The 70812-nt window shown below is 38.5% G+C and overlaps 6 protein-coding genes across 6 annotated transcripts in view; all 6 read right to left on the bottom strand.

The window, feature by feature from the left end:
- LOC112542646 (vomeronasal type-2 receptor 26-like) overlaps window positions 1–991 on the bottom strand; it is a 7007-nt gene extending 6016 nt beyond the window's left edge. The window contains exon 1 of the mRNA XM_088143663.1: window positions 795–991. Within this exon, the coding sequence (XP_087999789.1) occupies window positions 795–991 (197 nt within the window). The remainder of the gene's footprint in view (window positions 1–794) is intronic.
- Window positions 992–9041: 8050 nt separating this feature from the next.
- On the bottom strand, window positions 9042–15433 carry LOC148215394 (vomeronasal type-2 receptor 26-like). Its single transcript, XM_088143662.1, has 4 exons — window positions 15272–15433; window positions 13380–14231; window positions 11896–12022; window positions 9042–9940 (listed from the first exon to the last, which is right to left on the bottom strand). Exons 1-4 carry the CDS (start codon window positions 15431–15433, stop codon window positions 9042–9044), a joined length of 2040 nt encoding a protein of 679 aa, XP_087999788.1.
- Window positions 15434–22929: 7496 nt separating this feature from the next.
- Window positions 22930–29537, bottom strand: LOC148215393 (vomeronasal type-2 receptor 26-like). Its single transcript, XM_088143661.1, has 5 exons — window positions 29341–29537; window positions 28220–28511; window positions 26986–27811; window positions 25427–25615; window positions 22930–23828 (listed from the first exon to the last, which is right to left on the bottom strand). The coding sequence occupies exons 1-5, from the start codon at window positions 29535–29537 to the stop codon at window positions 22930–22932; spliced, it is 2403 nt and encodes an 800-aa protein (XP_087999787.1).
- A 4948-nt stretch (window positions 29538–34485) lies between these two features.
- On the bottom strand, window positions 34486–41080 carry LOC148215392 (vomeronasal type-2 receptor 26-like). Its single transcript, XM_088143660.1, has 5 exons — window positions 40884–41080; window positions 39766–40057; window positions 38531–39356; window positions 36970–37158; window positions 34486–35384 (listed from the first exon to the last, which is right to left on the bottom strand). The coding sequence occupies exons 1-5, from the start codon at window positions 41078–41080 to the stop codon at window positions 34486–34488; spliced, it is 2403 nt and encodes an 800-aa protein (XP_087999786.1).
- A 4837-nt stretch (window positions 41081–45917) lies between these two features.
- LOC148215391 (vomeronasal type-2 receptor 26-like) lies at window positions 45918–53672 on the bottom strand. The gene is made up of 5 exons (XM_088143659.1): window positions 53476–53672; window positions 52655–52946; window positions 50953–51804; window positions 48995–49121; window positions 45918–46816 (listed from the first exon to the last, which is right to left on the bottom strand). The coding sequence occupies exons 1-5, from the start codon at window positions 53670–53672 to the stop codon at window positions 45918–45920; spliced, it is 2367 nt and encodes a 788-aa protein (XP_087999785.1).
- A 4711-nt stretch (window positions 53673–58383) lies between these two features.
- Window positions 58384–64188, bottom strand: LOC148215390 (vomeronasal type-2 receptor 26-like). Its single transcript, XM_088143658.1, has 6 exons — window positions 63992–64188; window positions 63103–63394; window positions 61534–62385; window positions 60748–60975; window positions 60158–60284; window positions 58384–59282 (listed from the first exon to the last, which is right to left on the bottom strand). Exons 1-6 carry the CDS (start codon window positions 64186–64188, stop codon window positions 58384–58386), a joined length of 2595 nt encoding a protein of 864 aa, XP_087999784.1.
- Window positions 64189–70812: the final 6624 nt, after the last annotated feature.

Raw genomic sequence — 70812 nt, 5'->3', positions numbered from 1 at the left:
GCACGCTCTTTACAAAAATAATGTTCCAATTGTGTGGTCATTCTTTGTAACTGACTAACAGAAATTGTTATCTCTGATTGAAGTATAATTTTGTAAACAGACCATATATATTTTGCAAATACTATTTTCTTTCACATTTTTCACACCACAGGGCATATTATGCTAATTTCTAAAGTTTTAATAGCAGTGTTCATTTTAATGTAGACTGGGATGGCAGCAAGTAATCTGTTTTCTCTTTTCTCCTTTCATTTAGATTTCTAGCGACTTCACTGAATTCAAAAGAATTTCAGATTTAGGGTGAGATTCTCCCTAGCCTCATACATTTTGCTCCTCTCCATCTTTTCAGTTCTGAAGGAAATCCCATGAGAATTCCTTATTCTAAACTCCTCAGAGTCAACCTCTGTGATTTGTGGCCTTTATAAGCTGCAACAGACAGAAATGATAAAATATATTTACTCTATCACCAACTTTCCCTATCTGTTTTGTAAAAATAGAATGCCAATAGATTTAGCTAAACTCTCATATTTATTTATGTTTTATGAAGAAGAGTAGTGTAGAATTAGCATTCTTCTTTTAATAATCATATTTTCCCAAAATGTACTTTCTTACAAGAAATCCAATAATGAAATATAAAGAAAATTCCCTCTTCTCTCACCTGTAAAAATCTTTCAAAATGCAAAGAACTGTTACCGTTTCATACACAACTCTACATTTTCTATGTAAACAGCTATTAATCATATAAGCAATTCTTTGGGATGTTTGTAAGGTCAGGTAATTCAAAGAAAGTTCCTTACATTGGTGAATCATAAAGATTTAGGAAAGGATGCTGTTTGAATGGAAGTTCATAAAAATGGTAAACCAGGTGAGACACTATCCCACCAATGACAAGGTCACCAGGCTGGTACCACTCATGAGGTACAGGGAAAGCATCACTTGCAGGACAGCTCAGAGTAGCTCTTTTGTTCACAAGGAACACCAGGAGCAGCAACATTATGGCTCTCTGATTTTGGAGAAAAGATCTGGGTCTATCATTCAAAGAGAAGTTCCAGCATATGACACAGGAGGGAGAGAACTTGTGGAAATGAACCTCAGAGAGTCAGCATTCCCCCTTCCTGCCTCTCTGTGGCTCTAGAAATGTTTATATAGATTGTTTTTGACTTACTAGTCCCTTCTGCACAGACCTTTTGCTGTTTTGGCCTACTAGAATAATACAGTGATTTCAGTAATTCATCAGGGACATAATTATGATTGAACCATTGGCAACTTGGCAATTTTTCTTCATATAAGTGATCAACATCTTTCTCTATGGTGGGTGACATAATAAGTGACTGAGGTTTAATTTGTTTTGAAAATACCTTGAAAAATAGAACTGAGAACATAGAGAATGCAAAATTGCCCTAATTTGAGAAATCACAACCAATGTTTAATTCCCTCCTAGAAAAAATCTTCCCTTCTGGGCATGGAACAGAGTGATAGCAGCAGAAAGGTCTTCCTTCAGCCCTTCTTTTCCATCGTCGAATCCTTCCTGCATGGTTTTTGCATCTCTCAGAATTCCTCTGTTGCTATGCCTTTAATTGATCCTGAACATTTGAAAATGGCTCATTGGCTCCCAGCAGTCCTTGCTCTGACCCCCCCCCCCACATCTTCTGGAATAGCAGAACTGCAGCAAATGAAGCAGTTGTGCGAAGGAGTGATCACGAGTATTCTAATGATCAGGATTAGACAATGGAAATTGTCTAATCTGGATTAGATGAATGACCAGCAACAATACGTAGTACTTTACTGATTAACCATGAAGCCATATCGGAATACAAAATATAAAACACAGAAGAGTAATAAGACCACATGTTAAAGAATAGAATAAAAGAAATAAACAAATAAAAGAAAATGAAAATCTAATTTCCGTCTCACCCTACAATTGAACCCAATCAGAGCCACATATGCAGTTTTCAAGTGTACTGTCTAGTTCAAATAAAGGGCCCTGTTATATGTAAGTTTTGGATTCTGACCGCACATGGAATTTCTTGTTTTAATATATGGATCCCAATAGCTCATTCATCTAATGTGTGGCCAAGATTCCAATCTGTTTCCTTTTTATACAATTAACATCAAATAATGTATGTGTTACTCTACAACGCATGACTCATTTATATGGTGTAAGCAGATAAAGGAACTCAACTCAGCTGGACTGTTTCACTCTTGTTCTTGGGCTGGACCTGCCATCAATCTTGCCAGACTCAATCTGTACTACTGCAGCTGGCTGATATACCCTGGAGGTTCTAGGGAGTGGCTATCCTAAACCTGTTATGCTTCCCACACTCCCCCTTGCAGATTGGTCTCCTTTCCATTCCTGGAATGCACCCTCTACTTCCGGTTAGCCTTACTTTCTGTTGCTATCTACATCACCCTCCTCTTCCTAGATACATTCCATCACAAGATCCCAGGAGAAACATCAGAGCTCTCCTTCCAGAGGAGTACAATTCTACCAACAGCTGAGATACTTTGCAGAACCCTCAAATTCCAAGGCCTCTAGTAGAGGACATGAGATTGAAGGCATGTACCACCCATAGAGGTTAGAGGTGATGTATATATAGAGAGAGAGTAGCTGGATAACATATTTGTTAAAGCACCACCTTTGACATAGGAGACCAGGGTTCAACTCCCAGCTGGTACCTCCCTTACCAGTAGGGGTTCTTGGGCAAAGACCCCCTAATGCTTCTCCTGCCTACAACAAAGATGACAGTGACATGAACTAAGAGAGTCATCCCAGTTCAGATGTTGTCCAGATTAACAAGGTCTGTGTCAGATGTTGGGGAACCAGGACAATCTGATGATAAGTGGGCTTCTGGAAGAAACCATAGATGGATGAAACAAGAAAACGTGGAATTGATGGAATGCTACTACAACAGTAGACCTAATGAGAGGGGATATATGGAACATATGAGTGAATTATGGATGGACAGAAGACCTACATCCACACTAATTGAGAAACAACCTGTTACCCAGTGCTTCAACATAGTGAAGAGGAAGCTGCTCTCACAACTTGAGATAGATCAACTACACATTACATCCTGGACTCAAGAAGACCCAGAAGAATCATGGGATATGCAGCCAACCCTTGAAAGTGGAACATCACTGCCACCCCCTGCATTACAGAGCACAACAGTGGATATGAGGCATAAGGTTATGGATAAACTAGGTACAGTCAACTCTCAAGACCGATTACGAAGGCTCAGTGGAGGAGTACCATCAGATAGTATTTTTATTATGTATCATATTTATATATGATAAATGCTGGAAGATGCCAATAGAGCCCCCATGACAATCCCTAGCACCTCAATAACTCAATGAACTGGTATCTGCTACAGCTGCTGTAATCCTCAAAATGCTTGGTTTACATGATCAAGAAGAACAGCAGTAACCCACCCCCCCCTCCGTAAAATGAATTTAGAGGCTAGATCAAGGCAACTCGGAGAGAAGTTAGTCAGCTGGTGCAACTACAGAAGGGTATGGAGATTAAGGATAAGACTCAGTTAATGAAAAAATACAAGGACCTTACTCCATCTCAAGCCCTAGAGACTGCTAAACAAAGGCTCCTAGCACTGGCTGCCCAGCTAAGGAGATACACCAGAGAAGCAGAGGCCAAGAAGATAAATGTCGTCCTCTCCAACAATCTTCCAAAATGTACTCCCAACTGTGGTGCAACCACACAGTAACAGCAGAGCCACCAGCAGCAGGAACTGAACAGTACTGGAAGAACATATGGGAGAAAGAGAAGGCACATAACAACACTGCAAAGTGGCTGCAGGACCTGAAAGCAGACCACAGCAATCTCCCAGAACAGAAACCAGTTACCATCACAGTAACAGACATCCAACAGACAGCCAAGAACATGAAAAGTTGGACAGCACCTGGCCCGGACATGATCCACACCTACTGGCTAAAGAAACTAACAGCAGTGCATGAACGTCTAGCAGCACAGATGAACCAACTGCTAGCAGCAGGCTCCCACCCAGACTGGCTAACACAAGGAAGGACAGTGCTAATCATGAAAGACCCTCACAAGGGAACAGCACCATCCAACTATCAGCCAATAACCTGCCTCCCCACAACATGGAAAGTTCTATCAGGCATCCTAGTCACCAAGCTACAAGGCCATATGGGCCAGTTCATGAGCACAACTCAGAAGGGCACTGGGAACAACGCCAGAGGCTCAAAACACCAGTTGCCCATAGATAGAGCAGTCACTGGAGACTCAAGGTCTAGGCAGATTAATCTGAACACAGACTGTATTGACTACAGGAAGCCTTATGACTCAATGCCACACACATGGATCTGTGAATGCCTGGTGCTATTCAAAGTCAACACAACACTAAGAACCTTCCTCAAGAACTTAATGGGACTGTGGAAGGCAACACCAAGACAGCTCGCACAACTGGCCATCAAATGCAGCATATACCAAGATGATGCACTGTCCCTGCTACTGTTCTGCATAGGCTTAAACTCCCTCAGCCAGATAATCACATGGACTGGATATGGGCACAAGTTCAAGCATGGAATCACCATAAGCCTTCTTATGTAGATGTCTTCTACATGGATGACATCAAGCTGTATGCTTAGAGTGGATGAGACATTGAATGACTGTTCCACCTGACACAGATCTACAGTGAGGACTTTGGGATGTCATTCGGACTGGAGAAGTGTGGCAAGATGATACTAAACAGAGGGAAGGTAGTTAAGACTGATGGGGTGGAACTACCAGTGGGCCAGAAAGCAGACATAGAGACCAGCTATAAGTACCTTGGTATCCCACAGTCACATAGGAACCATGATGAAGAGGCAAGGAAGACAGTAACATCCAAGTACCACCAAAGGATAAGACAGGTCCTGAAGAGTCAGCTCAATGGGAAGAGCAAGATCCATGCCATCAACATGTACGCCCTGGCAGTCATCAGATACCCTGCCGGTATAGTGAGCTGGCCAAAGGAGGACATGGAAGCTGCTGATGTGAAGACCCAGAAGCTCCTCACAATGCACAGAGGTTTCCACCCAGGTCTAATGCCCAGAGATTGTACACCAGTTTAAAGAGGGTGGGCAGGGCCTGATGAGTGTCAAAGCCACTTTTCTCGATGAAACCTGGAGCATCCAGGAGTACATCACTAAGATGGCATCCAAAGATGAGCTGCTGAGACAATACCTGAGGCAGTAGCAGACATGGGAGGAAGTTCAAGCAGAGAAAAACTGACCAACAGGTTTCTACAAAACAAGCAATGCCATTCTCTGAATTTTAGTTACAAATCTGTCAGAAAAGTTCAAATGCATGCAATATGAATTCCATTTAGAATAGAAAACAAACTGAGGTATTTTTTTTAAATAATTGATTACAAATTGAAATATAGTGAACTCTACTTTGGATGCAATATTAAGCACAGTTACCTAGGTGTAAGCTGAGTTGAATATAATTGGATTGACATTCAAATAAACATATGGAATGTCACTGTACATTTCCCCCCCGTTTCAGTATAGTTCTCTATGTATGTAATGATTCCTTTTTGTGATCTATAGATATCACTGTTCCTGTCTCCTACCTCTGACTTCTGCTGTGGTGACTCATTTGTGATCATAATGTTGTTCCAATAAGACAGTTATGCAAGTTTGAGATTAACAGCAGATATCAGTTTGGTGAAGAAGATATTTTGTTTGTTAGATGCACACACCCACTAGATGCTTCAGTTTGAGGAATGATTCAGTCTGGAAAGTATCAGAATTTCTCCTTGGATTTAGGGTTCCTTCAGAAGTAAAATGTATGCCTTCCATTACTTAGAATGGGAAAACCAAAAATGACTGCATTTGCTTTTTTAAAAGAATAAGATGAAATTTGCAGGAACATAGAAGAATACAGGATAATAAAGAGAACTGGGAAAGAGGACTTAAGAGGAAGAATCCATATGATGATGACGTTTTGGCCTAGAATACTACATTTCAGACACATAGTTTTGGAATCTTTGTGCAAAGGGAGCCTGGAAGAACCATAATAAAGATTTATTAGTCCTGCTATTAGCCCACAACATTGATGAGAACTGCAAATCTTTGCCAAGAAATGTACCCAGTTTCAGAGAAATAGGCTGCACAGGATTTGAAATTAGGCTCTCGTAAAATTCTGATTTTTTTTTTTTTTAATTGTTCCCTTTGAGAAAAGTGCCTGCAAACATTGGGTAGACAGCACCAACATTTTTATCAGGCTGTCCACTGTCACCTCAAGGTGAAGTTTGGAGATAATATCATTTATCATCCAATGTTCACTACATTTAATCACATTGTATACCATTTTCCCCAGAAAGGTATCTGAGGATGGGTAAAAGGAACTTTCCAAAAAGACACAGACATAAAGACACAGTTTTCCTCTAAATTACAATGAAGTTTGTTGCTAGAGTGCTTTCCAAGTAAATAATTTGCCCTTATTTCTAATATACACCATGACTTTACCCTATCAAGCTAACTAGCTTACAGTTTCTTTATCAACTTCTTTATCAAAATAAAGATCACATTAAGTTCCAGTCCTTGGTGAGAGAAGTCAATGTAAAAGAGAAGTTGGATATTTTTTTGATGAGATCAAGAATTTTATATTTTTGATTTTTGAGAACTTTGAGGAAGATGTAGCCTGGATCCATGGATATGGACCAATTTCAGGTTGTCAGCTTAATGTCTAATTTCATCTCTCTTGAAAACTATTGATCAATGTTTACTGTAAAATGTTTATTTCTAGTGCCTGCTCTGATCCTCATCTTGGTACCCACTTCCATACCTCATTAAATCCTCTGTGCCACATAATCAGGTTTTCATTCATCAGGAGCTCTTTTCCCTCTGAAGCATCTGGGTCCAGCTTTCCCACTTTCACTCTCTGGAAAGATGTGTTTGGGAATATGACCATGTTAAGGATGTCAAATCCACTCTCTATTTCCTATTTATTATTGAAAGATGCACTTTCTCCAGCTGAGTTGTTAAATGAAATACCTTGAGGAATCGGATGGAACTAGACAAGAAGGAAACAGTGAAAACTGAAGGAGAGTACTGAAAGTACTTTATGTGTGCTTAAAATAACATATTAGAACATTTGTATGACTCTTTCAATACTTGATTTTCATATGTAATTTCTAGCAATGTGTCATATGTATGTTTCCATTTTTCCTCTAGATCATGTTGGGCCGACCATGTCATGATTAACTGGAATTAGTGTTCTGAACTAAGAAAGCCTATTGTGGGGTCAGATCATGTCCAGATCACCCTCTAGTTTGGAGGATCCACCTTCAAAAACCCATCATCCATGAAATAATGGATATGGTTTTGTCCAGAAGAGAAAAGCAGTGTTCTAGAATTGTTCCAGGACATTATTTTGTTATATGACTCCTTAAGAGGCCTCACTTAGCTCAAGAAACATAAGGATTTACATAAAAATAAATCCACTTTGCCCTGTCACAATGATAACAGAGAGAGGTGAGGTTGAAGGAAGACAAACTCAGCTTTAAAAAAGTAAAAGAAAAAAAGAAAGATTTACCCAGTGCAGTATCTACTTTTTTGTTCAGGTCATTCTGATTCTTGAAGCATAAAACAACAAATGATTCCAGGCATGGAGCTGGCCTTGCATTGGTGTGACATAACAGTCTCTTTAACAGCAGCATCCACAAGAAGAGTCCGCATTTTCCTCTCTTCAAGGAAGTAAATATTGCATCTGTGTGAGTTTCTCCTTTCGCCTCATCTTGTATCTCTGGGGGCACATGTTCACTGGCTGGCATAGGGATGGCAGCTGATATTCCAACTCAATCTTTCATCACTTCCCCATCACAGCAACCTTGAGCTCCTTCCGTTCTTTTGAGCTTTCAGGGTTCTTCTTCTGAAGAGCAACAGACAGGATCCTATACCTGCTTAGATCATGTTTTTCCATTATTCCATGGAAAAAATCTGTGCCCGCTCCCATCAAGAGAATCCTAAACGTCTGGGTTTATGTGTGTATGTGTGTGTGTGTGTGTGTGTGTGTGTGTGTGTGTATATATATATATACACACACACACACACACACACACACCCCCAGTGGAATACTTACAACTTTTTCCCCAGGTATTTTCATCTTGGAGATCCTTCCCTGTATAAGAGGTGTGTGTGTGTGTGTGTGTGTGTGTATTTATGTATGTATATGTATATGTATATGTATATGTATATGTATATGTATATGTATATGTATATGTATATGTATATGTATATGTGTGTGTATGTATGTATGTATGTATGTATGGATGGATGGATGGATGGATGGATTTGGTCCAAATTTCACCTTTGCTTTTTATGTCAAATGCCACCATTCTAGTCTCAAGCCAAACCAAATCAATCTTTTTTATCGTCATTGGCCAGCATACACTTCTAATAAAGGATGAGGCAGGAAGAAGTATCCATTTCATTTCATTTCACTAAACTTTCAGTATTATTAAAAACTGATAATAGGTTACAGTGGAAATAGAGTAATGGATAGAGAGTGAGTGGTTAAGACCCAACATGAAATCTTCTTGTAAATACAGTTGTAAGTAAAAATTTCAGAAACTATACATTTTCCATTTCAAAGAAATTTAACCAATCCAAAATTGATACACTATGATACTGGGTTGAATATATATTCACAAAATGTTAATTAGCTTTTTACTATATTTACACAGTGGTTTATGAATTGAAAGTATAAAAGCAGCTGCAACTACTGGAAATCCTTTGAGTCAATATATCAAATCCCGTAACAGTAACCAAGAAAGCTAGAATCTCCAAGTCTTGTTAACTTGTGTGTTGAAATGGAGAAAGGCTTAGGTCAAAGATCCTCGGAAAATGGATGAAAATGCAGCAGCAGCAGCACTTTCTTTGCAATGGGTGACTGTAATAAATCTTAATAATAACAATAATTCTCCATAACTCCTCCTTTGACAGAAATAACAGCTTCTATATGTTTCCTATAAACAGAAAATAGTCAGCAATTCTCACAGCATGAAAGACCACAGGATGTATTAATTTCTCTTGGTTAGTTGCTCCCTGTGGTTTAGTTCAGGCCTGAAAACAATGATGTAGCATTTTGGCAAAAAGATGCATCCCACTAATGCAGCACTGGAGGACACGATGGAGAAGACCTCCACGGCTACCATGGCCTTTCCTTTCGTGCTCAGATAGGCTGGAAAAAAGGAGACCCACACACTGCAGAAGGCCAACATGCTGAAGGTGATGAACTTGGCTTCATTAAAGCTATCAGGCAATTTACGGGCAAGAAAGGCCACAATAAAGCTGGCAAGGGCCAAGATCCCCATGTAGCCCAGGACGCAGTAGAAGAAGGAGGCTGAACCCTCATTGCATTGCAAAATCATTTCTTTGGCTTCTGAGTGCATGTCTAACTCAGGGAATGGGGGAGATGTTGACAACCAAAGAGTACAAATACATACTTGGACAAGAGAGCAGGAAAGGACAGTAGATAAGGCCAATCTTTTCCCCACCCATTTCCTGATCAGAGATCCTGGTTTCGTGGCCATGAAAGCCACCACCACAGTGATGGTTTTGGCCAGGACACTAGAAACGGCCACTGAGAACGTGATGCCAAAAATGGATTGTTGGAGAAAGCAGGTCACTTTGCCAGGTTGGCTGAGGAAGAACAATGAGGAGAGGAAGCAGAGCAGAAGAGAGACAAGGAGGGTGTAGGTGAGGGCCCGGTTGTTGGCTTTAACAATGGGAGTATCCCTGTGCTTAATAAATATTCCAAGTACCCAAGATGTCAAGAAGAAGAAACAAAGATCAGTGGAAGCTAAACCAATTCCTAATGTTTCATGCAGGTTTAGAAAGACCACTGGTTTCAAGATACATCCTTTTTTTTCTTTGTTTGGATAAAGATCCTCAGAACATTCAAAACAGTCATCCATATCTGGAAGAAAAGTCAAGGAATTTGTCATCTATGCATTCCACATTTTGGAAAATTACTTTCTAAATAGGTATTTATCTTCTATTCATTTTGTGTTTTTCCAGTGATTACCACTTTGAGAAAGTTTATATGAAAATGCAGTTTTTCCTCAATTATACCAATTAGAATTGGCATAAAAGGAAGTACAATGGGAAGGGCAATTATTCTTTGAAATGCAAATCTGTGCATTTCAGAATTATTTCAATATACTCGATGTGGATTTTTCCCATTTTTCCAAAACATGGAGAAGAAAACTGTGATGATCAAAATATGACTTTAGTAACAGAAGCGGAAGTACTGACTCTAAGGTGCAAACCAAGATAATCCATTCAAACTGTTTTATGTTTCCTCTTTTCTAAACACTGAGTAAACTAAGGAAAGGTCAGTCTTTTTATTTGGAAAAAAGAGGTGGGGTCCAACAAGCAATAATAAGGATGTAATTTTACTGTCAAGATAAGAAAGGTATATCAGTTTGAAATCTTTATTTTATCCTGACCTTTATGATGCTTCTGTGTTCTATGTGGAGAACATTAGTCGGTTCTACAAACACCAACCCTATGTCCCTTTGATGTTGGAAAATCTGATACATTCATAAATCTTCCTTTGTCTCCTGAGCCTTGTTTGCTTTCATTTACTTTCAGGTTTTCATGGTAGATAAGCTCAGATAATGGCAGATCAAGTAAAAAAAAGAATGTCTGCATTCATTCACAGCTAAACTCACCTGACTCAATCAAAAATTTATTTGCAGAGCATTATACTATTATTTGTAAAAACTGTGGTTTCTTCTTTAAACTTTAACTAGAATCTCTATACCTTTTTAAAAAGAGGAGATTAATGGTCCTCAAAGCATAATTTAATCTGGGCTAAAAAGAAAAACAAAAAAGAAAAAGAAGTTTTTGAGTTAAATCAATGGACATAGACTCGGATGTGAAAATTGTGATGATGTCATAACAGAAGCACAAGTACTGACTCTGAGGTATTCTTTTTTTTTGGTTAGAAGAAAGTACTTTGCACGTATCTTTTTCCAGCACATATTTCCCCTAATTCCCAATCTCCTCCACAAGTTATAATTGGCTGGTAATCTCCCATTCAATCTTTTTTAGGTCAGATATTAAAGATGACATTAAAAATATATCCTGAGTTTACAAAAATTTGTATATTGTTTACTGAGTGAACAAACTTAGCAAAAAGAATCCCAAATGCAAATTAGGTTGAACTTGTGACAAACTGATAAACAGATATAATTATGTGATCAGATAGGATGTATGGGTCAATGCTTATATATTTTCTGCCTGTATTGGAAACACTACCTGCAGGAATCTTATGGGCAAACTTTGACTCCTGAACAAAAGATTGTGATCCATGGGTATAGAAGTGAATATTCTCCCTGAAGAACTAGTAAAATTTACTGTTTAAGTCTATAGAATGAAAAATTGGTGGAATGTCTAAACTAGAACTCATAAAACAACTAATTACAAATAGTTGTCTACTTAAGACCATTCATTTTGCGACTGTTCAAAGTTACCACAGTACTGAAAAATGTCATGACCAGTCCTCACACTTATGACTGTTGCAGTGTCATGTAATCAAAATTTGGACACTTGGCAACCGTCATATATTTATGATGGCTGCAGATTTCTGGGGCCACATGATCACCGTTTGAGACATTCCCAGCCATCTTCCAGCAAGCAAAGTCAATGGGGAACTATGTGATTTACTTAATGATCACTGCAAAAAATGTCGTAAAATTGGCTGCAGTCAAATGTTCACTCCCTTAAGGATCATTACCACTTAACAATGAATTTTCCAGTGCCTATTTTGGTTGTAAGTCGAAGACTACCTGTATATGCATCCTTAAATAGCGTATTACAGTTTGGTTACGTCTATAGAATGAACATTTGGTGAAATATCTAACCTACCATTTTGATTTGAAATCTTCCCTTCTGGGCAGGGAACACAGTCATAGCAACAGAATTGTTTTCCTTCAACACTTCTCTTCCAGGATCCAGGGGAACAGTAGTCATTACACAGAGAAAGTGGAAGGACCTGGTCATAAACAGAAAAGGTTTTGCAAAGGGAGATTTTGAATATGGTTTCTAATTCTTCTCCTTTCTTGGGGTAAAGAATTCTTGTCTTCCCAAAGAGCTAATGAATTTTATCTAGTTGGATTTATGCTATACTTTAAAAAGAAGTTGAAATTACAAGGATGTGCAAAAAGGAGTGCTTGAAGAAGGGCAGGGTGAGTAAATCAATGTGCATTATGACAATGTTATGGAAATGATGGAACTCCTCTGATTTCACATAGAATTGCAATGCAAATATGGAAACCTGACCTTTACATTGTAATGTCATTTTGTCAATTTGGTATTTGCCTGCTCATGGACAACATTGTACAGAACATGCCATTTTTTTCTTTCAAAAACAGAAATTATATTTCAAAGAGACTATGTTCAATCTGGTTTAACAGACAAAGACATCTTCAAGGGATCCTGATGGATCAAGAGATAATCTATTCAATGAGTCCATACCTGGTTAAAACCAGGGTGCCAAAGGATTGTGTTCTCCTCAAAGATGAGTTCTTTTCCTTTTGGAGCATTGGGGTCTAACTTTCCAACTTTAACTCTCTGAAAGGATCTGTTTGGAAAAGTGATCATGTTGAGGATGTCAAAGCCACCTGGACCTTCTCTTTTGTCTTTAAAGAAGACTCTTTCTCCAGCTGAGTTGTTAAAAGAAATCCCTTGAAGAAACTTGTGGAGCTACTTGGAGGAGGATAAGATACAGGGAGTCAAAAAGAAAACAATGCATCAGGGCTCAAAGTATGAATGTTTCTCCAACTTTTACTCCTACTTTGCGAGAGACCAAAGAACATTTCCTGGCTTGAAAAAAGGAAGAAGAAAATGTCAACCCAGGAAGAACTATAAAGAATTGAGTTCTAGAACACACTCTCATTTTACTAATTAATTACTACAAGTACTTTAAAGCACCAAGCTCAGCAATTCTGCTGGAAGTTTACCGTAAGTATAAAAATGCTCACATTTCATAAAGGTGTCTTGGGCACAAAGCAAAAAAAGACTGCCTTCAGAAACATCTCCACTGAATTCTTCTGGGAACCAGGCTGGATTAATTTACAAGATAGAGCAATTCTAGATGGAGATGAAATGGTTATTTATGGAACCAAGGGGGATACAAAACTCTCATTGACTGGATTGAAATCTGCAAAAGCAAATTCATTTTCATCGTCTTTTATTCTGTAACTTCTTAAGTCTTCTTACACTAATAACTTTGTTGCCTCAGTATCTATACTGATAAGTGGCTGTAGGCCAGGGCAAACAAACCCTAATAAGATGTGGATGAGTATGACTATTCACTAAAACAAAAGATAGGTACAGCATGGAGAGATTACCTGCCAAGGCTGCAGATCTGGAAATTCAAACCCTGGAATTTCTCTCTGTTTGGATCTGGATCTCACTATCTCCTGCAAAGAATGTGCTACTGCATAAACAGCATTGTAAATATTGTAGCTTTGGCCACTCATCTGAAACTCAAAGAGAGGCCCAGGCAGATTCTCCAAATTCTCTTCTCCACTACAAGTTTCACTGACCATTGAGGCTGATTCTGCATTCAGAAATGAACACTCAAACAATTGTTCCCAAACATCTTGAAAAAATCCATCTTTGTGGGTCGAAGGTTTGATGACTTGAAGAAATTCTCTGAACCCTTGAACTTCTCTTGAATGAACTGTAAAGGAAAGAGCCCCACTGAACATCTGGAGGTCCCAATTCCTTTGAATTCCTGTCAGTATAAAATCAATTGGGTTCATCAGAATCCAAACCTTTGTAAATGATGCACTCTCTTTATTTTCAGGATCACACAGAAACACGACACTTCTGAGCCACACAATGGCAAATGATTCTCCATAGACAAGAAAAGCATTTGCTCTCTCATCTATCAATTTATAAGAAATAATTGAGATCAAATCCAGCAATTCTGAAAAGTCTTCCAAGTCGGGACGTTGTGGAATTTTTTGCATGAAAGCTAAACAGATGCCATTCTGGGAAAGCAATGGTGCCAGTTTCTGAAAAAAATATTCTCCCTTATTATTATCAAAAGCAAAGACTCCAATCCACGTCCATCCAAAATGGAGAAGAAGTCGTATAACTGCGGGGTACTGATGGTCCTCATTTGGGACCATGCAGTAAAGTGAAGATAGCTTAGTAGTCTTAAACTCTTCTTGGGGAAAAGAGCCATAGGTCAACTAAACAGAAGAAGAAGAAGAAGAAGAAGAAGAAGAAGAAGAAGAAGAAGAAGAAGAAGAAGAAGAAGAAGAGGAAGAGGAAGAGGAAGAGGAAGAGGAAGAGGAAGAGGAAGAGGAAGAAGAAGAAGAAGAAGAAGAAGAAGAAGAAGAAGAAGAAGAAGAAGAAGGAGAAGGAGAAGAAGAAGAAGAAGAAGAAGAAGAAGAAGAAGAAGAATCATCCTGAGAATCAAGGGGAAAATATGTAAAAATGATTGCTGGATGGAAACTGATTGAAGGTCTCTCTACACTGAACATTTCTCCAGTTCTAGTACACTATGGCTGTTCTGATGAACAGTACAAGCAAGTAAAACCTTAAGGTAAAATATTTTCTCACCTGTGGAATAAAACTTGATTAAAAACCAAGATTAGCTCACTAATATAGAGTTCCAGAACGCTCATCACCATGAACACCTTAGAATCTGCTAACTATCTCAGCATCTTAACTCTTCCCAGCCTAAGAAAATAATTCTTCAGAGCTAGACATTTTGGATTACCTTCTGTCCTTCTCTATGGTAGATATAATAAAATACCTACCCATAAAAGACTATCTCCAAGAGATTCTGGAGAAATAGAGACAGTCAAGAACATCTTCCTTTACTTCAAGTATTATAGAAATCTCCAATAGGACCATACAGCACCAATCCTCCAACAATTCCCAAGCAAAACACTTCAGTAATACTAAATTATTATCAAACACCAACCAAGACCTAGCAAGGAGACTTGCCACCTATCATCAGGTGGGAATCAAAATTAAGTTTATTGTTCTGTAATTTGTTTTAAATTAATTTTCAGATCTATGGTTGTAATAAAGGACTTTTTATTGTTTATTTTTTAATTGGATTACCTTAAGCCAATTTACTGAGTTGTGGGAAAAATTTGCAGAAGGGAAAGCAAAGAGGATAAAATTGAAGTCCTGCAGAAAGGCATGGCAAAAAAGGAATCTCTAATATTAATTACAAAAGAAGTCAATATTTCTCTCACCCCCCCCCCGCCCAAATTACCTGTGGAATCTTGTAGACATTTATGCTTTCTGCCATATAGGATGAGGTATCAGAGACAAGTGCTCCAATGATGGCCATGAGATTTTTCTGGCTGTCACATTTGTAGTTGGGGACAAATTCCTTGGATTTGAAAACCAGGTCCAGAGTGGTGCGGTAGGTCATCCTTGGACTGTAGTAACTGTCATAGATGTGGAACCCGAGAGTGATGTTAGGTAAGATCTGGGAGTCCTCATTGATCTCCTTCGCAGCAAAGGCCAAGGCAAGGACATGCTGATAGAATTTGGTTATTACACTGCCAATAGGTAAAATACATCCATTGAAAAATTAATTTATCAATTGTTGGAAGGTGGCATCATTTCTATATGAATAACAAACATTTCTGTCTCTTATCAATGTAGGAAGATGATAGCTTTTCTAAAATACTAAGTAATTTGTACAGAGTTCAAATATACCTTATATTAAATATTCCCATGATTTCCAAAAAAAGAAAAAAATACTACAAGAAATAGAAGTAATTTTTTTTTTAGGCTACCACATTTATTTTCTATCAAATTAGCACAAAATAGAATGATTCAGCAAGTATTACTCATTTTCTGTGTGTGTTTGTTTTGTGAGGAGTGATAATGCAGAACTTTTTTAAAAATTAGCTTAAGTTCACTAAATATTCTTCAAAAGACTTTTTGCACCAAAATTTCATATATTTCATTTGAAAGACTTTAACATAATGTAAAGAGAATTAGTCTGTATGTAATATAAAGGTTTTGTTTGTATACAAAAACCTGCATTTATGCTCATAAAAGCATTTAGTCATATAAGCAGTTATGGGGGATGTGGCTAAGATCAGAAAATGCATGGGAAGGAAATAAAATCCTTACTGTGGTAACTGATAAGGTTTTTGAGAAGGAAAGTCATTAAATGGAATTTCATAAAAGTAGTAAAAAATGCGAGACATCATCCCTCCAATAACAAGGTCACCCGGATGGTACCACTGATGAGGGATAGGGAAGGCATTACTTGCAGGACAGCTCAGAGTAACTCTTTTGTTTATCAGGAACACCAGGAGGAGCCACAGCATGACTCTCTGCCTATGCGGAAAAGCTCTGGGTCTATCATTCAAAGAGAATTTCTGGCAGACTAGACAGGAGGGAGAGAACTTGTGGAGATCAACCTCACAGTCAGCATTCCCCCTTCCTGTGTCTCTGTGGCTCTAGAAATATTTATATAGATTATTTTTGACCTCCTAGTCCCTTCTGCACAGACCTTTTGCTGTTTTGGCCTACTAGAATAATAGAGTGATTTCAGTCATTCATCAGGGACATAATTATGATTGAACCATTGGCAACATGGCAATTTTTCTTGATATATCTGATCAACATCTTTCTCTATCTTGGATGACCTAATAAGTGACAATGAATTGGTTTTGAAAATAACTGGAAAAATAGAACTGGGAAGGTAGAGCTGACAAAATTGCCCTGATTCTAGAAATCAGGACCAATGTTTAATTTGATCAATGAACCAGGGAACTCTATTTCTCTGTGAAATGTCTAGGGAAATGGTGAAAGTTCCACTGTTTGGTATAGATTAGCAGGTCTTGGTTTGAGAATCCTTTAGAAACTAGCTAAAAGGGAAAGTTGAAAGAGAAAATCACTGATCCTTAAAGAGAAAAAGAAGAAACACTTGTTAAGAACATTAGAGGAGACTTATAAACTTCTTTAAAAAAATAAATCTATCTATCTATCTATCTATCTATCTATCTATCTATCTATCTATCTATCTATCTATCTACCTATCTATCATCTATCCATCTAATCTATCTTTAAGCTTAGGGTTCCATGGGCATCATTTAAGGAAGTTCCACTGGATATCCTCCAGTGATAGGCAAAACAAGCAGATTTTAAATTTAAATTAAAGAATAAAGGGGGAGCCTCTGGGAGCTTAAACATTCTTATTAAGGATGGATTGCAAGGGCAGGCTGAAAAATTATATCATGGGGATAAGCTCCCTCATATACTAGCTGTGAAATTCAGATATAAAGATTCTGAGCTCATACTGGTAAACATTTATATTCCCCCAAACACATCTTCTTCTTGTAACTCTGATTACTGGATATGTTTAGAAGTAGTATTGGAAGAAATAATTACTTTGCATATTCAAGCCATAATCATATTATTTGGTGATTTTCATTCCGAACTAGGCCAATCCCTTCATGATTTTGCTTGATAACAGTGGACTTCCAAATGAATTTTTTTATAATCACGCCCAGTGGTTTTCAAGAGATAACAAAAGTAACACTGCTGGTTTGTACTTGATATTATTGATCTTTAAATGTAATCTTCAATTTTTGGGAGGTAAGGATAATAATTATGTATATCCACGCACCTTTCATTCAGCCCATCGATCATATACCATGGCTGATAAGTGGGTTACTGTTAACTCAGAGGTGAGTCAAAATAAAAGGTTAATATGGTCCAAGACACCGTATTAGATACCAGGACAATATTGAATAGCCTCAAATCAGAGAATGCTGTCAGTTGGGCCTTAATAATGCAGTCACCCATGACTGACTAGCAGTCAGTCTCCAATGCATTTACCAATTTGATGCCATATGTTGAAGAAGCACCTAATAACTAAGTCCTCATCCAAAACTTTCCCCATATGTAGATCTCCTTGGTTTGACTTTCAGATTTACAAGACTGATGTCAGCCCTCCCAGGAAACCAGACAGGAAACACGACTAGATGAGCTAATTCTACTTTATTGTAAAGCTACATTAACAGGACCTTGCAAGTCTGAAAGTACAAATTTCCCGCCCTTCCTATTTACTGCCTGAGTAGTTAGGGTGTGTCCTTCCTAAATTTCTTTCCCTGGCCATTACTCTGTTGTGTACTCCCTTCTCTTTTCTCTGAAAGTTCCCTAGGTGGCACCTCTTCCCCCTTGTCTTCCCAGGTCACACTCACTGCCCACCACAATTCCATTGATGATACCCCAGAAGGTACTGAGGGTGGAGGGGGCTCTAGGGAGGGGAATAGTGTCATGGCTCAGGACTCAGACTCTGAAATTGAACCTGAATAAGCAGCCCCAGCTGAACCTGTGGAATATCAGCCTCAGGAAACACCAAACCAAGGACCACAGGAGGTTGTACAGGCTGTCCAGCCCCTGCACCCAGTGAATAAAGAGGAGAGCAAACCAGAGGCCTTCTATAAGGCTTCTTGCCAAGCATGGGAGTAAATCTCTTGATCATTGACAGCTGCCTGCAGATTGATGTAAAGGGCTGCTCTGACCCATCTTCCTTCACTGGAAACAACCAACTGATTCCTGCCTCTTGCATGATGCTTGTGTGTGGATTCTGCCCATGAAATTTTGACCTCTGAACTGGCTGGCAACCCTGACCCATCTCTTGGAACCTTGGCCTGAATCTGGACTATTCTTCTGCACACTCCCGTTAAAAGGAAATCTTTCAGGCAAGCTACTGTCAGAGAGTTGACAGGAGCCACTTATACTGATTTGGGTAATTGCTGAGGGAGATCATTACTTCTGAGTTTCAATTACACTGAACTACTTTTGGTTAAAAAAAAAATTGCTGTTTTCTTTGCTTCTGACTACATTTGAAACTACCAGCTATGTTTAGAAAATCATAGTCTCATGATTCCCGGGGAAAAAAATAGCAAAACTGGAACCTCATGTGAAGCCTTCATTTTGACTGGGGTCAAAAAGGTCATACAAATTTCTGAAAGCAAAACGAAGGTCTCCCTGAATTTGGAAGAGGTACTTCTCCTTACACATACAAACTTGCACATACATACATACAGTATACACACAGAATCATAAAAAAAAGACATCTTTTTTGGTCTAATTTTCAATGCCTGCCCAACAATTGTTCTTTTGAAGAAATGAAATGTAAGATATCACTCTCTCTCTCTCTCTCCCTTAGTCCAGTCTATCTAACTTAGTTGCTATAGAAGATAAAACTTAAGAAACAAGTTTAGACATGTTTCCTTGAGATCTAAGAGAACAGATCAGATATAAAGCCGACAGAGATCAAATGTCCCTCTGCCTACAACTCCAAGAATTTCTTCTCCAAACTCATCAGTCCAGCAAAGCCATCAGAACATCTGAAAGGCCACCTCCCTTCTTTCTTTTAATCCACTGTGGGCTCCTATTTAGCAAGTTACATTTTCAGCACTGAATCTTCAGGTAAATTCCAAAGACACTAATAAGATCTTGAGGGGAAGTCCACTGTGGAAAAGAAGACTTCTCCATGAGGGCCTACACATCTTATGCCCTAAGATTATGAACAGTAATTCATCTTTTCTATGCTGCTTTGCAACGGGCAAATTAAAAACAGTGATTACAGAAAGATTTGAGCGGCTCTTGTTACAGACGCTGCTCCCAGGTTCGGCTTATGGTCACTCACTCACACACTCACAGCCTGTTGAGGCATGCGGATCTTGTCAGCCCCCCTTGCTTTCTACTTGGGTTTCCAGATAGGTGCAGCTGGAGCAGACAGACACACAGCCCTGGTCAACAGCAGGGAAATAATTGGGGATACACACAAATCACTTCCAACCGAACACTGAGGCACAAGAGGTTCTTTGTAATAAATGGAGACCCAGTGAATTTAAAGCAACAGCAAAACTTTACTGGTTGCAAGGTACATTTGCTCTTCCTCATACACATGCACACACTTACCCACGTCCTTCCCAACTAGGCTGCCAGGCACTAGCTAGAGGGACGGAAGCTGCCAAGTCTGGATGACTCAGATGACCAAGAAGACTCAGATGACTCAGACGACTCCGAGTGGGTGGGCTTTGGGACCCCTTTTATCCCCAAAAGTACAAGTTGATGGGATTGAGGCGAGGGCCTCCATGTGCTCAGGCCCAACCTCCTCTTTCTGGTTCAGGTCCTTTGTTTTTTCCTTAATTTTCCTTTCCAAACAACTTGCTTCCTTCTTATCTACCTCCCTGAAGGGATCTCATAGATAAGTTTCCTGGCTTTTGTCCTCTCTGCTTACATGCCTGCTTCATCTTTAGGTTATGGCAGCTTCAGCCTAGTCTCACACTCTGATTTCTTGTAAAGATCCAACCTCCCTTTTGAATCCTGCTTCTAAGAGCTTCTTTATAGACCAACTGATCAGGCTTATGCAAATTTCCCCATGATAGGTCCCCCTTTAAAAGGAAGCCTGTCATGGTTTGATCCACTCCTTTTCCCCAATTCCTGTGCCCCAGACTGGTGGAAATCAACAAGGGCACTATGAATTTCTTGCTTTTTTTCCTTTTCTTTGATAGCCATGCCAAGATGTGAGTATACAGTTTTAAAGAATGTGTCCATTTCTCTCTTTATGCAGTATCTATCAATCTAAATTTCCCCCCTGTTTTTTTAGGGTCCTTCTTTGTGATGGGAGTAAATGGTATTCACCTTCTCTTCAAAGCACCACCACCATTCCTTTGGTGGAAGGAATTGATGTGTAAATTAGCATGCTTCGCCCAGCTTGGGCAAATTCTAATATTGGGAGTTAAATGGAGCACGAGTTCCTTCTGTTGATGACAGTTTATTGATTTAATGGGTTATTGTTGGATCAACCAGAGTTCTAATCTTTGTCGGTATTGTCATTTGATTCCATTTCAATAACTTCTCTGAAACTTTCATTGCTTCCCTACCAAATGATTGTCTGCAGCATATTTCTTCAGTGCTGCTTCCTGTGTTGTTGATAGTCAATCCTAAAACGCAAAATCTATCCACCCCTTCAATATCTTGTCCATTAATTTTAAGGCTGGTTGCTGCATGTGTCGTGATTAATTTGGTCTTCTTTACTATATTTAATCATAACCCCATTTCTAAGGGAAACTGCCATGTTTCTATCTCAAGCGCTTGCAGATGATCAAACATCAAACATATATAACAATCCTGCCTTCATTTTCTTCCCACAGAAAATACTCTTTGAAATAGCTTAAATTATGAGCTAGTGGCCTTCCCAAAGTTATGCAAAGAGCTCCCACAATTGACCATGAATTTAAATCTGGGTCTTTCTGATCCAACTTTAATTGGCTAAACCAAATACATACATACATACCTACATACATACATAACTGAGCCTTACCTGAAGATTTTCCCACATAGCTTGAGCATGATAGATAAAACTGTTTTAAACATTATACTTTCTAATGACAAGAAAAAGATGAATAGGTGCAATAAATAACTTTTTTTCCTCCTCTGGTGGTTGTATTGTGCTTAGAATATTTTAATCCCAGTTGTAAGATATCACAGCCTGAATGCAATGATTTGGATTGTAATCAGATTCTATTCAGGTTTTATCTACTTTTTTTTTTAGGTCATTCTGATTCTTGAAGCCTAAAACAAGAAATGATTCCAGGCACGGAGCTGGCCTTGCATTGGTGTGACGTAAACATACACACACACACACACACATATCTCAATCAAAACAACTGTTCTGGATGAAACCCAGAGCATCCAGGAGTACATCAGTGTGATGACACCCAAAGATGAGCAACTGAGAGAATGCCTGAGGCAGCAGCAGACATACGAGGAAGTTCAAGCAGAGGAAGTGCCATAGGATGTACCTTCAAAAGATAGGTGAGGTGGTTGGACTAATTCAACCAGTGGCTGGAAAGGGCCGGACTAAAAGACAGCACTGAGGCACTGATCATAGCAGCACAAGAAAAGCCACTAAGCACCAGATCCATATAAGAAAAGTTCTACCACACTGGAAAGGACCCAATGTGCAGACTGTGCTGAGAGCGGTCAGAGACCATCCAACACAGAGTGGCAAGGTGTAAGATGCAGGTAGGAACAGCATATACTGAACAGCACAACCAAGTAGCTGGCATTGTGTACAGGAACACCTGCACAGTGTATGGGCTAACCCTCCCAAGTCCAGAGGGGAGATTCCACAGAAGGTCATGGAGAATAACAAGGCTAAGATCCTGTGGGACTTCCAGATCCAGACAAAGAGGCAGATACTGGCCCATCAATCAGATATTGTGGTAGTAAACTGGGACAAGTACAGAGCAGTGGTGATAGATGTAGTGGTGCCAAGTGACACCAACATCAGGAAGAAGAACCCTAACCAATCCAAAACTGATCCCCTAGGATACTGTGCTAAATATATGTCCATAAAAAGTTGAGTTAATTTATTAATATAGTGATTATTAACTGAAAGTATAAAAGCATGACAGTGGCAGCTGCAAACTTTGGACATCCTTTGAGTGAATATATCAAATCTCCTAACAGTAACCAAGAAAGCTAGATTCTCAAAATCCTACCAGCTTGGTGTGTTGAAAGGCAGAAAAGGTTACATGAAAGAATCTTGGAGAATGGTTGAACATGCAGCAGTATGAGCACATTTTGGGAATGGGCATTCTTAATGAACCTTAAAAATAATCATTCTAATCCCCCATAAATAATCCTTGACAGAAATAGCAACTTCTATATGTTTGCTGTAGGCAGCAGTCTTTTCCTTTTCCTTTTCCTTTTCCTTTTCCTTTTCCTTTTCCTTTTCCTTTTCCTTTTCCTTTTCTTTTTCCTTTTCCTTTTCCCTTTCCTTTTCCATTTCCTTTTTTTTTTCTTTTTCTTTTCCTTTTCTTTTTTTTTCTTTTTCTTTTTCTTTCTTTTTTGTGAGAACGAGAAAGATCACGTGATATTCTAATTTCTCTTTATTAGTTGCTCCCTGTGGTTGAGCTCAGGCCTGAAAACAATGATGTAGCATTTTGGCAAAAATATGCATCCCACTAATGCAGCGCTGGAGGACAGGATGGAGAAGACCTCCACGGCTACCATGGCCTTTCCTTTCGTGCTCAGATAGGCTGGAAAAAAGGAGACCCACACACTGCAGAAGGCCAACATGCTGAAGGTGATGAACTTGGCTTCATTAAAGATGTCAGGCAATTTACGGGCAAGAAAGGCCACAATAAAGCTGGCGAGGGCCAAGATCCCCATGTAGCCCAAGACGCAGTAGAAGAAGGAGGATGACCCCTCATTGCATTGCAAAATCATTTCTTTGGCTTCTGAGTGCATGTCTAACTCAGGGAATGGGGGAGCTGTTGACAACCAAAGAGCACAAATACATACTTGGATGAGAGAGCAGGAAAGGACAGTAGAAAAGGCCAATCTTTTCCCCACCCATTTCCTCATCGGAGATCCTGGTTTTGTGGCCATGAAAGCCACTACCACAGTGATGGTTTTGGCCAGGACACTAGAAATGGCCACTGAGAAGGTGATGCCAAAAGTGGATTGTCGAAGAAGGCAGGTCACTATGCCAGGTTGGCTGAGGAAGAAGAACGAAGAGAGGAAACAGAGCAGAAGAGAGACAAGGAGCGTGTAGGTGAGGGCCCGGTTGTTGGCTTTAACAATGGGAGTATCCCTGACCTTAATAAAAGTTCCAAGTACCCAAGAGGTCAGGAAGGTGAAACAAAGATCAGTGGAGGCCAAACCAATTCCTAAAATTTCTTTAAAAGTTAGAAAGACCACTGGTTTCAGGACACATTGTTTCTTTTCTTTGTTTGGATAATGATCTTCTGGACATTCAAAGCAGTCATCCATATCTGAAAGAAAAGTCAAGGAATTTGTCATCTATGCATTCCACATTTTGGAAAATCACTTTTTGAGTGAGTGCCAGCTGTTATTGTTCCTGAGATTTTTGCTTTTTGAAAGTTTGAGCATTTTTAGGTGAAAATACACTTTTTCCTCAATTGTATCATTTACGATTGGCATAAAACAAAGTACAGTGGAATGGGAAATTATTCTATGAAATGCAATCCTTTCTAAAAATTTCCACTTAGTTACATTAAAGATAGTTTGGACTTTTCCCATTTTTCCAAAAGATGGAGAAGAAAACTGTGATGTTGGATACAAGACTTTAGGACTGAATCTGAGGTGGAAACCAAGCTAATTCATTCAAACTCTTGAAGGTTTCCTCCTTCCTAAATAGGGAGTAAACTAAGGAAAGAGCAGTATTTTTATTTTGAAAAGGGGGGGGTCAAAAGAGCAAAATTTTTACTTAAAATTTTTCTACAAAGATAAGAGAAATATATTAGTCTGTTCCCTATACTTTATCCTGAATTTTGTTATGTTTCTGTGTTCTGTGTGTAGAACATTACTTGATTTACATCTTAATTAGAAATTCAACTTGATTCTTCATAGTTCTATACAATCTTTAAAATAGGAGAGTTGAGGTTGTTGAAATATACTTTCATTTGGGCAGAAAAGAAAGATAAAAAAAGTTTTGGAATTATGCCAATGCCAATAAATATTAATGATTTCTTCTTCTTCTTCCTCTTCTTCCTCTTCTTCCTCTTCTTCCTCTTCTTCCTCTTCTTCTTCCTCCTCCTCCTCCTCCTCCTCCTCCTCCTCCTCCTCCTCCTCTTCTTCTTCTTCTTCTTCTTCTTCTTCTTCTTCTTCTTCTTCTTCTTCTTCTTCTTCTTCTTCTTCTTCTCCTTCTCCTTCTCCTTCTCCTTCTCCTTCTCCTCCTCCTTCTCCTTCTCCTTCTCCTTCTCCTTCTCCAAGATACTACCTTGCCCTTGTCTTTTTCCAGCACACTTTTTCTTTAATTCCCATCTTACTCTACAAATATTAACAAGTTGGTTATCTCCCATTCAAATATTTATTAGGTCATTCTTTATCTGGACTTATGATTAGTATGTTGTCATCAAAAGTTATGAGGATAAGATCATAAGGGAGGAGGCAAATATATACTTTTTTTTTTTAACTGCTTAGTATATCCTGAGTTTGCAAAAATTCACGATATTTTGTTCAGTGAGTGAACCATCTTAGGGAAAGAACACCAAATGCACCCGAGGTTGAAAAGGTGGAAAATAAATAATTAGATATGGATCATGTAATTTATTTATTTATTTTATTTATTTATATTTCTAATTTAGATAACGTCCATCTCACAAAAAGTGATCATATAAGATCTATGGTTCAATGCTTATATATATTTTGTGCCTGTAAAGGAAACACTACCTGCAGGAATCGTATCGGTGAACTGTGACTCCTGAACAACAGGTTGTGATCCACAGGTATAGAATTGAATATTCACCCTGAAGTATAAGTACAATTACTAATTACATGCATCCTAAAATAGCGTATTACAGTTTGCTTAAGTCTGTAGAATGAAAAATTGGTGGAATGTCTCACCTACCATTTTGATCTGAGATCTTCCCTTCTGGGCAGGGAAGACAGTCATAGCAACAGAATTCTTTTCCTTCAGCCCCTTTCTTCCAGGATCCAGGGGGACAATGGTCATTACACAGAGAAACTGGAAGAACCTGGTCATACACATGAAAGATTTTGCAAAGGGAGATGTTTAAAACAGTTTCTAATTCTTCTCCTTTATGGGGGCAAAGAAGCCTTCACTTCCCAAAGAGACAATGAATTTTATCTAGTTGGATTAATACTATGCCTTAAAAAGATATTGAAGGTACAAGGAGGTGCAAAAAGGCCTGCATGAAGAAAGGCAGTGCGAGTAATAAATGTGCGTTATGAGAATGCTATGTAAACAATTGATATTCTGTGATTTCATTTGGAATTGCAAGCCAAATATGAAAGCCCGGCTTTTTGATTATAATGTAATTTTGTCAATTTGGTAAACACTTGATCTTAGATAACCTTTGTACGGAAAATGCCATTTTTTTCTTTGAAAAAGAGAAAATAGATTCTGCAAAGACTGTGTTCAATACGATATAATAGACAAAGTCATCTTCATGGCATCATAATGGACAAGATATAGTCCCGTCAGTGAGCCCATACCTGGTTAAAAGCTGGGTGCCATACAATTAAATCTTCATCAATGAATAATTCTTTCCCTTTTGGAGCACTGGGATCTAACTTTCCAACTCTAACTCTCTGAAGGGATCTGTTTGGAAAAGTGATCAAGTTGACAAGATCGAATCCCCCTGTTGCTTCACGTTTCTCATTCAGGAACACTCTCTCTCCAGCTGAATTGTTAAAAGAAATGCCTTGGAGAAATGGATGGAGCTACTTGAAACAGAATGAAAGAAAGAGGGAATTGAAGGGACCAGAATAGTTATGTTTCATTCAGTCATTTTTCCCATTAATGTATCAAATACCAAACAATGTCCCTTAAAAAAAATGATTAATATATATATATATATATCTATAGAAGTATACAGGTCTGTTCTAGTATTAATTTGATATGATTTCCAGGAAAGATATCAAACAATGTCAATAAACAAAAGGAAAATGATCTGAAATGATTTATTTTCCTTCATAGACAGGGAGGGAGGAAGGGAGGGAGATGATAGATATTCTTTCAAAAATAGGGTGGCTCCAAATGTTGAGGCCACAGCTGAAAGGAACACCTGTCAGTCTATTCCTCTTGAATCCTGATACAGACACAATGCTCAGCCTGAAACATTCACCAGCCAAGCAGAGGTCTCTTGGACAATTGCTGATTAATGGACAGGACAGTGGAAAGTAAGGTGCTAGTTATGTAAAGTGATACTTCATTTTAACCATCTCTTACTATGCAACCTATGATGTTTTCCTACATAAATCATACTGACATCTAAACCATGATTTATATAGTAGCGTCTCAATGTTCATACATAAGTTTATTCCACTGGCAGAAAATATTGGTGCACGGGATAGTTCTACAAGCTAACTGCTCATTGAAATGAAAGCAGTGTCCAATGCAGAGAATACCTGCCAAGCCTGCAGATCTGAAAAGTCAGTTTTTACTGATCATCCTTTCTTTCTTATTGAACCCCAACAACAGTAGAGCATGCAAAGCATGAGCCACAGCATAAACACTGTTGTAGACACTGTAGCTTTGGCTAGTCATTTCCATTTCAAACACGGGCCCAGGAAGATCCTCCAGCTTCCACTCCCCAGTGCACTGCCCACTGGGCATTTGTTCCAACTCTGGTTTTGGAAATGAACAATCAAAGGATTGTTCCCAAACATCCTGCAGAAACCCATCTCTGGAGGTTGAATAAGGTTTTATGGTCTGAAGAAATTCCTTGAACCCTACAACAGCACTTGAATGAACTGTAAAGGAAATAGCCCCATGGAACATCTGGAGGTCCCACGTGATTTGAAAGCTTGATAGTGTGAAATCATTCTGTGTTGTTAGGATCCACACCTTTCCAAATAATTCAGTTTGCTTGTTTTCAGGGTCTGCTACAAATGTGACACCTCTGAGCGACATGATTGTCCCCGATTCTCCATAGACAAGAAGTGTATTTGCCTTGCTATTCATCAAATTAATAGAAATTCTTGAGACTGTGTTATAAAGTTCTGTGTAGTCTTCCAGGTGGACTAGTTTTGAAATTCTTTGTATGAACGATGAGCAGATTCCATTCCATGAAAGTAAGGGCTGCATTTTCTGTAAGAAATGTTCTCCACTGTTGTTATCGACAAAAAAAATCCCAATCCATGTCCACCCGAAATGAAGAAGCAGTTGGATAATCCCAATGTACTGATGGTCCTCATTTGGGACCATGAAATAAAGTGAAGATAGCTTATTCTTCTGAAATTCCTCTTGGTCTAATGAGCCATATGTCAGCTAAAAGAAAGTGGAGTATTATTCTCTTGCATTGTTACATCAAAGCTGACATTTTCTGATCTAGTCTTCATGTAAAATATATATAAGGAAGTTGTTGTTGTTTTTTTGGTGGAATTTTTTCAAAATGTTAATATAGAATGGAATTTCTTGGAATTATTTCAAACACAAATTATAGTTAAATTGTTTTAATAGGAGCAGGGAATACTGCTTTCAAATCTTCCATCAGGTCCAATACTCTGGGACATTCACTTCTATGATTGTCATTGTAGTTTCAAAAAGAGTGTTAAGTACTCTACCTTAAACTTGCAGAAAGTCTTAACAGAAATCTAAGCCTAATATCCAATACTCATTAACTATGCCATAACAACAAGGTACAACATTTTTTCTCCTGCACCCCTGCATACTTACTTGTGGAACCTTGTAGAAACCTACAGTTTCAGCTATATGAGATGATGTATCTGAACCTAATCCTCCAATGATGGCCATGAGATTTTTCTGAATGTCACATTTGTAGTTGGGGACAAATGTCTTGGATTTGAAGAGCAGATCCAGAGTGCTGCGGTAGGTCATCCTTGGGTTGTAGTAGCTGTCATAGATGTGGAACCCAAGAGTGATGTTAGGTAAGATCTTGGGGTTCATGTTGATCTCCTGCACAGCAAATACCAAGGCAAGGACGTGCTGGTAAAATTTTGGGATCACTCTGTAAATACATTAAGCACTCACTTTACAAAAATAATTTTGCTAATGCATCCAGTGTAGTCATTCTTTGTTACAGACCAACAGAAATCTTTATCTCTGGTTCAAATATAATTGTGCAAACAGACCATATATATTTTGCACATACTATTTTCTTTCACATTTTTCTAGAAAGTTACTCACCACAGGGCATATTATGCTAATTTCTAAAGTTTTATTAGCAGTGTTCATTTTAATGTAGACTGGGATGGCAGCAAGTAATCTGTTTTCTCTTTTCTCCTTTCATTTAGATTTCTAGCCACTTCACTGAATTCAAAAGAATTTCAGAATTAGGGTGAGATTCTCTCTAGCCCCATACATTTTACTCCTCTCCATCTTTTCAGTTCTGAAGGAACATCCCACCAGTATTCCTCATTCTAAGCTCCTCAGAGTCAACCTCTGTGATTTGTGTCCAGTATAAGCTGCAACAGATATAAATGATAAAGTACCTTTACTCTATCACCAACTTTCCCTATCTGTTTTGTAAAAATAGTATGCCAATAGATTTAGCTAAACTCTCATCTTTATTTATGTTTTATAAAGAAGAGTAGTGTAGACTTAGCACTCTTCTTCTGATAATCATATTTTCCCAAATGTACTTTCTTACAAGAAATCCAGTAATGAAACATAAAGAAAATTCCGTCTTCTCTCACCATTAGAAAACTTTCAAAATGCAAAGAACTCTTACCGTTTCATACACAACTCTACATTTTCTATGCAAAGAGCTATTAATTATATAAGCAATTCTTTGGGGGGGGGGGGTAAGGTCAGATGATTCAAAGAAAGTTCCTTACATTGGTGAATCATAAAAGTTTAGGAAAGGATGCTGTTTGAATGGAATTTCATAAAAATGGTAAACCAGCTGAGACACCATCCCACCAATGACAAGGTCAGCTGGCTGGTACCACTCATGAGGGACAGGGAAGGCATCACTTGCAGGACAGCTCAGAGTAGCTCTTTTGTTCACCAGGAACACCAGGAGCAGCCACATCATGGCTCTCTGCTTATGGAGACAAGATCTGGGTCTATCATTCAAAGGCAGGATCTGGCAGATGAGACAGGAGGGAGAGAATTTGTGAAAATGAACCTCACAGGGTCAAAATTCCCCTTCCCGCCTCTCTGTGGCTCTAGAAATGTTTATATAGATTGTTTTTGACTTCCTATTCCCTTCTGAACAGACCTTTTGCTGTTTTGGCCTACTAGAATAATAGAGTGATTTCATTCATTCATCAGGGACATAATTATGATTGAACCATTGGCCACCTGGCAATTTTTCTTCATATAAGTGATCAACATCTCTCTCTATTTTGGGAGGCATAATAAGTGACTGATGTTTAATTTGTTTTGGAAATACCTGGAAACATAGAATTAGGAACATGGAGACTACAAAATGGCCGTAATTTGAGAAATCATGACCAAAGTTTAATTTTATCAAAGGATCAGGGAACAGTATCTCCCTGTAAAATGTTTGGGGATGTGGTGAAACATCCACAGGTTGGTACAGATTGGCTGGTCTTGGTTTGTGAATCCTTTAGAAACTAGCTAAAAGAGAAAGTTGAAATAGAAAATTATTGATTCCCAGAAGGAAAAATAAGAAATATATATATATATATGCTTCTCCAACATCTGTAAATTGATAAAAAATAAATAAATCTCTTTCTATATACAGTCTGTCTGTATATCTTTAAGTTTAGGGTTCCATCAGCATGATTAAGAGTCAGTTTGTGCGAGATTGGCAACTAAATACATACATGCATACATACATACATACATAAATGGGAGTTTGAGAGATCCTACAGTGACAAGGAAAACACCCAGGTTTCCTTGACTGGTTCATTGAAATGAATTTAATGGATAGCTTCTGGCTTTTAGTTTCAACCTTCAATGTTAAAGGAAAAAGCAGTTAAGAAAGATGCTGTAGACTAGCGCTTGATAGAGCAGCCATGAAGTCCTTGGAAAAGATATTCAAATGCTGTAATATGTCTATAAGTACAAAGATGAGAATCAGGCAAGCCATGGTATTCCCTATGACACTCTATGGAAGTGATAGTTGGACTTTAAAGAAGCAGGAGAGGAAGAGTATTGAGTCCTTTGAACTTGGGTGTTGGGGAAGATTCCTGAGAATACTGTGGACAGCCAAGAAAAGAAACCAATGAATCATCAAATAAAGCAACTCAGAGTTATTACTCGAAGCACAAACGACCAGGCTCAAATTGTCCTAATTTGGACACCTTATGTGAAAACTCATCTCTCTGGAAAAGGCTCTAATTCTGGGAAATGGGGGAGAAAAGAGAAAAAGAGGAGGAGCAGCAGCAAGGTGGATGGACTGTTACAGTGGCAATGAATGCACCATTGAGAGACCTGAAGGAAGAGGTTAGGGATACATCATCATGGAGAAAATATATCTATGTGGTGGCTGATTTGAAAATGGCTTGATGGCAAATCACCAGTTGATCAATCCATCAATCAATCAATCAATCAATCAATCAATCAATCAATCAATCAAATCATATACATGTTAAGAATTGACCAGAAAAGAAATTTCTGGTGACAGGCCTAACTTATTTGCCTTCTCTTGAGGATACCTTAGAAAGATTTGTTTCAAGCAACTCTGGGAGGGTAAAAAAATTTAAATAACCAAGAACCCCAAAACTGCTCATTGCACTTAGGGTGCCTCAACACATGCAGCCACAGCATTAAGATTGGCATGCCCAAAAGTCCAATGCCCATAAGAAGTATCAAGACTTGGGCTCCCTGTACAGTGCTTTTGGGGGTACAGCTGTACTTAGCCTCAGATGATATTCTACTAAATTAAGATGTTGCATGAGAAAAAAGAAATTTGACTTCATTACATTAATATTTACATTGGACTAAATTCTGATCAACGCTGCACAAGAATGGGATACAGAGCCACTGGTTATGCCCAGCATTCAAACTTTTATTAGGGATGTTTGTATGTAGAACAAGTCACACTCTAGGAAAAGGGAATCACATCAGATGAAAGATACCATCCTTAACTCCATCTCAAGTAGAGGTTGTCACTTTCTTTTGACTGGAAGATGCATCCAGGTAAGACAACACTGGAGCACAGGATGCAGACTATTCCCATGGCAACCATGATTTTTCCTCTTGAACTGAGACAGGTTGGCACAAAGGATACCCATACACTGAAAAGAGGCCAACATGCTGAAGATAATGAACTTGGCTTCATGAAAGCTGTCAGGTAATTTACCAGCAAGGAAAACCAGAACAAACCTGTTGATGCCCAAGAGGCCCATTTAATCCATGTTGCAGAAGAAGACGGAGGCTAACCAAACTTTGCACTGTAAAATAATTTCTTCATTTACTGCGTGCATGTCTACTTCAGGTAATGGGGGATAAGTTGACAAGCACACTGTACAAATGCTTGTTTCAAGGAGAGAGGAGGAAAGGACAATGGAAAGGGCCAGTGTTTTTCCCAACCATGTCCTCATTCTAGAACCAGGTTTCTTCGCCATGAAAACAAGAACCACAGCAATGCTTTTGGCTAACACACAACAAACAGACCACTGAGAAGGAGATGCCAAAAGTTGGTTGTTGTAGAAGGCAGGTCATTTCCCCAGGTGGGCCTCGAAATAAGGAGGAAGAAAGAAAACAGAGCAGAAGAGAGACAAGGAGAGTGTAGGGGTGGACACACCCCATTGTTGGCTGTGTCAACAGGAGTATTCCTGTGCTTCATAGAAGTTCCAAGTATCCAGGTTGTGATGAAGAAGAGGGAAATAGCAATTGTGGATACACCAGTCAGCATCAGACATATATAACAATCTTGCCTTCATTTTCTTCCCACAGAAAATACTCTTTGACTTAGCTTAAATTTATGAGCTAGTGGCCTTCCCAAAATTGTGCAAAGAGCTCCCACAACTGAACATGAATTTAAATCTCGGTCTTTCTGATCCACCTTTTATTGGCTAAACCAAATACATACATACATACATACATACATACATACATACATACATACATACATACATAAATACATAACTGAGCCTACCTGAAGATTTTCCCACATAGCTTGAGCATGATAGATAAAACTATTTTAAACATTATACTTTCTAATGACAAGAAAAAGATGAATAGGTGCAATAAATAACTTTTTTTCCTCCTCTGGTGGTCGTATTGTGCTTAGAATATTTTAATCCCAGTTGTAAGATATCACAGCCTGAATGCAATGATTTGGATTGTAATCAGATTCTATTCAGGTTTTATCTACTTTTTTTTTAGGTCATTCTGATTCTTGAAGCCTAAAACAAGAAATGATTCCAGGCACGGAGCTGGCCTTGCATTGGTGTGACGTAAACATTTCTTTACCAGCAGTGTCCACAAGAAGGGCCTGTATTTTCCTGTCTTCATGGAAGTAAAATTTTGCATCTGGGTGAGTTTCTCCTTTCCCTTCATCTTGAATCTCTGGGGGCACATGCACACTGGCTGGCATAGGGATAGCAGCCCATTTTCCAACTCAATCTTTCATCACTTGCCCATCACAGCAACATTGAGCTCCTTCTGTTCTTTTGACTTTCAGGGTTGTTCTTCTGAACAGCAACAGACAAAACCCTATACCTGTTTAGATCGTCTTTTCCACTATTCCATGGAAAAATTCTGTGCTACCTCCCATCTAGAGAAACCTATATCTGGAGGTGTATGTATGTGTTTGTGTGTGTGGGGGGGGGGTTTCTGTGCGTGTGTGTGTGTGTATACACACACACACACACACACATATCTCAATCAAAACAACTGTTCTGGATGAAACCCAGAGCATCCAGGAGTACATCAGTGTGATGACACCCAAAGATGAGCAACTGAGAGAATGCCTGAGGCAGCAGCAGACATATGAGGAAGTTCAAGCAGAGGAAGTGCCATAGGATGTACCTTCAAAAGATAGGTGAGGTGGTTGGACTAATTCAACCAGTGGCTGGAAAGGGCCGGACTAAAAGACAGCACTGAGGCACTGATCATAGCAGCACAAGAAAAGCCACTAAGCACCAGATCCATATAAGAAAAGTTCTACCACACTGGAAAGGACCCAATGTGCAGACTGTGCTGAGAGGGGTCAGAGACCGTCCAACACAGAGTGGCAAGGTGTAAGATGCAGGTAGGAACAGCATATACTGAACAGCACAACCAAGTAGCTGGCATTGTGTACAGGAACACCTGCACAGTGTATGGGCTAACCCTCCCAAGTCCAGAGGGGAGATTCCACAGAAGGTCATGGAGAATAACAAGGCTAAGATCCTGTGGGACTTCCAGATCCAGACAAAGAGGCAGATACTGGCCCATCAATCAGATATTGTGGTAGTAAACTGGGACAAGTACAGAGCAGTGGTGATAGATGTAGTGGTGCCAAGTGACACCAACATCAGGAAGAAGAACCCTAACCAATCCAAAACTGATCCCCTAGGATACTGTGCTAAATATATGTCCATAAAAAGTTGAGTTAATTTATTAATATAGTGATTATTAACTGAAAGTATAAAAGCATGACAGTGGCAGCTGCAAACTTTGGACATCCTTTGAGTGAATATATCAAATCTCCTAACAGTAACCAAGAAAGCTAGATTCTCAAAATCCTACCAGCTTGGTGTGTTGAAAGGCAGAAAAGGTTACATGAAAGAATCTCGGAGAATGGTTGAACATGCAGCAGTATGAGCACATTTTGGGAATGGGCATTCTTAATGAACCTTAAAAATAATCATTCTAATCCCCCATAAATAATCCTTGACAGAAATAGCAACTTCTATATGTTTGCTGTAGGCAGCAGTCTTTTCCTTTTCCTTTTCCTTTTCCTTTTCCTTTTCCTTTTCCTTTTCCTTTTCCTTTTCCTTTTCCTTTTCCTTTTCCTTTTCTTTTTTTTTCTTTTTCTTTTTCTTTCTTTTTTGTGAGAACGAGAAAGATCACGTGATATTCTAATTTCTCTTTATTAGTTGCTCCCTGTGGTTGAGCTCAGGCCTGAAAACAATGATGTAGCATTTTGGCAAAAATATGCATCCCACTAATGCAGCGCTGGAGGACAGGATGGAGAAGACCTCCACGGCTTCCATGGCCTTTCCTTTCGTGCTCAGATAGGCTGGAAAAAAGGAGACCCACACACTGCAGAAGGCCAACATGCTGAAGGTGATGAACTTGGCTTCATTAAAGCTGTCAGGCAATTTACGGGCAAGAAAGGCCACAATAAAGCTGGCGAGGGCCAAGATCCCCATGTAGCCCAAGACGCAGTAGAAGAAGGAGGATGACCCCTCATTGCATTGCAAAATCATTTCTTTGGCTTCTGAGTGCATGTCTAACTCAGGGAATGGGGGAGCTGTTGACAACCAAAGAGCACAAATACATACTTGGATGAGAGAGCAGGAAAGGACAGTAGAAAAGGCCAATCTTTTCCCCACCCATTTCCTCATCGGAGATCCTGGTTTTGTGGCCATGAAAGCCACTACCACAGTGATGGTTTTGGCCAGGACACTAGAAATGGCCACTGAGAAGGTGATGCCAAAAGTGGATTGTCGCAGAAGGCAGGTCACTTTGCCAGGTTGGCTGAGGAAGAAGAAAGAGGAGAGGAAACAGAGCAGAAGAGAGACAAGGAGGGTGTAGGTGAGGGCCCGGTTGTTGGCTTTAACAATGGGAGTATCCCTGTGCTTAATAAAAGTTCCAAGTACCCAAGAGGTCAAGAAGATGAAACAAAGATCAGTGGAGGCCAAACCAATTCCTAAAATTTCTTTAAAAGTTAGAAAGACCACTGGTTTCAGGACACATTGTTTCTTTTCTTTATTTGGATAATGATCTTCTGGACATTCAAAGCAGTCATCCATATCTGAAAGAAAAGTCAAGGAATTTGTCATCTATGCATTCCACATTTTGGAAAATCACTTTTTGAGTGAGTGCCAGCTGTTATTGTTCCTGAGATTTTTGCTTTTTGAAAGTTTGAGCATTTTTAGGTGAAAATACACTTTTTCCTCAATTGTATCATTTACGATTGGCATAAAACAAAGTACAGTGGAATGGGAAATTATTCTATGAAATGCAATCCTTTCTAAAAATTTTCACTTAGTTGCAATAAAGATAGTTGGGACTTTTCCCATTTTTCCAAAAGATGGAGAAGAAAACTGTGATGTTGGATACTAGACTTTAGGACTGAATCTGAGGTGGAAACCAAGCTAATTCATTCAAACTCTTGAAGGTTTCCTCCTTCCTAAATAGGGAGTAAGCTAAGGAAAGAGCAGTATTTTTATTTGGAAAACGGGGGGGGGGGGCAAAAGAGCAAAATTTTTACTTAAAATTATTCTACAAAGATAAGAGAAATATATTAGTCTGTTCCCTATACTTTATCCTGAATGTTGTTATGTTTCTGTGTTCTGTGTGTAGAACATTACTTGATTTACATCTTAATTAGAAATTCAACTTGATTCTCCTTAGTTCTATACAATCTTTAAAATAGGAGAGTTGAGGTTGTTGAAATATACTTTCATTTGGGCAGAAAAGAAAGATAAAAAAAGTTTTGGAATTATGCCAATGCCAATAAATATTAATGATTTCTTCTTCTTCTTCCTCTTCTTCCTCTTCTTCCTCTTCTTCCTCTTCTTCCTCTTCTTCTTCCTCCTCCTCCTCCTCCTCCTCCTCCTCCTCCTCCTCCTCCTCCTCTTCTTCTTCTTCTTCTTCTTCTTCTTCTTCTTCTTCTTCTTCTTCTTCTTCTTCTTCTTCTTCTTCTTCTTCTCCTTCTCCTTCTCCTTCTCCTCCTCCTTCTCCTTCTCCTTCTCCAAGATACTACCTTGCCCTTGTCTTTTTCCAGCACACTTTTTCTTTAATTCCCATCTTACTCTACAAATATTAACAAGTTGGTTATCTCCCATTCAAATATTTATTAGGTCATTCTTTATCTGGACTTATGATTAGTATGTTGTCATCAAAAGTTATGAGGATAAGATCATAAGGGAGGGGGTAGCAATATACTTTTTTTAAAAAAAATGCTTAGTATATCTTGAGTTTGCAAAAATTCATGATATTTTGTTCAGTGAGTGAACCATCTTAGCAAAAGAACACCAAATGCACCCGAGGTTGAAAAGGTGGAAAATAAATAATTAGATATGGATCATGTAATTTATTTATTTATTTTATTTATTTATATTTCTAATTTAGATAACGTCCATCTCACAAAAAGTGATCATATAAGATCTATGGTTAAATGCTTATATATATTTTGTGCCTGTAAAGGAAACACTACCTGCAGGAATCGTATGGGTGAACTGTGACTCCTGAACAACAGGTTGTGATCCACAGGTATAGAATTGAATATTCACCCTGAAGTATAAGTACAATTACTAATTACATGCATTCTAAAATAGCATATTACAGTTTGCTTAAGTCTGTAGAATGAAAAATTGGTGGAATGTCTCACCTACCATTTTGATCTGAGATCTTCCCTTCTGGGCAGGGAAGACAGTCATAGCAACAGAATTCTTTTCCTTCAGCCCCTTTCTTCCAGGATCCAGGGGGACAATGGTCATTACACAGAGAAACTGGAAGAACCTGATCATACACATGAAAGATTTTGCAAAGGGAGATGTTTAAAACAGTTTCTAATTCTTCTCCTTTATGGGGGCAAAGAAGCCTTCACTTCCCAAAGAGACAATGAATTTTATCTAGTTGGATTAATACTATGCCTTAAAAAGATATTGAAGTTACAAGGAGGTACAAAAGGGCCTGCATGAAGAAAGGCAGTGCGAGTAATAAATGTGCGTTATGAGAATGCTATGTAAACAATTGATATCCTGTGATTTCATTTGGAATTGCAAGCCAAATATGAAAGCCCGGCTTTTTGATTATAATGTAATTTTGTCAATTTGGTAAACACTTGATCTTAGACAACCTTTGTACGGAAAATGCCATTTTTTTCTTTGAAAAAGAGAAATTAGATTCTGCAAAGACTGTGTTCAATATGATATAATAGACAAAGTCATCTTCATGGCATCATAATGGACAAGATATAGTCCCTTCAGTGAGCCCATACCTGGTTAAAAGCTGGGTGCCATACAATTAAATCTTCATCAATGAATAATTCTTTCCCTTTTGGAGCACTGGGATCTAACTTTCCAACTCTAACTCTCTGAAGGGATCTGTTTGGAAAAGTGATCAAGTTGACAAGATCGAATCCCCCTGTTGCTTCACGTTTCTCATTCAGGAACACTCTCTCTCCAGCTGAATTGTTAAAAGAAATGCCTTGGAGAAATGGATGGAGCTACTTGAAACAGAATGAAAGAAAGAGGGAATTGAAGGGACCAGAATAGTTATGTTTCATTCAGTCATTTTTCCCATTAATGTATCAAATACCAAACAATGTCCCTTAAAAAAAATGATTAATATATATATATATATATCTATAGAAGTATACAGGTCTGTTCTAGTATTAATTTGATATGATTTCCAGGAAAGATATCAAACAATGTCAATAAACAAAAGGAAAATGATCTGAAATGATTTATTTTCCTTCATAGACAGGGAGGGAGGAAGGGAGGGAGATGATAGATATTCTTTCAAAAATAGGGTGGCTCCAAATGTTGAGGCCACAGCTGAAAGGAACACCTGTCAGTCTATTCCTCTTGAATCCTGATACAGACACAATGCTCAGCCTGAAACATTCACCAGCCAAGCAGAGGTCTCTTGGACAATTGCTGATTAATGGACAGGACAGTGGAAAGTAAGGTGCTAGTTATGTAAAGTGATACTTCATTTTAACCATCTCTTACTATGCAACCTATGATGTTTTCCTACATAAATCATACTGACATCTAAACCATGATTTATATAGTAGCGTCTCAATGTTCATACATAAGTTTATTCCACTGGCAGAAAATATTGGTGCACGGGATAGTTCTACAAGCTAACTGCTCATTGAAATGAAAGCAGTGTCCAATGCAGAGAATACCTGCCAAGCCTGCAGATCTGAAAAGTCAGTTTTTTTACTGATCATCCTTTCTTTCTTATTGAACCCCAACAACAGTAGAGCATGCAAAGCATGAGCCACAGCATAAACACTGTTGTAGACACTGTAGCTTTGGCTAGTCATTTCCATTTCAAACACGGGCCCAGGAAGATCCTCCAGCTTCCACTCCCCAGTGCACTGCCCACTGGGCATTTGTTCCAACTCTGGTTTTGGAAATGAACAATCAAAGGATTGTTCCCAAACATCCTGCAGAAACCCATCTCTGGAGGTTGAATAAGGTTTTATGGTCTGAAGAAATTCCTTGAACCCTACAACAGCACTTGAATGAACTGTAAAGGAAATAGCCCCATGGAACATCTGGAGGTCCCACGTGATTTGAAAGCTTGATAGTGTGAAATCATTCTGTGTTGTTAGGATCCACACCTTTCCAAATAATTCAGTTTGCTTGTTTTCAGGGTCTGCTACAAATGTGACACCTCTGAGCGACATGATTGTCCCCGATTCTCCATAGACAAGAAGTGTATTTGCCTTGCTATTCATCAAATTAATAGAAATTCTTGAGACTGTGTTATAAAGTTCTGTGTAGTCTTCCAGGTGGACTAGTTTTGAAATTCTTTGTATGAACGATGAGCAGATTCCATTCCATGAAAGTAAGGGCTGCATTTTCTGTAAGAAATGTTCTCCACTGTTGTTATCGACAAAAAAAATCCCAATCCATGTCCACCCGAAATGAAGAAGCAGTTGGATAATCCCAATGTACTGATGGTCCTCATTTGGGACCATGAAATAAAGTGAAGATAGCTTATTCTTCTGAAATTCCTCTTGGTCTAATGAGCCATATGTCAGCTAAAAGAAAGTGGAGTATTATTCTCTTGCATTGTTACATCAAAGCTGACATTTTCTGATCTAGTCTTCATGTAAAATATATATAAGGAAGTTGTTGTTGTTTTTTTGGTGGAATTTTTTCAAAATGTTAATATAGAATGGAATTTCTTGGAATTATTTCAAACACAAATTATAGTTAAATTGTTTTAATAGGAGCAGGGAATACTGCTTTCAAATCTTCCATCAGGTCCAATACTCTGGGACATTCACTTCTATGATTGTCATTGTAGTTTCAAAAAAGAGTGTTAAGTACTCTACCTTAAACTTGCAGAAAGTCTTAACAGAAATCTAAGCCTAATATCCAATACTCATTAACTATGCCATAACAACAAGGTACAACATTTTTTCTCCTGCACCCCTGCATACTTACTTGTGGAACCTTGTAGAAACCTACAGTTTCAGCTATATGAGATGATGTATCTGAACCTAATCCTCCAATGATGGCCATGAGATTTTTCTGAATGTCACATTTGTAGTTGGGGACAAATGTCTTGGATTTGAAGAGCAGATCCAGAGTGCTGCGGTAGGTCATCCTTGGGTTGTAGTAGCTGTCATAGATGTGGAACCCAAGAGTGATGTTAGGTAAGATCTTGGGATTCATGTTGATCTCCTGCACAGCAAATACCAAGGAAAGGACGTGCTGGTAGAATTTTGGAATCACACTGCAAATAGATTAAACACACCCTTTAAAAAAGAAAAAAAAAAACTTTGCAAATTCTTCCAGTGTGGTCATTGTTTGTAACAGACTAACAGAAAATGTTGTTTGTGATTAAAGTATTACATAATTTTATAATCAGTCCAAATATGATTTACAGATAATATTTTGCTTTATTTTTTTCTAGAACTTTACTCATCACACGCCATATTATGGTAATTTGTGAAGTTTTAACTGCAGTGTTTATTTTAAACTAGAGTGGGATGGCAGAAAGTATTCTGTTTCCTCTTTTCTCTTTTGAGTTGGAGTTCTAGGAACTTTACTGAATTAGAAAGAATTACAGATTTAGGGTGAGATTCTCTCTAGCCGCATACATTTTGCTCTTCTAAATCTTTTCAGCTCTGAAGCGACATGCCATGAGTTCTAAACTCCTCAGAGTCAACCTCTTTGATTTCTGTCCAGCATAGGCTGCAACAGAATGAAACATTAAGGTAACCTTTACTCTATCACAAACTTTCCCCATCCATTTAGTAAAAATTGAATGCCAGTAGATTTTCTAGATTCAATATTTATCTATGTTTTGTGAAGAGTGGCAGTGCCTTCACAAAAGTATCCTTCTTTTGATAATCTTAATCTCACCAAATAAATAATAATACCAATAATAAAAGGTAAAGAAAATTCTCTCTTCTCTCACCATTAGAAAACTAGCACAGCACAAAGAACTCTTCCTGTTTCATACACAACTCTACATTTTCTATGCAAACAGCTACTAATCATCTAAGCAATTCTTTGGGAAGTGTGTAAAGTCAGATGATTGAAAGGAAAATCCTTACTTTGGTATATCATAAAGGTTTACAAAAGGATGCTGTTTGAATGGAATTTCATAAAAATGATAAATCATGTGAGACACCATCCCTCCAATGACAAGGTCACCCGACTGGTACCACTCATGAGGGACAGGGAAGGCATCACTTGCAGGACAGCTCAGAGTAGCTCTTTTGTTCACCAGGAACACCAGAAGGAGCAACATTGTGACTCTCTGCTTATGGACAGAAGATCTGGGTCTATCTTTTGAATAGATGTTTTGGCAGATTAGACAGGAGGGAGGGAACTTGTGGAAATGAACTTCACAGAGTCAGCATTCCCCCTTCCTGTCTCTCTGTGGCTGTAGAAATATTTATATAGATTGTTTTGAGCTTCTAGTCCCTTCTGCAAAGACCTTTTGCTCTTTTGGCCTACTAGAATAATGGAGTGATTTCAGTTATTCATCAGGGACATAATTATTATTGAACCATTGGCAACCTGGCAATTTTTCTTTGTATAAGTGATCAACATCTCTCTCTGTTTTGGGTGACATAATAAGCGACTGATGTTTAATTTGTTTTGAAGATAGCTGGAAAAATAGAACTGGGAACATGGAGACTACAAAATTGCCCTAATTTGAGAATCAGGACCAAAGTTTAATTTTATCAAAGGATCAGGGAACAGTATCTCCCTGTAAAATTGTTGGGGATGTAGTCAAAAATCCAGTGTTTGGTACAGTTTGGGTGGTCTTCGTGTGAGAATCCTTTAGAAACTAGCCAAAAGAGAAAGTGGAAGCAGAAAATTATTGATCCCCAAAGGGAAAAATAAGAAACTCATATCTTTACTGCTCCAGCATCTATAAATTGATTAAAAAACAACATATTGATCTATTGATCTATCGATCTATCGATCTATCGATCTATCGATCTATCGATCTATCTCTCTCTCTTCTCCCTTTCTCTCTCTCTCTCTCTCTCTCTCTCTCACACACACACACACACACACATCTGTCTATCTAATCTGGATTTAATTTATCCAATATTTAAATAATGTGTTGATAATACAATTGTTGATTATACAATTGGGGACAGCCTTTTTGAGAATATGGATTTTCCCTCCACCGTAACAGAAATTTCTGGTTGAATTCTCTTTGAAAAAGATGATAGGGACCTATTTTTTTCAGAAAGTAATAAAACTTCATCAGCTCATTTTAGAGAAGGAATTTGGTCCTTTGTACACAAGCATGGTTTCATCTATATACCACTAAATGTTCTGTCGGTTTGTAACCTGCACTTGGCTGAAACAGTACAAAATACGGCAAGAATTTTTGAAGCAGTGGGCTAACATAAAAAGTACCTCCCAAATCAGGGCCCATTACTCCCATACAATTGAAATGTCAAGGATCTTCAGACCAGTTGATTTGCAAACTTGTTCCCCCTGCAACATTCTCACTGCTGCAGTCAGCTGCGGTCAAGTGATCAGAATTGCCAATGCTCCTTGCCAGCTTCCCACAAGGACACTCAATGGAGAAGCCAGCAGGAAGTCAGAATTTGGTATTTCTCCCACTGCTTTATTGCCCTCTGTGACGGAGGTCCGGGATTGTGGGAACTAACCTGTTTTTATGTGTGTTTCCTTGTCTAAATTAGTAGATAGAGAAACTTCTTGAATCCGCTTTGAAGTGATGGGAACGAGGTTTTTATCACCGGGGAGAAAGAAGACAAGCTTTAGATGTTAGTAAGCTATAAATGGTTGTAACCAGATAAGATCTTGTGGAGAAACCCCAGTTGTATGTTGATTTGTAACTATTGAAACTTTTGTTAATTAAAATCAAAATAGTATCCTTAATTGTTGTCACCTGTGAAGAGGGGTGGAGGCCAGCCTGGAAAGAGTACTTAAGATAAGCCCTGAAGCCATAGAAGAGGATGGAGGGAGCTTTGGAAGAAGACATCGGCTTTGTATCTTTGTCGATCTGTGGAATCCACTTTCCTCAACGAAGCTGTGAATCTTAAGCCTTGATCTCATTCGTGCGAGGGAGAACGGCTTGCTTGGAAGGCTACTTCACGTGAGGCTGCTCAGGCGGAAAAGGGACTTATCTGTCTCGGCTTTGTATCTTTGTTGATCTGCGGAATCCACTTTCCTCAACGAAGCTGCAAATCTTAAGCCTTGATCTCATTCGTGCGAGGGAGAACGGCTCGCTTGGAAGGCTACTTCACATGAGGCTGCTCAGGCGGAAAAGGGACTTATCTGTCTGCTTTTTACTTCTATGGACTGCTTGCTTTCATTGAGCAAGTTTTAATTTGCAGCTTAAAATAATTTTTGTATTCAATCCTTTCTTTTCGAGCAGTGAGTAAAGAGCCTCATTTTGGAAAGTATTTACTTGTTTCTTGAGCTGTTTTTGGCATTGCACACAACCAGTAATGGAAAGGACCCAGAAAGAGATGTACCAGCCCTGGGGGCAGTTGTCACACCCTCCCATGGTCATTCTGGTGATCTCTTTAGGTAAGTAAGTGTCTCTGAAAGTATGACTCTGAAAGGATGAGCAAAAAATATGCTGTGGTTTCCCAGTTATGGGCGAAAAAAGGGAAAACTCGTAAAGGATATAGTTTAGGCCACAAATAGATAGTTCCTCACCTAATTGTTCAGCTAATTCATTTACATCTCTTTTTCGTCCCCTTTAAGGTCTGGCAGACAGATGATATACTCATGATATAGGACCCTGCAAAGGCTATCTGAAATTTGACAGTAAGAGAGCCTATCTTTTCCACTTCAGATACTGAAACACTTTGTGAATTGATTCTCTTTGATAACTTTTCTGATTTAATGAGTACTTAATAATTCATTTGTGATGCAGTTGAGGAACAGATAAGTTAACACCATCTTCTTTCTTAAAGCATAAATATTTATTAATTTAATGTAGATAAAATCATATCCCCAAATCTCAAGGTCTCTGCATTGCTTTACATCATTCTCTTTTATAACTTTCTATCCATTTGGAGAGGTCACAAAGAGGGATAAAATGAACTAATAATTTGGACACTCATGAGGCAAAGGAATGTAGGGTGGTTTCTGTCATGTTTATGGCCCATTCTTTGGCCAGAAGCTGTTCCTGCATTTCATTCAGCCTTGACTGTTCCTTGAACATCATTAGATTTTTGATTCACTATTATTCCTTTCCAAATTTGATAATGCTTCCTACATCATGGAGTCACTAATATTCATCCAGAAATTAGAAGTAGGGCCCAAGTCCAGGGAAGCTTTGCTTGAGGCTCTATTTCAATAGGATTTCTCATATTTCCCAGATGAATTGGAAACTACTAGGATATCCAGCAATATGTAGCAATACTTTATTGATTAGCCATTAAACCATATCAGAATACTAAATATAAAACACAGAAGAGTAATAAGACTATATGTTAAAAATATAATAAAAGAAATAAATCAATAACAGGAAATGCAAATCATATTTCTGTCTCACTCTACAGATCCACATATGCAGTTTTCAAGTGTACTGTTTAGTTCAAATAAAGGGCCATATTATATGTGAGTTTTTGATTCTGAATGTACATTAAATGTGTTGTTTTGATATATGGATCCCAATAGCTCATTCATCTAATGTGTGGCCCAAGATTCCGATCTGTCTCTTTCTTATATAATTGACATTCAAATAACATATGTGTTACTCTACAACGCATGACCCATCCATAGTGTAAGCAAATAAAGGAAGTTAACTCAAATGGATTGTTTCACCATTTTTCTTGGGCTAGGCCTGACATCAGTCTTGTCAGACTCAACCTATCCTACTACGACTAGTGGATATATCCTGAGAGGTTCTAGGGAGTGGCTATCCCAAACCTCTTATTCTTCCCACGCTCCCCCTGCAGACTGTGTTGTCTTTGGTCTCCTTGCCATTACTGGAATGCACCCCCTCTTTTCACTTTGTCTTGCTCTCTGTTGCTATCCACCACATAACCCTCCCCTTTGTAGATACATTCCATCACAAGATCCGAGAAGAAACATCAGAACTCTCCTTTTTGAGGAGTACAGTGCTAGGAACAGCTGAGATACTACGCAGAACCCGAAAACTCAAAGACCTCTGGTAGTGCAAATGAGATTGAAGAAGACACATAGCACCCATAGGGGTGAGAGGGGATATATATAGGAGTGAGAGAGAGACAGAGAGACAGAGAGACAGAGAGAGACAGACAAAGACAGACACAGACGCAGACACAGACACAGAGGCAGAAACCAAGACAGATATTTACCCAGGTATTTTCATCTTGGTCTTTCCCTGTATAAGAGAGAAGTGTATATATCTTTTTACAGGATTTGGGCAAAATTTCACCTTTGCTTTTCATGCCAAATGAAAGACTTCTAATATCAAACCAAATCAAATTAATCTTAATTATGGTCATTGGCCAGCATACACTTCTAATAAAGGATGAGGCAGAAGGAAGAATACATTTCATTTCAGTAAATTCTCAATATTATTAGAATCCAATGATAGCTTGCAGTGGAAATAGAACGATGGATAGAGAGTGAGTGGTGATGACCCAGCATGAAACCGTTTTTTAAACATAAACATTCATATGTACAGGTTTCAGAAACTCTATACATTTTAAATTCCAAAGACTGCTAACCCATGCAAAACTGATATCCTATGAAACTGTGTTAAATGCATGTTCAAAAAATGTTAATTAGTTTTTCTCTATATCTGTGCAGTGGTTTATGAACTGAAAGTATAAAAACTGGGAAAGTGGCAGCTACAAACTTCACACATTCTTTGACTCATTATATCAAATCTCCTAACACTAACCAAGAAAGCCAGATTCTCCAAGTCTTGTTAGCTTGGTGTGTTGAAAGGGAGAAAGGTCAAAAAAGCTTTGTAAATGCAACAATATCAGCACTTTTTTTAAAATGGGCAACTGAAATCTATCTTAATAATAATAATTCTCCATAAATTGTCTTTTGAGAGAACTAAGGACTTCTATATGTTTCCTGTAAACAAAAAACAGTCTAAGATTTTTTGTCAGCAATTCTCATAGCATGAAAGACCACATGAAGTACTAATTCCTCTTTATGAGTTGCTCCCTTTGGTTTAGCTCAGGCCTGAAAACAATGATGTAGAATTTTGGAAAAAATATACATCCCACTAATGCAGCACTGGAGGACAAGATGGAGAAGACCTCCACGGCTACCATGGCTTTTCCTTTTGTGCTCAAATAGGCTGGAAAAAAGGAGACCCACACACTGCAGAAGGCCAACATGCTGAAGGTGATGAACTTGGCTTCATTAAAGCTGTCAGGTAATTTACGGGCAAGAAAAGCCACAATAAAGCTAGCGAGGGCCAAGATCCCCATGTAGCCCAAGATGCAGTAGAAGAAGGAGGATGACCCCTCATTGCATTGTAAAATAATTTCTTTAGGTTCTGAGTGCATGTCTAACTCAGGAAATGGGGGAGATGTTGACAACCAAAGAGTACAAATACATACTTGGACAAGAGAGCAGGAAAGGACAGTAGATAAGGCCAATCTTTTCCCCACCCATTTCCTCATCGGAGATCCTGGTTTTGTGGCCATGAAAGCAACCACCACAGTGATGGTTTTGGCCAGGACACTAGAAATGGCCACTGAGAAGGTGATGCCAAAAGTGGACTGTCGGAGAAGGCAGGTCACTTTGCCAGGTTGGCTGAGGAAGAAGAAGGAGGAGAGGAAACAGAGCAGAAGAGAGACAAGGAGGGTGTAGGTGAGGGCCCGGTTGTTGGCTTTAACAATGGGAGTATCCCTGTGTTTAATAAAAGTTCCAAGTACCCAAGAGGTCAAGAAGAAGAAACAAAGATCAGCTGAGGTTAAACCAATTCCTAATGTTTCTTTCAGAGTGAGAAAGACCACTGGTTTCAGGATACACCCTTTCTTTTCCTTGTTTGGATAATGATCTTCTGAACATTCAAAACAGTCATCCATATCTGGAAGAAAAGTGAAAGAAACTGTCATCTATGCCTTCCATATTTTGGAAAATTACTTTCTGAGTGGGTGCCAGCTGTTATTCATTTTGTGTTCTTTCTATTGGTTGCCAGTTTGAGAATGTTAATATGAAAATGCAGTTTTACCTCAATGGTATCATTTAGGATTGGCATAAAAGAAAGTATAATGTAAAGGGCAATTATTCTTTGAAACACAGTCCTTTCTAAAATGTTCACATTTATTACCGTACAAACAATTTGGACTTTTCCTATTTTTTCATGGAACATGGAAAAGAAACATGGAAAGGAAAATAGTGGTGATGAATAAAGTCTTTAATAGCAGAAGCAGATATATTGACTCTAATGTGAAAACCTATAAAATTCATTTAAACTCTTTTATCTTTCCTCCTTCATAGTGAGTAAACTAAGGAAAGATCAGTCTTTGTATTTGAAAAAAAAAAAGGGGTCCAAGAATAAGCAAAAATAATCACCAAATTTCACTGTCTATATAAGAAAGGTATACTAATCTGATCCCTGTATTTTATCCTGACCTTTATGATGGTTCTCTATTCTATGTGGTAAACATTAGTCAGATCTACAAACCCCCCATCCTATGTCCCTTTGATGATAGAATATCTGATCCATTCACAAACCTTCCTTTGTCTGGTGAAGCTTCTTTCCTTTCACTTACTTTCAGGTTTTCATGGAAGATAATGCCCAGAAAATGGCAGATGAAGTGGGAGTATTGTCTGCATTTATACACAGCTAAACTGACCTGACCTGATCAAAAGGTTGTTTGTTGAGCATTAGACTACATTTGTAAAAACTGTCATTTTAAAAAAATTTATAAGTTTAACTTGAATCTCCTTATTTCTATGCCATCTTTAAAAGAGGAGATTAGCGGTCCTCAAATTATAATTTAATCTGAGCCAAAAAGAAATTGAAGGAAAGATGAAAAAGTTTATGAGCTACGTCAATGCCCATAGATTCAAATGATATGTTCCTTTTTTTTTTTTTTGAAGGAAAAAGTTCTTTCCTCTTGTCTTTTTCTAGCACACTTTTTGTTTAATTCCCAGTCTAGTCTACGAAGTTTAATACCTACTCTGCTCTAAAAATTGTAATCAGCTGGTCATCTCCCATTCAAATATTGATGCTTAGCTTGACTTACAATGATTATGTTGTCATCACAAGTTATGAAAATAACATCATAAGGTAGGAAACACCAATTAAAATCTTTTTTTAAAAAAAATAAACTTAATATATCCTGAATAAATATTGAGTTTTATGAATATCATACAAATTCATAATATTTTGTTTGCTGAGTGAACTGTGTTTGGGAAAAGAACACCAAATCCAAATGAGATTGAAAATGTGAAAAATAAATAAACAGATATCGATCATGTGTTCATGTAGGACCTATGGCTCAAGGCATATATGTTTTGTGCCTGTATAGGAAAGACTACCTGCAGGAATCTTACAGGTAAACTCTGACTCCTGAACAACAAATGGTGATCCACAGGTTGAGAAATGAATGTTCACCCTGAAGAACTAGTAAAATTTACTGTTTAAGTCTATAGAATGAAAAATTGGTGGAATGTCTAAACTAGAACTCATAAAACAACTAATTACAAATAGTTGTCTATTAAGACCATTCATTTTGCGACTGTTCAAAGTTACCACAGTACTGAAAAATGTCATGACCAGTCCTCACACTTATGACTGTTGCAGTGTCATGTAATCAAAATTTGGACACTTGGCAACCGTCATATATTTATGATGGCTGCAGATTTCTGGGGCCACATGATCACCGTTTGAGACATTCCCAGCCATCTTCCAGCAAGCAAAGTCAATGGGGAACTATGTGATTTACTTAATGATCACTGCAAAAAATGTCGTAAAATTGGCTGCAGTCAAATGTTCACTCCCTTAAGGACCATACAGGATAATACAAGATCTATGGCTCAATCCATATATATTTTGTACCAGTATAGGAAATACTACTGGCAGGTATCTTATGGGCAAATTTTGACTCCTGAACAACAAATGTTGATCCACAGGTATTGAAATGAATATTCACCCTGAAGAACTAGTACAACTACTAATTACATGCATCCTAAAGTAGTCTATTACAGTTTGCTTAAGTCTGTAGAATGAAAAAAAATGGTGGAATGTCTAACCTACCATTTTGATTTGAAATCTTCCCTTCTGGACATGGAATACAGTCATAGCAACAGAATTCTTTTCCTTCAGCCCCTTTCTTCCAGGATCCAGGGGAACAATGCTCATTACACAGAGAAAGTGGAAGAACCTGGTCATAAATTTGAACAGTTTTGGAAAGGGAATTTTTTAAAAAGTTTCCAATTTTTCTCATTTCTTGGGAGAAAGATACCTTGACTTCTCAAAGGACTAACAAATTTTATCTAGTTTGATTTATGCTATACATTAAAAAGATATTGAATTTCTTTTTCTTTTTTAATCTGCGCTCAGTTGTTACCGACTCTTCAGTGACTGCTTGGATGAGTCCTTGCAGTTTTCAAGGCAAGGTGTTTCGGAAGTGGTTTGCCATTGCCTTCTTCCTAGAGCAGAGCCCAGCTGGCGAGCGCAGGAGGCGGAGTTTCTGTTGCTTTGCGCCCTTTTCGGGCGAACGCAGTTTCGCGCTTACCGACAACTGCTCCTGACTCCTTTTGCAAGGCGCCGCCAGCATTTTTCCTCCCATCGGAGTGAGAGTACCCATTTATCTACTCACGTGAGTTTTCAAATTGTTGGGTTGACAGGAACTGGGGAGGAAACAGGAGCTCACCCTGTTAATGCGAAGGCTGGACTCGAACCGCTGAAGCGTCGACCATTTCTGGCCGGCAACTTTCAGCGTCATTAAGCCGCTGCGCCACCACGTCCCCCTATTGAAATTATAAGCATTTGCAAAAGGGCCTGCTTGAAAAATGGCAGGGTGAATATATAAATGTGCATTGTGACAATTTCATGGAAGCTGTATCACCACCGTTACTTCAAATAGAATTGCAACCCAAACATAAAACCCCTGTTTTTTCAATGTAATGTCATTTTGTCAATTTGGTAAATGCTTGATCATGGACAACATTTGTACAGAACATATTTTTTGTTTGTTTGTTATTTGAAAAACAGAAATTAGATTTCTAAAGAGACTATGTTCAATATGGTTTAACAGACAAAGACATCTTCATGAGACCATAATATATTAAGACATAATCCATTCAATGAATTCATACCTGGTTAAAAGCTGGGTGCCAGACAATCAAATCTTCATCAATTAATAATTTTTTCCCCTTTGGAGCATTGGGATCTAAATTTCCAACCTTAACTCTCTGAAAGGATCTGTTTGGAAAAGTGATCATGTTGAGGATGTCAAAGCCACCTGGACCTTCTCTTTTGTTTTTAAAGAAGACTCCTTCTCCAGCTGAGTTGTTAAAAGAAATTTCTTGAACAAACTTGTGGAGCTACTTGAAGGAGGATAAGAAATGGCAGGTCAAAAAGTAAACAATGCATCAGGGATAAAAAAATTAGTTTCCCTTTCTTTTACTCCTACTTTGCAGGAGACCAAAGAACATTTCCTAACTTGAAATATGGAATGAGAAAATATCAACCCACAAAGAACTATCAGTAATTTCAATATGCAACTCACTTTTATCTTATTAATTAATGATTCCAAGTACTTTAAGGAAGCAAGCTCATCAATTTTCCTGGAAGTTTACCATAAGTTCTAAAATTACAGAATTACAGAAAATTACAGAAAAGCATCTTGGGCTGAAAATGAACAAAGACTGCCTTCAGACATGTCACCATTGAATTTTTCTTGGAACCGGGCTGGATGAATTTACAGGACAACCAATTCTAGGTGGAGTTGAAATGGTTATTTTTTATTATTATTATTATTATTATTATTATTATTATTCCCATTGACTAGAATGAAATTTGCAAACGCATAGTTTATTTTCATCATCTTTTATTCTATAATATGGAATAAACTCTTAAACTACTAACTTTGTTGCCTGAGTATCTATATTGATCTGTGGCCATAGACCAGGGCAAACAAACCCTATTAAGATGTGGGTGAGAATGACTATTCTCTGAAACAAAAGATAGTCATGGCATGGAGAGATTACCTGCCATGGTTGGAGATTTGGAAATTCAAACACTGGAATTTCACTCTGTTTGGATCTTGATCTCACTATCTCCTGCAAAGAATGTGCCACTGCATAAACAGCATTGTAAATACTGTAGCTGTGACTAGTCATCTGAAACTCAAAGAGAGACCCAGGCAGGGTCTCCAAATTCTCTTCTCCACTGCAAGTTTCACTGATTATTGAGGGTGACTCTGCATTTGGAAATGAACAGTCAAACAATTGTTCCCAAACATCTTGAAGAAATCCATCTTTGTGGGTTGAAGGTTTTATGTCTTGAAGAAATTCTTTGAACCCTTGAACTTCTCTTGAATGAACTGAAAAGGAAAGAGCCCCATGGAACAACTGGAGATCCCAATTCCTTTGAATTCCTGTCAGTATTAAATCAATCGGGTTCATCAGGATCCAAACTTTTCTAAATGATACACCCTCTTTATTTTCAGGATCACGTAGAAACACGACAATTCTAAGCCACATAATTGTTAATGACTCTCCATAGACAAGAAAAGCATTTGCTTTCTGATCTATCACTTTATTAGATATAATTGAGATTACATCAAGCAATTCTGACAAGTCTTCCAATTGGACTCGTTGTGGAATTTTTTGTGTGAAAGCCAAACAGATGCCATTCTGGGAAAGCAATGGCTGTAGTTTCTGCAAGAAATATTCTCCCTTATTTTTATCCAAAGTAAAGACTCCAATCCACATCCATCCAAAATGGAGAAGAAGTTGTATAACTCCAATGTACTGATGGTCCTCATTTGGGACCATGCAGTAAAGCAAAGATAACTTAGTAGTCTGAAATTCTTCTTGGAAAAAAGAGCCATAGGTCAACTAAACAAGCAAACAAACAAACAAATGAGTCAGTATTCATGAAAATCAAGGGGGGAAATATGGAAAAATGTCTGTGGGATGGAAACTGAATAAAGATGTCCCTACAATGAAAATTTCTCCAATTCTAGGTACATTATGACAGTTCTGATGAAGAATAGAAGCAACTAAAACCCCAGGGTAAAATGTTTTCTCACTTGTGGAACATAAATGGATTACAAACCAAAATTAGCCTCCCAATATAGAGCTCCAAAATGCTCATGAACATGAACACCTGGAAACCTGCTAACTGTTTGTGAACTCTCCCCAGCCTAAGGAAAGAATTCTCCAGAGCTAGACATATTGGATTATTTTCTGCCCTTCTCTAGGGGAGATATAATAAAATACCTATCCATGAAAATCTATCTCCATGAGATCGTGGAGATATAGAAACAGTCAATCATGTCCTCCTTTACTGCAATTATTATAGAGATCTACAAAGGGACTGTATAGCTCCAATCCTCCAACAATTCCAAGGCAAAACAATTGATTTTTGTACTAAACTATTATGATCAGATACCAACCAAGACATAGCAAGAAGACTTGCCACTTATCGCTGGTTGGAGGTAAAAACATGATGTCAGCTGGCCGCCTCAAACAAGTTTAATTTTGTTGTTCTGTAATTTATGTTTTAAATTTTAATTTTATGACCTATGATCGTAATAAAAGATTTTGATTTTTTTGATTGGATTATCTAAAGCCAACTTATTGAGTTGTGGGAAATATCCTGCAGACAGTCATGGTGAAAAACTAATCTCTAATATTAATTACAAAAGAAGTCAAAGTTTCTCTCTCACCCCTCTTCCCAAATTACCTGTGGAATCTTGTAGACATTTATACTTTCTGCCATATGGGATGAAGTATCAGATGCAAGTGCTCCAATGATGGCCATGAGATTTTTCTGGTGATCACATTTGTAGTTAGGGACAAAATCCTTGGATTTGAAAAGCAGGTCCAGAGTGGTGCGATAGGTCATCCTTGGCTTGTGGTAACTGTCATAGATGTGGAACCCGAGAGTGATGTTAGGCAAGATCTGGGAGTCCTCATTGATCTCCTCCACAGCAAAGGCCAAGGCAAGGACGTGCTGGTAGAATTTGGTTGTTATACTGCCAATAGGGTAAATACACCCATTAAAAAAGTAATTTTACAATTCTTGTAAGGAGGCATCATTTCTATATGAATAATAAACATTTCTGTCTCTGATGGAAGTAGGAAGATGACAGCTTTTCTAAAATACTAAATAATGTAATAACTTTTTTCCAAGGTACCACATTTCTTTTCTATCAATTTAGCACAAAATAGATTACAAACAGATTGAGCAAGCATCACCCTTTTACTATATGTTTGTTTTATGACAAGTGATAATGGAGATTTTTCAAAAATTACCTTAAGCTCCCTAAATGCTCTTGAAAACACTTATTGCACCACAGTTTCATAAATTTCATGAGAAAGACTTTAATGTAATGTAAGGAAAATTATTTCTTCTTCCACAACGAGATACATTTAAAACACAAAGAAGATTTACATTATATACAAGAACCTGCATTTACACTCCAACAGCTTTTACTCACATAAGCAATTTTGGGGTTTCTGGCTAAGATTAGAAAATGCATGGGAAGAAAAAAAAATCCTTACAGTGGGAAGCCATAAGGTTTCCGAGAAGGATGTTTCTTAAATTCAATGTCATTAAACTGGTAAGCAATGTGAGACACCATCCCACCAATGATGAGGTCACCAGGCTGGTACCACTCATGTGGAACAGGGAAGGTTTCTCCTTCAGGGCACCTCACTGTGACTAATTTGGGCACCAAGAACATCAGAAGGAACAACATCTTGACTCTATTGTTAGGGTGAAACTGTCATTGTCTTATAACCTATGTGTAGGGAAGTATGCATTGATCCAATGATTCTTCCAATGATTAATCTAAGATCTCTATCTGAGAATGCACCTAATGAGAAAATCCACCATTGTCTATTTTAAGACAATTGCACCATGTGAGTGCAAATTCATATCTCGAATATCACCAGGATCTGAACAGATATTCTGGCAGATGAGACAGGAGGGAGGGAATGTGTAGCAATAAATCTGACAGAGCCATTATTGCCCCTTGTGCCAGTCTCCTGTGGTTCAAGAGGTACTTTATAACCAAACTGATGCTTGACTCTTGATTGTTGTTGAATTTGAATAGCCTTCTGAATGGCCTTCAGGGTGATTCCTGTAGGAGATAATTAATTTGTTTTTGGTGAGATAATAAGTGGCTGATGTTTAAATCATTTTTTTTAAAAGAACAAATGCCAGTTAAAGTAGTACAAGGGAGATCGGCAATACAAAATAGCATTAACTGTTGAAATTATTGCAATGGAGTGAGCAAGAATCAATTGCTGAAATGGGCCACTATAGAAATTAAATAAATAAATAAACAAACAAACAAACTGGAGCAGAGTTTCCATTCTCTATGTAAAATGAAAACAGTGGTTTAATAGAGAAGAGGAAGCATTTTTATTTATTAAGGAATGACAAATAAGCCAATAATTCCTTTGGAGGAAGTCATCCATATTTTCAGGCAGGGAGTGCTGACATGAATCAGTACCGAGATTGATACTGATATTTAGAATTCTGCATCAGGCATGTGATCTACCCCTCCAAATTATTCACTCTCATATGAGTGAATGTGGGAATCTCATGAGGGTGATTTCAAGAGATTTCATCTATTTCAACCTGCTATGTTGTGATCGAACATTTAGGCGAACAGGAACAATGCATTGTCTGCACACCTGCCTCCATTGTTCCATTTCTATAGCACATAAAACCCACTTGGGAAATGTCTGTGCAGGAATGGGAGGGATATCGAATGCTGGCAGGTTTGATGGACATGGCACTGCAGGGGGTGGAGAGAAACCTGGTGACACCTCCCCAGCTGGTGAGTGTTCCAGAGCCTAAGAAGAAGCCATGTCAGAAAGTCAAGACAGACTCATGGACAGGGTTCAGCTGGTAAAGTGGCTGATGGTGATTGAATGCTGGTCTGTTAACATATTGGATTTATGCAGGAGTTGCCCATAGACCAGCCAAAGCAGGCAGAAGAGAGGTTTCATCCAGGAAGTGAGCTGATAATGGTGGTTCAGAAGAAGTGACTGTAATGGAATCCTCTAAACATGGAGGTGAAAATGACTCTGGATCATGTGACTGGGAGGGAGAAAAGAAGGAGGTTTAATATGCTGTGGTCATTGAGAATCTAAGCCACTACCCAGCGGACTGATCTCTCCAAAGCCATTCTCTATTCTTCTGAACCACCATTATCAGCTCACTTCCTGGATGAAACCTCTCTTCTGCTGCTTTGGCTGCTCTATGGGCAACTCCTGCATTAGGGCAATCTTTCTAAATCCATGGTCCCCATTATGATATCTGGCCTGTGTCTGAACCTGAAAGGTCTTTGGTTGTTGTTGTCCTCCATTCACCACATTTCATCCTCTTCTGTTCACTTTTCATTATTATTATGCTCCCCAGCAATGGCCCTCTCCCTTTACCTAATTTCTGGTGTTTTTACTTACATTGACCTTGAGGAGGCAGTAGATGGTTTTGTTCTATCTGGAATTGGTCAGGTGTATGTAGCCATACACCTTACAATGGGCTTCAAACCCTTTGGGGTTCAATTCCAACAGAGGGCTTAAGCCCATAGTAAAATCTGTGGCTATATACACCTCTCAAGTTCCAAAGAGAACAACATTATTCCCATTCTCTCTCTCTGTCCTATCCCTTCCTCTCTTGCTGTATCAGATTTCTTTTACGGCTGTTGCTGAACAACTGAGATCAGCACTGAAAATCCCACAAACTAAAATTCATCATCTCTGAATTGAAGGGAGGTGGATAAAGGAGAAAAGAGGCAATGTAGCATAACTTCTATTTCTAATTTCTCTCTTCAGATGATTAGCTTAATGGTAAAAGAGATGCTGCAGTCATGGAGAGTCTAAGCCTGTTTAACTGTGTGAGAAACGTAGTGGGAGACAACCAACTCCCTCCCTAAATTCGCTGCTTCCCATCCATCATTTTGGGGTCCAGTTGTTCTGTCATTTACTTTCATTTATATGAACCCTCTCCCTCCCCCCCACCCAAGCACTCTTTTTCCCACTATTCCCCAAACTCAAATTTTCACTAACTTTTCATTTCCACTATATACAAAGGAAGCAAGAAGATTACCAAATACCCCTCAGGGAAATTTTGGAAACAGTGGCAGAGGGAATCTCTTGATGGGCTTTAGAGTTCAGGAGGTTGAACTGGTTACAGCAATGAAGAATAGTGCTAAAACCCATCTGTAGCACTTATTGAGAACTCGAGCACTTAACAAAAGTCTTGAACTGTATAAACAGAAAGAATTTCAAACAAAGTACGTTTGCTGTCAGGCAAAGGCCCGTCTTAGATGACTTCCTTTGGAGAGGCTTATTATATCGGTTTCTGCAATGCACTGATTAAAGGGATGCTCTTTTCTGAGATTGTATTGTTTTGTTTTGTTTTACTTTTGTTGACTGTTTGATATTGTGAATCCCCCAGAGTTGGATTTTGGAGTAGTGGTACCCTAAAATTAACCCCCCCCAAAATAAATTTCTTTGGAGGTTGTGTGAGAAGATCTAGTACTGCTGAGATGTCTTGGAATAAAAGTTTAAAACCAGAAACTGGCCTTGTGCTGTACAGTTTTGCACTATTTTTCTCTATCCCTATCATCTCTATCTCTGAAAATACATTCACGTACATGCACACTATTCCACAGAAGCCGTAGCATTATTTTTTTTTAAATCCTAATCAAAATATTGGGTCTCTCAAGTAGTTTATTGGTATAAGGAAAATCTAGAGGAGGAAGTTTTAGGTGGGCTGCTTAATAATGCCGGTGAATACATTTTGCAATTGTAGAAAAATTCATGGATCTGATATGATCAGGGATTATAAGCTCCTGCCATATGCATGGTCCAGTGTAGTGGCCTCTTTCAAAAGCAACAAATTGACCTTTGTAAGATGTTTCCTTTGAAATCTTTGTCCCTCAGTTTAATTTTGTATATTCAAACAGAGGCAATTGTGGTGCTACTCTGAATAAGCCAAGGATGTCAGTAGTGCAGTCAAGCCATGGTTACATAGACATGCAATAATTCTGGGCATATGAGGAAATAGTCATATGTCCTGTGCAAGAGAGCAAAATGTCAGGAAGAGCAACTTCCAACCTGCTTCCCTACACTAGTTATAGTTTCTGAGCAAGTGCCAAGGAAACAAGAGAATTTAGAGATGATGTCCAAAACAGGAAAGGAGACACTTTTGCACCTTTGGCCCTCCTAGTGAGCTTTGACATTGAGGATCCCTTCCCTTGTCTCAGCTCTTTGCTTCTGTTACAAAATAGCTGCCTCCATCTTTGAAATTTCAGGAGACACTGGAATGACATACATCTGGGTGACTGTCATTCAGAAATATGGTTTTGCACTGTATATTTTGGTACAATCTATCTCTATCTTACCATCTCTATATCTCAATATACATTCAGATACATAGACACTATTCCACAGAAGCCATAGCATTATTCTTTTAAAAATCTGAATTAAAATGTGGGGTCTCTCAAGTGGTTTATTTTTATAAGGAAAAACTAGAGGAGGAAGTTTTAGGTGGGCTGCCTTATAATGCTGGAGGATACATTCCCCAATTTCAGGAAAATTCATGGATCTGATATGATCAGAGAATATATGCGCCTGCCATGTGCATTGTCCAGTGTAGTAGCCTATTTCAAAAGCAACAAATTGGTCTTTGTAAGAAGTTTCCTTAGAAATCTTTGTCCCTCAGTTTAATGTTGTATATTAGAACAGAGGCGATTGTGGTGCTGCTCTGAATAAGTCAAGGATGTCAGTAGTACAGTCAAGCCATGGTTACATAGACATGCTGTAATTCTGGAGCATTTGAGGAAACTAGTCATGTGTCATGTGCAAGAGAGCAAAATGTGAGGAAGAGCAACTTCCAACCTGCTTCCCTACATGAATTATTGTTTCTGAGTAGTTAAGTGCCAAGGAAACAACAGAATCTAGAGAGGATGTCCAATAGGGGAAAGAAAACTTCTTCTCTAGCACCTACTCTTGTATAAGGTATGTTTCTGGGCTCAAAAGATAATGTTTCTCAAGCACTTTACAATGATAGATAATGAGAATTGAGAAGTTTGCCCTGTAGAAGAGCTTCATCCCAGAGATCTGGATGGGGCAGACATAATGCTGTGAAAATCTGACTTTTCCTCCAGGCATTAGGGCTGGGTTGTGGATTGTGAGCTGTTGGAAGGAAGGAAGGAAGGAAGGAAGGAAGGAAGGAAGGAAGGAAGGAAGGAAGGAAGGAAGGAAGGAAGGAAGGAAGGAGATCTATTGTTATCTAAACAACAACAACAACAATAATAATAATAATAATAATAATCCATAAATCCTCCTTTGACAGAAATAACTTTATGTTCCCTGTAGACAGCAAACAGTGATTTTATTCTTTATTGTCATCAATTTCTTGTAGCATGAAATATCAAATTAGTACTAGTACTAATTCCTCTTTACTAGTTGCTTCCTGTGGTTTAGCTCAGGCCTGAAAACAAGGATATAGCATTTTGGCAAAAATATGCATCCCACTAATGCAGCACTGGAGGACAGGATAGAGAAGACCTCCGCAGCTACCATGGTTTTTCCTTTTGTGCTCAGATAGGCTGGAACAAAGGAGACCCACACACTGCAGAAGGCCAACATGCTGAAGGTGATTAACTTGGCTTCATTAAAACTGTCAGGTAATTTACGGGCAAGAAAGGCCACAATAAAACTGGCGATGGCCAAGATCCCCATGTAGCCCAAGACGCAGTAGAAGAAGGAGGATGACCTCTCATTGCATTGTAAAATCATTTCTTTGGCTTCTGAGTGCATGTCCAACTCAGGGAATGGAGGAGATGTTGACAACCAAAGAGCACAAATACATATTTGGACGAGAGAGCAGGAAATAACAGTCGAAAAGGCCAATCTTTTCCCTACCCATTTCCTCATCGGAGATCCTGGTTTCGTGGCCATGAAAGCAACCACCACAGTGATGGTTTTGGCCAGGACACTAGAAATGGCCACTGAGAAGGTGATGCCAAAAGTGGATTGTCGGAGAAGGCAGGTCACTTGGCCAGGTTGGCTGAGGAAGAAGAAGGAGGAGAGGAAACAGAGCAGAAGAGAGACAAGGAGGGTGTAGGTGAGGGCGCGGTTGTTGGCTTTAACAATGGGAGTATCCCTGTGCTTAATAAAAGTTCCAAGTACCCAAGATGTCAGGAAAAAGAAACAAAGAGCAGATGAAGTTAAACCAATTCCTAATGTTTCTTCAACAGTGAGAAAGACCACTGGTTTCAGGATACATTCTTTCTTTTCTTTATTTGGATAATGATCTTCTGAACATTCAAAACAGTCATCCATATCTGGAAGAAAAGTCAATGAATTTTTCATCTATGCATTCCATATTTTTGAAAATTACTTTCTGAGTGGGTGCCAGCTGTTATTCATTTTGTGTTCTTTCTACTGGTTACCAGTTTGATCATATTTGAGCATTACACTATTATTTACAAAAACTGTCATTTTTTATTTAAACTTTAACTAAAAGTTTAATTTCATTTTTCCTATTTCTATCTCATCTTTATAAGAGGGAAGTAGTGGTCCTCACATTATACTTTAATTTCAGCCAAAAAGAAAAAGAAGAATATAGGAAGGAATTTTTTATTTAAATCAATATGCATAGACTCAGATGATATGGTCACTTTTTTTTCAGTAAGAATACATTACTTTGCCATTTCTTTTACTAGTACAATTTTTTCTTAATTCCCAGTCTACTCTACAAAGTGTAATCAGCTGGTCATCTGCCATTCAAACATTTATTAGGTCATCTTGTCATCACAAGTCATGAAGATGACACCATAGGTAGGAAACAGAAATATAACATTAAATTTCTATCTATCTATCTATCTATCTATCTATCTATCTATCTATCTATCTATCTATCTATCTGTCCGTCCGTCCGTCCGTCCGTCCATCCATCCATCCTGAGTTTACAAAAAATGATTTATTTTTTTTTACTGAGTGAAATGTCATAAGGAAAAGGACACCAAATGCAAATGAGCTTGAAAATGTAAAAAATAAATAGATATCGATCATGTGATCAGATAGGAACTATGGCTCAATGCATATATATTTTGAGCCTGTAGGCACAACCTGCAGGAATCTTATATTCATCCTAAAGTGGTGCTTTAAAGTTTACTTAAGTCTATATCATTAAAAATTGGTGGAACATTGAACCTACCATTTTGATTTGAAATCTTCCCTTCTGGGCATGGAAGACAGTCATAGCAACAGAAATGTTTTCCTTCAACACTTCTCTTCCAGAATCCAGGGAAACAATGGTCATTACACAGAGAAAGTGGAAGGACCTGGTCATAAACATGAAAGGTTTCACAAAGGGTGTTTTTTAAAATAGTTTCTAATTTGTCTCCTATTTGAGAGGAAAGAATTCTTGACTTCCTAAAGGGCTAATGAATTTTATCTAGTTGGATTAATACTATACCTTAAAAAGATGGTGAAATTACAAGGATGTGTAAAAGGGCCTATTAAAGAAGGGCAGGGTGAGTAAATCAATGTACATTGGGAAAATATTATGGAATCTATGTGACTCCTGTTATTTCAAATAGAATTTGTTTTTTCATTGTAATGTCATATTGTCAATTTGGTAAATGCTTGATCATGGACAATATTTCTACAGACTATGCCATTTTTGTTTGTTTGAAAAATGGAAATTAAATTTCTAAAAAGACTAAGTTCAATATTGTTTACAGAGAAAGACATTTTCATGGAATCCTAATGGATCAAGTGATAGTTCTTGCAATGAATCCATACCTGGTTAAAAGCTGGGTGCCAGACAATCAAATCTTCATCAATGAATAATTTTTTCCCCTTTGGAGCATTGGGATCTAAATTTCCAACCTTAACTCTCTGAAAGGATCTGTTTGGAAAAGTGATCATGTTGAGGATGTCAAAGCCACCTGGACCTTCTCTTTTGTCTTTAAAGAAGACTCCTTCTCCAGCTGAGTTGTTAAAAGAAATCCCTTGAAGAAACTTGTGGAGCTATTTGAAGGAGGATAAGAAATGGGGAATCAAAAAGAAATTAGGGATAAAAATATTACAGTTTTCCTTTCTTTTAATCCCACTTCATGGGAGACTAAGGAATATTTCCTAGCTTGAAATATGGAAGAAGAAAATATTGACCTACAAAGCACTATCTCAGCAAGTTTCCTGGAAGTTTAGCATAAGTTCAAAAATGCCCATATTACTGAAATGCGTCTTGGGCACAAAGCAAAGAAATATTGCCTTCAGACATGTCACATTGATTTTATTATTATTATTATTATTATTATTATTATTATTATTATTATTATTATTATTATTATTTGGAACCAGGCTGGTTGAATTAACAAGAGAGGCCAATTCTAGGTGTAGATGAAATAGTTTATTTTCATCCATTTTTATTCTTTAACATAGAATGACCCCTTTCATAACTCACCTTGTTGCCTCAGTGTCTATATTGATATGTGACCATAGACCAGGGCAAACAAACCCTATTCAGATGTGGATGAGAATGACTATTCTATGAAACAAAAGGTAGGTATGGTATGGAGACATTACCTGCCAAGGCTGCAGATCTGAAAATTCAAACCTTTCATTTTCTTTCTGTTTGGATCTTGATCTCACTATCTCCTGCAAAGAATGTGCCACTGCATACAAAGCATTGTAAATACTGTAGCTCTGGCCAGTCATCTGTAACTCAAAGAGAGGCCCAGGCAGAGTCTCCAAATTCTCTTCTCCACTACACATTTCATTGATCATTGAAGTTAATTCTGCATTTGAAAATGAACAGTCAAACAATTGTTCCCAAATGTCTTGAAGAAATCCATCTTTGTGGGTTGAAGGTTTGATGACTTGAAGAAATTCTCTGAACCCTTGAACTTCTCTTGAATGAACTATAAAGGAAAGAGCCCCATGGAACAGCTGGAGATCCCAACTCCTTTGAATTCCTGTCAGTATGAAATCAATCGGGTACATCAGGATCCAAACCTTTCTAAATGATGCACTCTCTTTATTTTCAGGATCACGTAGAAACACGATCATTCTGAGCCACACAATTGTGAGTGATTCTCCATAGACAAGAAAAGCATTTGCTTTAGGATCTGTCATTTTTTTAGAAATACTTGAGATTGTATCACTCAGTTCTGACACGTCTTCCAATTGGACTCGTTGTGGAAATTTTTGTGTGAAAGCTAAACAGATGCCATTCTGGGAAAGCAATGGCTGCAGTTTCAGCAAGAAGTGTTCTCCCTTGTTACTATTGAAAGTAAAGAGTCCAATCCATGTCCATCCAAAATGGAGAAGAAGTCGTATAACTCCAGTGTATTGGTGGTCCTCATTTGGGACCATGCAATAAAGGGAAGATAACTTAGTACTCTGAAACTCTTCTCGGGAAAATGAGGCATAGGTTAACTAGAGAGAGAGAAAGAGAGGTGTAACTGGATTACAAACCAAAATTAGCTTCCTAATATACAGTGGAGTTCCAGAATGCTCATCACCTGCTAACAATCTGACCATCTCAACTCTTCCTAGCCTAAAGAAAGAATTCTTCAGAGCTAGACTTATTGGATTACCTTCTGCCTTCTCTATGGCACATATAATAAAATACCTATCCATGAAAGACTATATCCATGACATTCTGGAGAAACTGAAACTGAAACAGTCAAGCATCCTCCTTTACTGCAATTCTTATAGATATCTCCAAAAGGGCCATACAGGACCCTCCAAAAATTCCCAGGCAGAACAGTTGAGCTTCATACTAAGTTATTATGATCAGACACCAACCAAGACTTAGCAAGGAGAGTTGCCACTTATCGCTGGTTGGAGGTAAAAACATGATGTCAGCTGGCCGCCTCAAACAACATTCAAACATTCTGGACTGATGGTAAAATGGTCTCAGCTGATCCCCTCAAATAAGTTTAATATTGTTGTCCTATATTTTATGTTTAAAATTTTAAATTTCTGATCTATGATCATAATAAAAGATTTTGATTTTTTTGATTGGATTATCTAAAGCCAACTTATTGAGTTGTGGGAAATATCCTGCAGACAGTCATGGTGAAAAACTAATCTCTAATATTAATTACAAAAGAAGTCAAAGTTTCTCTCTCACCCCTCTTCCCAAATTACCTGTGGAATCTTGTAGATATTTATAGTTTCTGCCATATGGGATGAAGTATCAGACGCAAGTGCTCCAATGATGGCCATGAGATTTTTCTGGCTGTCACATTTGTAGTTGGGGACAAAATCCTTGGATTTGAAAAGCAGGTCCAGAGTGGTGCGATAGGTCATCCTTGGCTTGTGGTAACTGTCATAGATGTGGAACCCGAGAGTGATGTTAGGCAAGATCTGGGAGTCCTCATTGATCTCCTCCACAGCAAAGGCCAAGGCAAGGACGTGCTGGTAGAATTTGGTTGTTATACTGCCAATAGGATAAATAAACCCATTGAAAAAGTAATTTTACTATTGTTGTAATGTGGCATCATCTCTATATGAATAAGAAACGTTTCTGTCTGTAATGGAAGTAGGAAGATGACAGCTTTTCTAAAATACTAAAAAGAATTGTACAGAATTCAAATACACTTTTTACACAGTATTTCCATGATTTGCAACAAATATATATTGCAGCTAATAAAAGTAGTTACCAAGCTACCTCATTTATTTTCTTTCAATTTAGCACAAAATAGATTACAAATGGATTCAGCAAGTGTCACTCCTTTAATATGTTTGTTTTGTGTGAAGTGATAACAGATGTTTTTTTTTTAAAAAAAAGGAACTTAAGCTCACTAAATACTCTTCAAAAAACTTTTTCCACCGAAGTTTCATAAATGTCATCAGAAAGACTTTAATGTAAAGAAAATTATTCCTTCTTCCACAACCAGATACATTTAAAACACAAAGAAGATTTAGATTATATACAAGAACCTGCATTTATGCTCCAATGGTCCTCATTCATATAATCAATTTTTGGGGATCTGACAAAATTAGAAAATGCATGGGAAGAAAAAAAAATCCTTACAGTGGGATTTCAAAAGGTTTTAGAGAAGGATGTTTCTTAAATTCAATGTCATTAAACTGGTAAGCAATGTGAGACACCATCCCACCAATGACCAGATCACCAGGCTGGTACCATTCATGTGGGACAGGGAAGGCATCACTTGCAGGACAGCTCAAGATAAGTCTTTTGTTCACCAGGAAAACCAGGAGGAGCAACATCTTGACTCTGTTATTAGGGTGAAACTGTCGGTGTCTTCTGTCCTATACCTACAGAAGTATGTATTAATCTGATGGTTCTTCCAATGATTAATCCAAGGTTTATATTTGAGAATATACCTAATGAGAAAATCCACCATTGTCTATTTTAAGATCCATGTGAGTGCAAATTCATATCTCGAATATCACCAGGATCTGAACAGATATTCTGGCAGATGAGACAGAAGGGAGGGAATGTGTAGCAATGAATCTGACAGAGCCATTATTGCCCCTTGTGCCAGTCTCCTGTGGTTCAAGAGTTACTTTATAACCAAACTGATGCTTGACTCTTGATTGTTGTTGAATTTGAATAGCCTTCTGCACGGCCTTTGATGTTTTGGCTGAGCTGAGAAAATAGGGTGATTCCTGTAGGAGATCATCATCATCATCATCATCATCATCATCATCATCATCATCATCATCATTTGTGAGATAAAAGGGGCTGATGTTTAAATTCTTTTTCTTTTTTTTTTTTTGAATGAACAAATGCCAATTCAGGTAGTATGAGGGAGATTGGCAATACAAAAGAGGATTACTTGTTGAAATTCATGTTTATTTCTTGCAATGGAGTGAGGAAGAATCAGTTGCTGAAATGGGCCCCTATATAAATTAATTAATTAAACAAACTAACTAACAAATAAATGGGAACAGAGTTTCCATTTTCTATGCAAAATGAAAAGAGTGGTTTAATAAACAAGAGGAAATATTTTTATTTATTAAGAAATGACAAATAAACCAATCATCCCTTTGGAGGAGGTCACCCATATTTTCAGGCAGGGAGTGCTGACATGAATCAGTACCGAGATTGATACTGATATTTAGAATTCTGCATCAGGCATGTGATCTACCCCTCCAAATTATTCACTCTCATATGAGTGAATGTGGGAATCTCATGAGGGTGATTTCAAGAGATTTCATCTATTTCAACCTGCTATGTTGTGATCGAACATCTAGGTGAACTGGAACAATTGCACTATCTGCACACCTGCCTCCATTGTTCCATTTCTAGAACACATAACACCCACCTGGGCGATGTCTGTGCAGGAATGGAAGGGATATCGAAGGCTGGCAGGCTTGAGGGACATGGCACTGCGAGGGGTAGAGAGAAACCTGATGACACCTCCACAGTTTGTGAGCATTCCAGGGCCTAAGAAGAAGCCATGTCAAAAAGTCAAGACAGGATCCTGGACAGAGTTCAGCTGGTAAAGTGGCCAGTGGCGATTGACTGCTGGCCTGATAGCATGTTGGATATATGTAGGAGTTCCCCAAAGAGCAGCAACAGCAACCAGAAGAGAGGTTTCATATAGGAAGTCAGCTGACAGTGGTGGCCTAGAATAAGGAGCTGTAATGGAAACCTCTAAGCATGGAGGTGATCATGGACTCTGGGTCATGTGACTGCGAGGGAGGCAAGAAGGAGTTTAAGATGATCTGGTCATGGAGAATCCAAGCCAATGAATAGCGGACTGATCTCTCCAATACCTGTATAGAGGGACTTTCCTTGCTTTTGGTTGTGGGCTTTATAAACATTCCTATTTTTTTAATTATGGAAAATACAGAACAGATTAACCCCCTCCCCCCATCTGTAGAATGATATATACAGTCCATGTTCCTTTTCTTAAGCATTCAGGTGCATTGATTTTGTATAATTTCATGCCCTCATTTTAAGAAGTCTTACAGGACTTCCACCCACACCACCTTAGAAGGAAGGGGATTTCTCTATTGTTTGCACAGTATATATGCTGTCTGGTGTTTTTACTTACATTGACCTTGAGGAGGCAGTAGATAATTTTGTTTATCTGGAAGTGGTCAGGCTTATGTAGCCATACATCTTACAATAGGCTTCAAACCCTTTGGGGTTCAATTCCAGTAGAGGGCTTCAGTCCATAGTAAAATCTGTGGCTATATACACCTCTCAAGTTCCAAAGAGAACAACATTATTCTCATTCTCTCTCTCTGTCCCATCCCTCCTTCACTTGCTGTATCAGATTTCCTTTTACTGCTGTTGCTGAACAGCTGAGATCAGCACTGAAAATCCCACAAACAGAAATGCATCATCTCTGAATTCAAGGGAAGTCTATTGGCTGCAGTGGATAAGGGAGGAAAAAGGCAATGTAACATAACTTCTATTTCTAATTTCCCCCTTCAGATGATTAGATTAATGGTAGAAGAGATGATCCAGTCATGAAGAGTCTAAGCCTGTTTAACTGTGTGAGAAATGTAGTGGGAGACAACCCTCTCCCTGCTTAAATTTGGAAGATGTATCCTCTGGGGGGCACCAAAGAGTTGCAAACCAGAAATACAAGTATAGACGAAGAAAAAAAAAAGTTAGTAAAAATAAACAGCAGATTTGTGGGACAGTTGCAACCTTCGCTGTTTCCCATCCATAATTTTTGGGTCCAGTTTGGCTGGAGTTTTCTTTCATTTACTTTCATTTATTTGAACCCTCTTCCTCTCCCTCCCCCACCCCACAAGCACTCTTTTTCTTAGCTTTCCCCAAAGTCCAATTTTCAATAATTTTTCATTTCCACTATATACTAAGGGAGAGAGAAGATTATCAAATACCCCTCAAAGAAATTCTGGAAACAGGGGCAGAAGGAACATCTTGGTCAGCTTTAGTTTTCAGGAGGTTGAACTGGTTACAGCAATGAAGAAGAGTGCTAAAAACCAACTGTAGTACCTATTGAGAACTAGAACACATAATAAAAGTCTTGAACTACATAAACAGAAAGAATTTCAAACAATGTACGTTTGCTGTCAGGCAAAGGCCCGTCTTAGATGGCTTCCTTTGGAGAGGCTTATTATATTGGTTTCTGCAATGCATTGATTAAAGGGATGCTCTTTATTGACACTGTATTTTTTTTTTTTTTTTACTCGTGTTGACTGTTTGATATTGTGAACCCCCCAGAGTTCGATTTTGGAGTATTGGTACCCTAAAAATAAACCCAGATTTTTAAAAAAAAATCTCTTTGGAGGTTGTGTGAGAAGATCTGGTATTGCTGAGTTGTCTTCAAATAAAAATGGAAAATCAGAAAGGGAGATATGGCTTTGCACTGTACAGTTTTGCACCAGTTTTCTCTATCCCTATCATCTCTATCTCTAAAACTACATTCACATACATGCACACTATTCTGCAGAAGCCATAGCATTATTCTTTTTAAAATCTTAATTAAAATATTGGGTCTCTCAAGTGGTTTATTGGTATAAGGAAAATCTAGAGGAGGAAGTTTTAGGTGCTCTACCTTATAATGCTGGAGGATACACTTTGCAACTGCAGAAGAATTCATGGATCTGATATGATCAGGGATTATAAACACCTGCCCGGTGTATTGGCCAATCTTGAGAGCCACAAATTGATCTTTGTAAGATGTTTCCCTTGAAATCTTTGTCCCTCAGTTTAATGTTGGTGATTAGAACAGAGGCAATTGTGGTGCTGCTCTGAATAAGTCAAGGATGTCAGTAGCACAGTCAAGCCATGGTTACATAGACTTGCCACAATTCTGGGGCATTTGAGGAAATAGTCATGTGTTCTGTGCAAGAGAGCAAAATGTGAGGAAGAGCAACTTCCAACCTGCTTCCCTACACTAGTTATAGTTTCTGAGTAGCTAAGTGCCAAGGAAACAACAGAATCTAGAGAGGAAGTCCAGTAGAGGAAAGAAGACATCTCTGACACCCACTCTTCTATATGGTATATTGTGGGCTCAAAAGATAATCTTTCTCAAGCACTTTACAGTGATAGATAATGAGTCTTGAGAAGTTTGCCCTGTAGAAGAACCTCACCACAGAGATCTGGATAGGGCAGAGACAATGCTGTGAAAACCTGACCTTTCCTCCAGGCATTGGGGCTGGGTTGTGGATTATGAGTTGTAGGGAGTGAGGGACATGGGCTTTTGATGGATTCTCCTAAAGAATACAAGGTCACCTCTGGACTTTGCTTTCTAAGAGCTAATTTACAGCTCACTGGGCTTATGCAAATATCATCATGAAATGTTCCTCTTTAAAAGCAGGGCCCTCATTTTGGATCTCCACATTTCCTTCAAAGTGTACATGTGAAACTGCAGAAAATCTGTTTAAAAAGACACTATGAATTTCTTGCTCTTTTTCTTTTCTCTGATAGCCATGCCAAACTGTGAGTACACAATTTTAGAGAAAGTGTTTGTGATTTTTTTTTTGAATTTTTATGATGTATGTGAATCCTGATTTTATTTTTCTCCTTCTTCTTTAGGGTCTTTCTGTGATGTCCAGCTCGTGTCATCAGGGCCTGAAACTGTAAGACCAGGACAAAATCTCAATTTGCTCTGCAAAGTTACAGGTGTCTCCATCACCAGTAGTAGCTATGCTTGGAACTGGGTCCGTCAGCCTCCAGGGAAAGGGTTAGAATGGATTGCCAGAATCTACCCGCATGATGGGAGAAAATGGTTTTCATCTTCCCTTCAAAGCCGCACCTCTATTGCTTCAGACAACTCCAAGAATGAGTATTCCCTTCAGTTGAACTCCTTGTCAGCTGCTGACACTGCCGTGTATTACTGTGCCCGAGATGCACAGTAGGACAAGTTGACTGTCATTCTTAACAAAAACAGGAAATTGAGCCTGACTGTACATTTCTCTTCTATCCAGCAGATCAACATTCAGACAGTGAAATCATGTGAACTCCTGGAGGAATATCAGAAAGGGTGGACTCAGCAAATGAAATTCAGCTCAAGGAGAGGATGACAAAGCCCACGATACCCAACCAATTCAGCTGGCTATATCCACTCCAATGTATTGAGATTTATTATTCATGGGAATTTTAGTAAAGTCTAACTGTCAGCATACTGGTGATGGCACGGAAATGACATGGTTTTGTGCAGCTCAGTGTGCAGGTCCAAATGAGGTGGAGGTTGGATCACAATCTCATGATGCATGTTCTATCTTTATGTTCCTTCTCATTTCCCACAGCAGATGCCCATGAGCAAACTAAAATCCTTTTCAAAATGGAAATTGTAGAGAAATCTCAATTGAAGAAACACTCTGGATTGCAAAGACCCCAAATATCAGGTTCTGTCCCTGAAATTACACACAAGCCACCTTTGATTTTTCTAATCAGGTAAGAGTTCCATCTTTACTTCTTAGTTTCTCTGGTCAATGGAAGAGGAACTGAAAACGTAGGTCCTAAAGTGAAGTCCTCAAGTGATTATGGCCACCAGATATGAACAAGTGGGCAAGGAGAATTCCCAAACATTCACTCCTTGTTAGAAATTATGGATGTCTGAATTTCTGTGATGAGAATGAACTTTTCTTTTTCCATAGCATGATTCTTCCTTCTTACAACAACCCTCTTATGCAAAGCCAAGTGTATTTCATTCCATATATAAACCCTCAGTGAGAGCCAGTGTGGTTATCAGTTAAGGTGCCGGACTAGAAGGTAGGAGACCATGAGTTTTAGTCTCTCCTTAGGTAGGGAAGCCAGATGGGTGATTTTGAGCCCATCACCCTCTCTCATGCCTAGACTGGTAATGGGGGAAAAAAAATTACCTATTTCATACACTGTGTTTCATTATGGTGCGGTAACTTTCAATGAGACTGAAACGGTGGGTCAATGCTGTCAGGTTCTATGACAGAATGTTTTGTGGTGACTGCATAGCCTGCCTTGCACTCTCCCCCCTCTGTGATGAAATTAGTTCCATCACAATATATTTCAAATTCTGCATTAAAATGGTACATCTTTCAAATTGCCTTGTGGCTTTGTGCTTGCTATGGTGAAAGGATATTGCATGGGAGGCAGGAAAAATTCAGCTGGATTTTTATGAGGTGCTTTAGAAAGTGTCACACTTGGGTTCTGCAAGAGTTGCATGTCATAGGATGTGAAGCGGGATGCTGAAATAGGTAAAACATGGTTTAAAAGGGCCTGAACCTCATGAGGCACATATACAGTTACACTGAGTTGGACAAAATGTCCTTTTCATGGGTCAATCAATAACACTGCCTGTAGACACAGTTGTAGGACAACTGGTCTTTTTGAGTCCCTGTGTTGCTGAGTTAAAACATCATGAGCATAGTCCTCTTTCTACAAACAAATGAAAGTCACTGGACCTGGGACTCCCTGACTACCCTAAAGGCTTTCTACAAGGAAAACAATAGACTTACTGAGAACAAGAAACAAATCAGTTCAAGATGCCAAATGCCAGGAAGAACACAGCCTCCTTCAAGACAGATGCCTTGGTAGCTATGGGAATGTTCGTGATAAGGTTTCTACAACCAGCCCAGTTCACACGAGCTTCAATAAACTCTTCACAACCATTCTAGTTCCTACCAGCCCCAAGGGTGCTGCACATTCTTTTATATTTCAACTTCATTAAGATGCTCCCATCCATCTGAAGCCTCTAAGAAATTATTTTCTTTTTCACACAGCCTTACATTTTCCATCTGTTGTTGTTCAGTCATTAAGTCGTGTCCGACTCTTTGTGACCCCATGAACCATATTGCGCCAGGCCTTCCTGTCCTTCACTGCCTCCCTGAGTTTGCTCAGTTTCATGCTCATTGCTTCAGTGATGCTATCTAACCATCTCATCCTCTGCCGTCCTCTTCTCCTTTTGCCTTCAATCTTTCCCA

Source organism: Python bivittatus, unplaced genomic scaffold (assembly GCF_059951505.1).
Source record: "Python bivittatus isolate LINGU-HERP-01145 unplaced genomic scaffold, Pbiv_v1 ctg000360_np1212, whole genome shotgun sequence".
In the NCBI taxonomy this organism is placed as follows: domain Eukaryota; kingdom Metazoa; phylum Chordata; class Lepidosauria; order Squamata; family Pythonidae; genus Python; species Python bivittatus.
This window is presented reverse-complemented; position numbering and strand designations above follow the sequence as displayed.

What these genes read in the sequence shown, in the direction of transcription:
- LOC148215394 (XM_088143662.1), bottom strand. Translation starts at nt 15,433, where the DNA reads ATGACCTACCGCACCACTCTGGACCTGGTTTTCAAATCCAAGGAATTT. An exon ending in ATGTCTACAAGATTCCACAG is followed by an intron (nt 14,232 to 15,271) that starts GTAATTTGGGCG and finishes TCTTCTGTTTAG; the next exon opens with TTGACCTATGGCTCTTTTCC. An exon ending in GAAGATTTCAAATCAAAATG is followed by an intron (nt 9,941 to 11,895) that starts GTAGGTTAGATA and finishes CTTTTCTTCCAG; the next exon opens with ATATGGATGACTGTTTTGAA.
- LOC148215391 (XM_088143659.1), bottom strand. Translation starts at nt 53,672, where the DNA reads ATGTTGTTCCTTCTGATGTTCTTGGTGCCCAAATTAGTCACAGTGAGG. An exon ending in AAACCTTATGGCTTCCCACT is followed by an intron (nt 52,947 to 53,475) that starts GTAAGGATTTTT and finishes CCCTATTGGCAG; the next exon opens with TATAACAACCAAATTCTACC. An exon ending in CAAATCTCCAACCATGGCAG is followed by an intron (nt 49,122 to 50,952) that starts GTAATCTCTCCA and finishes ATTTATGACCAG; the next exon opens with GTTCTTCCACTTTCTCTGTG.
- LOC148215390 (XM_088143658.1), bottom strand. Translation starts at nt 64,188, where the DNA reads ATGTTGCTCCTCCTGGTTTTCCTGGTGAACAAAAGACTTATCTTGAGC. An exon ending in AAACCTTTTGAAATCCCACT is followed by an intron (nt 63,395 to 63,991) that starts GTAAGGATTTTT and finishes TCCTATTGGCAG; the next exon opens with TATAACAACCAAATTCTACC. An exon ending in GGCACCCAGCTTTTAACCAG is followed by an intron (nt 60,285 to 60,747) that starts GTATGGATTCAT and finishes GTTTATGACCAG; the next exon opens with GTCCTTCCACTTTCTCTGTG.
- LOC148215392 (XM_088143660.1), bottom strand. Translation starts at nt 41,080, where the DNA reads ATGTTGCTCCTTCTGGTGTTCCTGGTGAACAAAAGAGCTACTCTGAGC. An exon ending in AACCTTTATGATATACCAAA is followed by an intron (nt 40,058 to 40,883) that starts GTAAGGATTTTC and finishes ATCTATTTGCAG; the next exon opens with TGTGATTCCAAAATTCTACC. An exon ending in GAAGATCTCAGATCAAAATG is followed by an intron (nt 35,385 to 36,969) that starts GTAGGTGAGACA and finishes CTTTTCTTTCAG; the next exon opens with ATATGGATGACTGCTTTGAA.
- LOC148215393 (XM_088143661.1), bottom strand. Translation starts at nt 29,537, where the DNA reads ATGTGGCTGCTCCTGGTGTTCCTGGTGAACAAAAGAGCTACTCTGAGC. An exon ending in GTTTCTACAAGGTTCCACAA is followed by an intron (nt 27,812 to 28,219) that starts GTAAGTATGCAG and finishes ACTTTCTTTTAG; the next exon opens with CTGACATATGGCTCATTAGA. An exon ending in TAAGAAAGAAAGGATGATCA is followed by an intron (nt 25,616 to 26,985) that starts GTAAAAACTGAC and finishes GCCCCCATAAAG; the next exon opens with GAGAAGAATTAGAAACTGTT.